The 60,948-nt window shown below is 46.2% G+C and overlaps 2 protein-coding genes across 2 annotated transcripts; both read right to left on the reverse strand.

Moving 5' to 3' along the window:
- Positions 1–29,626: 29,626 nt before the first annotated feature.
- OLIG1 (oligodendrocyte transcription factor 1) lies at positions 29,627–33,216 on the reverse strand. The gene has a single exon (XM_081907937.1). It carries the CDS (start codon positions 31,354–31,356, stop codon positions 30,655–30,657), a length of 702 nt encoding a protein of 233 aa, XP_081764063.1. The 5' UTR covers positions 31,357–33,216; the 3' UTR covers positions 29,627–30,654.
- A 22,796-nt stretch (positions 33,217–56,012) lies between these two features.
- OLIG2 (oligodendrocyte transcription factor 2) lies at positions 56,013–60,159 on the reverse strand. Its single transcript, XM_081909042.1, has 2 exons — positions 60,040–60,159; positions 56,013–58,361 (listed from the first exon to the last, which is right to left on the reverse strand). The coding sequence occupies exons 1-2, from the start codon at positions 60,123–60,125 to the stop codon at positions 57,398–57,400; spliced, it is 1,050 nt and encodes a 349-aa protein (XP_081765168.1). The 5' UTR covers positions 60,126–60,159; the 3' UTR covers positions 56,013–57,397.
- Between the last annotated feature and the right edge of the window lie 789 nt (positions 60,160–60,948).

A 60,948-nucleotide genomic window follows, 5' to 3' on the forward strand; every position in this document is an offset into this window, starting at 1 on the left:
AAAATTATTTGTAAGGCTGTGGCAGACTTTGGACATCCCAGTTGGCAATGAGGAGAAAGGGCTGCTTGTTTCTGGGGTGGCAAGAGAAAAGGCTGGTGCAGGTGGTGAACCATCAGTAAAACATTGTTGGAAGGGAAGCTTGCAGGTGCTAATTCTGCAAAGGGATGTGTACTTCCTGGACTGAGCACAAGCTAAAGATGCCTGCCAATACACAACAGAACGGCACTGTTGCCTTATGAGTGAATAAAAAAAGATGTTTCAATGCTGTCGTCGGATCTCGACGATTTGCCACGGAGGACAAAAAGTCTCCTATAAAATTTGATTTAAATAGTCCTATCTCACTTGCGCCCTTGGTGACCAGATTCAATTGTGCTGGTGTCTCCTATGCAGTATGATATCATAGCTTCAGAGGAAGGCTTTCTTTGGAGGTCACATTAGTTTGTCCTGGGGATGCAATCATTTTTGTGTCATGGACAATGTTTTACTGTGAAGATATGGGCCAGATGGCTCAGTCACTTGCAGTCCAGAGCTAAACAGGCTCTTTATTGTTGGGGAATAAACAGAACCGATTGTCTCTTGCTCATGAAACTCTAGTGCCCGTCACTGTTTAAACATGAGCTATTAAATTTCCGTGCCTTGGTGAGAATATGCAAAACAACCAGGGGACAACCATGAGCTTTGAAAATATGTATTTTTTATTTATCCATTTTTAGTTAAGATCCATCAAGCCTCCAATATCCCCTTTACCTGTGATGTAAGGGCATCTGTAGAGATGGTGTCAACTAGTAGCCAGGGATAGCTCTCTCACTAGGCAGAGTGAAGCCTTCACCTCAGGTGACAGACGCTGGAGGCATCTCTCCCTTTGGGCATTCCCCTCTCTTGGAGATTAAGCACTCCCAAAATTCAAGTGCAGTGGGTCATGTCATTCAGCTTCTACTGTTGAAATAAGTTCACCTGCCATTCCACAAAGTTTCCATACATGTAATGGGTGATGCGCCATCTTGTCCTTTACCTCAGGTGTCAAAATGTCAATCTGCCAGTGGTTACCACAGTCACTGCCTCAGCAGTTACCCCTACACCAATCTGAGTACATGGTGCTGGTACACAAACTTCTGAAGGCAGTTCTAGCCTCTTAAGTCTAGAGTACCATAGGAGCCGACTCCTAGGGGCTGAGGTCCCTTTGCCCCCCCCCCAAATATTTGAGGGGGCACCCACCCTGCTGACGGGTATTGCCATTCATATGGTGTGTGTGCACCGCATCATGTGATCGATCATGTGGGGCAGGGCTTACCTGCCCCCCTATTTTATTCAACCTGCCACCCCCGTAGAGTAGTTCCAACTACCAGACACCCACCAGCATAATCAACCCAGAGGTCTATTTCCAGGGAGCTTTGCTCCATGTTTATATTACAAGGGCCAGATTAAGGGAAAGATTAATTTCTTAACTGTGCATTTGTTTAGTAAATGAATACGCTGCCCTTTAATGTACAAACATGTCAAAAACAAAATAAAACCAATAGTTTGTTCTTGTTGTTTTAAATGCAACAATTTATACACAGCAAATTCCCAGAGTTACCTAGCAAGAAGGACTGACAGTTAAACCACACCGAGGACTGTAGTTTTGTGAGGGGTATAGGGGTTTCCTAACAACATGCAACACAACATGTGTCTGTGGCCCCATCTGTACTATAAAGCTGTGTCATATCATTTTTAACAATCATGGCTTTCCCCCAACTGTACAGTTCTCATGATTCTTTGTGGGGAAGCCAAGATTGTTAAAAATGATATGACACAGCTTTATAGTACAGATGGGGCCACAGGCACAAAGGCACCCAAAATTCCATGCCCACTTAACAGCCACAGATATCATCAGACTATTCTGGGGAACAGTGCCTCACCTCTCAGATTTTTTGTACTTGTGCAAAAATTAATAATAAATGAGGTTCTTGCAAGCCAGTTGATACCTTCCTCCTCAGGCCCTCTGAGAAATGAGATTACTGTTAGTGATGCCTTTCAGGTCAAAATTGGACACCAGCATCACATTTTAGAACATGGGATGGCAAACTAAGGCCCAGGGGCTGGAGCTGGCCTAATCGCCTTGTAAATCCGGCCAGCGGATGGTCCGGGAATCAGCGTGTTTTTACATGAGTAAAATGCGTCCTTTTATTTAAAATGCATCTCTGGGTTATTTGTGGGGCATAGAAATTTATTCACCCCCCCAAATATAGTCCGGTCTCCCACAAGGTCTGAGGAACAGTGGACCGGCCCCCTGCTGAAAAAGTTTGCTGACGCCTGTTTTAGAAGTACAGACAGTGGCATAGTTAGCCGCTTGCGCTTTAAAGCCCAGGGAAACAGGGCCACTCAGCTCTCCCCAGTCTGGTGAATGCTCCCTCCCCCACACACCAGTGGCATAGCTAGCCTCTCAGACACCTGCACAGGGGGCAGGATGAGATGCCATGGGGCAGAGCTAGCTGCCCATGGGGAGGGAAGCCACCCACTGGGTGGGGCAAGTCGGGGCAGGGGCCAGCCACCTCCCCCTCAGCTGGAGGGCAGCCATGGCCGGGAGGGAGGTGGTGGCTGGGGTACCCTGCAGGCCGCATGCCTCACGTGTCCCATGCCACGTCTGGGCTGCATTTGCAGGCAGTGCTGGGCCTGGAGGGGGCCCTGCAGCCCCCGTGCTGCCCGTGGCACCCTGCCCCCTTCCACCGCTACCGGGTACAGAATAATTCAATTCCCTTGTGAAGTTTGACTTAGCCATTTTATAATGTATGCTGAAATTGTGTAACAAATTGATGTTTTAAAATGGTGGTTCTCAAACCTTTGGAGTCCACCGCTCCCTTGGTTCTGTAAACTCATCCTACTGTATAAAAAGCACTATATTCAGAACAGCAGCAGTTCACAGAACCTACTAAGAAAGATAGTATCACAATAAAATTGAAAGTAGTAACAATTAACAACACATTTTTTTCAAAATCCAATTAACACTATTTGACAAAATTGATGAACTTTATCCAGTGATAACAGCTTTTCAAAGTCTGTTAGTCATTTACATCTTCAATGCCCCCTGCCTGCCTGTCTCTTAGTACCCCCTGAGTAATCCCACCCCCCTTCGAGGAGGTGGTACGGCCCACTTTTGGGGCCACTGTTTTAAGGATTTGCTTTTAAATTGCTGTGTTTATATTATATGCTTAGTTATTAGAAACTTTTAAATTTTTTATTTACTTTTATTTTTTGCTTCGGAAACATTTCATGGGGAAATGGTTATACATTCTGAATAAATATCCCCTTCTCGTCGTTTTGGTGTGTTGTGGTGGCCTGATAGTATAGTTGGAAAAATTGTGACAACAAATAAATTGATTGGGCTAACTACGGATCAGTAAAATAGTAATCTCTTCTTTCTCCCTCAGCTATTTTTTAAAATAACTGTTACAAGATGGTTGTGTGCAATCTCACATTCTCAGCCTCGGCAGCCACTGACTCACAGAATGCCCCCCCCCAATCAAGAAAGGATGATAACAGAAACTTTCACGTATAATACTTTCCTGTTAGGGTTTTTGTTTTTAGGCAGTCAGAGCTCTGAGTGTGTGTGTGTCTGCCCCCATCTGTGACTCTTTCTTTCTGTGCAATGTCAAAAGTAGTTCTTCCTTTCTTTAATTGCACCCAAAGCCAACCTTGACTGGCAAGGAGAAAGTCACTGACAGGTTTGGGCTCAGTCCAGACCTTCTCAGAGATCCTGTCAGCTGGCTGTTTGACAGCATGCAAATTTATGCAAATACAGGGGCAGTGGATGAACACCTGCAGAAAGTGACCATCCCCCGGTCCTTCTATGCTGTACCGCCTGTGTAACTGGGGTTTTCTCCCCCCCCCCTTCTGAAATCTTGCTTGGTCTCTGCCAGTTTATTATGCATTTGTCAGCAGAATATGGGGCGAAAAGGAACTGCGCTCTTCTTTGTCCTGAGGAGCAACAAAGCTCCATGTGGAACTGCAAGTGCCAGGAATGGTGAAATGGCTTCTGTTCAGCCCTTGTGAATCTGACTTTCTGTCTTCTGGACCTTCACTTCAGCGTTTGAACTCATGCTGGGTTATCCATGTCAAGGAAAGGCTTCTGTTTTCCTGGGAGTAAAGGCATCCTCTTAGCTGAGTCGTTGCAAAATGAGAGAGCTCATTTGAGCAAACTGAGCAGCTGGAACTTTGGGGCTTTTTTAAGAGCACTGTATGAGCTGCATAAAATCTGCATGCGATTTGCATCAGCTAGCCAAGGAGGAGAGGCAGCAGGCTGATGTGCTAAACTAAACTATTTGACACGTATCTCACAACACAACAGGGTGTGAAGCTGCATCTTTAACAATTTGTCGTCAAGGGATACTTTGTCCAGGAATTGTTTTGGTAGTATCTGCACAGTTGTTGTTGTTTTTAATTAATAACAGATGGATTTCTTGAAATTATAAAAGAGCTTTGTGTTGTTTTTTTAAAAAATACAATTTTAACCGTCACCTCTGGATGCCTAGAAATGTTAATGGCAAATTAACTCTGCCCTCCTAAAAAAAACAAAAACACAGAGATTAATGTTGTATGTGTATGTCACACATCTAGGGAGTTATTAAAGGCAGTAAAATAAGGTTGACCTATTATTATTATTATTATTGGTAATACTATATTAGTAATATTACACAGCATCAATAGCAGACACAGTACTTTACAGTGTGTAGCCTAAGCAAGAAAGACAAGTTGGAGGACTTTGTTGTCTAAATGTAAATATGCAGATGAGACAACAGACGGAATGGAGAGGAGGAAAATCAGATAAAATGTACCAAAAGGAAGAATAAGCTTTGAAAGGGCATCAAAAGTGTAACATGTGTTATGAATAGACTCTGTGAGAAAAACTAGAGAATTATTTGTAACTAATTATCTGTCAATTTTGGTCCACTTGGTTTCTCATTTTCCCAATCTTAAATGGAGTTCTTCACATTTATGCCACAATTTGTGATATTTTTGAATGAAAATCATACTGAAAATTCATCAACATTTTAGTGTGAATTTCTTATAATAAATGCAGTTTTATATGCAGTTTTGACTAATATACAGTGGTACCTCGGGTTACAAACACCTCGGGTTACAAACACTTCGGGTTACAGACTCTGCTAACCTGGAAGTAGTACCTTGGGTTAAGAACTTTACCTCAGGATGAGGACAGAAATTGTGTGCCAGTGGCGCAGCAGCAGCAGGAGGCCCCATTAGCTAAAGTGGTACCTCAGGTTAAGAATGGTTTCAAGTTAAGAAAGGACCTCCGAAACAAATTAAGTTTGTAACCAGAGGTTACATATTTTTGCAAAAAAATTACCCCTAGTATATTGATTTTTTTGTATGTTGGTTTAACTAATATGTTTGTTTTTTTGTACACTTTCCCCTAATACAGTGGTACCTCGGGTTACATATGCTTCAGGTTACATACGCTTCAGGTTACACACTCTGCTAACCCAGAAATAGTGCTTCAGGTTAAGAACTTTGCTTCAGGATAAGAACAGAAATCGTGCTCCTGCGGTGCAGCGGCAGCAGGAGGCCCCATTAGCTAAAGTGGTGCTTCAGGTTAAGAACAGTTTCAGGTTAAGTACGGACTTCCAGAACGAATTAAGTACTTAACCCGAGGTACCACTGTATATGCATTTTTGTAAACCTGTATTACAAAAGTGCATCACAAAATTCAGACAAGTGCAAATTTCAAAGGACAGTTTTGCTGCAGTGCTCATATTGTTCTGAAAAGCGCAATTTTGCTTGTCTCCTGAGACAGATAGATGCCTACCAACAATTTTGATAGATTCATTGTTAAACTTAAACTGAATCACCCCCCCCCCCCGCTTTAACCCAACTCCAAAATTCAGAAACCTCTTTGAATCAGAGTTTAAGGGGGAGGGACCCTTTTATTTTAATAAATAAAAAAACTATCAACAACTAGTCCAACAAGCTCTGAGGGACAGTTGCCTTGAAATAGTCTGGTTTTGAGCTAGGACTCACTACACATTTGCTAAAGTAATGCTCTAAATAAATGCTTTCTTCTTTTTGGGATGCTAACCAACCCTAGTCCTTAGCTTAGAAGTCAGCTACCCCTCAGAGACAGCCTGTTATATACTACATATTCCATAGCACCCAGTGTAAAGACCCTCATACAACATTTTTACTATTTACTAGTGGTCATTGGCCCACTTTTGTCAACAATTTGTTTAAGCTATTTAAAAACATAAGGTGCTGGTAAACATATTCCACTTTCCTAATAGAGAATATAAAGGTGACTACATATCTTTTTAGGCAAATAGCTTGAGAATTTCTAGTAGAACAGGGATGTTTTGAAGAAGCAGATCTACGTTGTTATCCACTATTACCCTGTTACTTGGATATAATCAAGAACAAAACCACTAAATTGACTGGTACATCTCCTCTTTGCTATACTCATCCTAAGTGAACTGTAAGGAATCTGGCAGATTCCAAAATCCATATTAGAGAAATGCTTTTATCAACAAAAATATCACAAAACAGGGTACAATCTTTTGGGTTCTCCAGAATTCTTAAATCAGGCTAGATGGTAAGAGGAGTAACACGGGGGCGAGATTCAAATTGCCTGGTGTTGAAGCCATGGAGTCTGCAGCTGATCAGTCTTAAGATGGCATATGGGGAGCAAAAGGTAGCAGACATTCAAACATGGTTCTTTAGGTGCTATGCAGGTATTTTATTGTACCAAGGCCTACAGGGATCAAGAAATACAGGCAACTCCACACCTGTGCATTACCATGTGGCACGAGAACCCAGAAGTGGTGAGAACAGGAAAGTCTGTGGCTCACGAGGAGACCCTCCACAGAGCAGAGTCTGAGGAAAATGTCTTCTTCAGGATCTGGGGAGGGACCCCTCACAAGCCACAAGGACTCTCCCCAGTGCTCCCCAGTGATGCACATTTCACTTATGCGCTCAGGAGCCTGGAATATAACCCACGTGTAAGTGGGGAGTCTCCTGTATAACAATGGCTGATTTCTCATCTCTGAAAATATAAGAACTGGTTGCTACCCAAGTCTATCTCCTTTCTTAGGGAAAACATACAGTTTCTCCGATAGGCAGAAAATGAGCATCAAGAGAAACTAGCTAGTCCTTATATTAGCAAAGGCACAAAGTAATTTTGGTAGTTGTGCCTAGGTAAACGGTAAACAAGTCGGGTAGCTACACTTAGCAGTTGGAGAGAATGTTCCCTAATAGAAGGCAGTTCCCATCTCAAGGTGATGTAAAATCGCCTTTCTCCAGTTTAGGATCTCCCTGTTGAATGGCCATATGACAGACAGATGTTAACCTTATGCAAACAAAGTGGCCCAGCAGAATTTCAACAAGGCCATTGAGACTGAGAGGACTCTTGAGAAGCTCCATAGGACAAAGAAAACCTTGAAAGAATGCACATGTCCAGGCGTGGACTCTCTCTCATTCTTTCCATAAAACATGGCCGTCAATTTACTGCTTTGCTTGCAGGAGGACGGCCACTGTTGGAATTCAGCCCTGTGTCAAAGAATGAAGAAAGCAAGTTCTAAAGATGGCATTATTCAATACACGTCAGTTCTAAAGTGTGAAGCATTTTATTATTCAGCGTAAATCAGTTCAGGTGTAAACTGACCGAACCAATAAACATGAGTTTTGCAGTTAAAAAAGAAAATCGGGTTTTGCTGTGTTTTTTCCCCTTTTCATTTTGCAGACTGGGAGGAAGAACCGATCTACCAGCTGAATTTCTTCACCATCTATTGACAAATACAGTTTAAGAGAACCCACTGTTTGCCTTTAAAAAGGGAAGAAAGGAGAAGATACAGAAAATGTTTCTTGATGCTGGCGCTCTCTCTCTCTCTCTCTCTCTCTCTCTCTCTCTCTCTCTCTCTCTCTCCCCCCCCCCCCCACATTGTGAAGCTGAAGGTAGTTGCATTTAAGCAGCTGAATGTGCTTTCACTGCTGCTGCTGTTGCTGAAGGGCTGTGGTCACTCAGGCAGCAGTAACTTTGAAAAAATGACCCGTCTACACCCAAACAATAACAGAATCCCCCTTTCTATGTTGGCAACGCCCACGGCTTTCTGTTCATTTCAAGACTCCCCACGTAGATGCAACTGTTTGACCAGCCTTCTTCTGAACAACTTAATTAAGCAAAAGAAAAAGTGTCAGTTACTGCCAACCTCCGAAAAACAGAGCTGTGGGGGTAAAAAGGGGAGGCTGCATTAACCCACATTCCTTAACCGGTTAACTAAAAGGAAAGCTTTGCTTTATAGTGGTGCCAGGAATATTCTAACACCAGCTAGCCATTCAGATGATCAAGACATATTGTTTTGTACATCACACCAAACACAATTAAGAGCTTGCAGCAACCTGTGTCTTAACAACTGGTATTAGTGTGATCCTGAGAATTACCAAATCTTTGTCAGCACACAGCACGGACCCTGTCTCCCCCACTCCCACCCCCCATTCATTTCGAACTATCCTAAGGAGACCAAACAGATTTTTAAACTCTTTGAAACTGGAAAGGTTTTTAATTCTCTCCATTCTCCTTGCACCAGCGGCATCATGGGAAATCTCAGTGTGGGAGATTTGCTCCTGACGTTCACAGGGGCTGGTGGGATTGGGGGATATGCCATCCTTATATGGCAATGCCCAGATTTACATTAGGAAAGGATAAGCAGCAAGCTCAGGAAGGCAGATGCTGTACCACCAACAAGAAAGAAATAACTAGGAGGGTTTTGTTTGACTTGTAGACAACTTGCCTCTCCCAGACTAGCTTTTGCAAGCTCTGAACAGGCTGAGAAGTCTTGCAACTTTACCAGCTACTCTGATGGTAACTGTGAATCAAGATATGCAGATCTAGTAGTGAGAGTCTTAAAAACCTGAGTGTGTCTCATTAACTTCAATGACAAGAGATAGATGCTTTCTTATTGAGAGTCTTAAATCATACGAACAAGCACCAAAGTGAATGGAGGTTGCTCCAGGTGGTGAGCCCATGATGCGCATGGCTTGAAGGAGCGTCTCCTCCCCCATCATTCAGCCCGAACACTGAGGTCCCGTGCCCAGGGCCTTCTGGCAGTTCCCTCACTGAGAGAAGCAAAGCTACAGAAACCAGGCAGAGGGCCTTTTCAGTAGTGGTGCCCGCCCTTTGGAATGCCCTCCCATCAGATGTCAAAGAGATAAACAACTACCTGACATTTAGAAGACATCTGAAGGCAGCCCTATTTAGGGAAGTTTTTAATATCTGCCATTTTAATGTATTTTTAATCTTTGTTGGAAGCTGCCCAGAGTGGCTGGGGAAACCCAGCCAGACGGGTGGTGTACAAATATATTATTATTATTATTATTATTATTATTATTATTATTATTATTATTATTTTGTTGTATGAGTTCATCCATTTCGCCATCCTATTTGCTGGAAACCAGCATCAAAGCGGTGGATCCTTCTGGCCAGTGGGAACACACAATCAACTTACAATGTAGGGCAACCTTCACTTGATTTGGATTCAAAGGGGCTCCGGGTGGCTGATAGTACGTATGAACCAGGCTTTAGATACTTGCCTCATATTTCAATGTCTGTTTTGTTCTGCATGCTTGTATTCGAAGAGTCTGGCTATTTGTGTCCGTTTCTAAATGAAACAAATGTGTGCATGCATTTATTTATGCACCCTTTGCATGAATGCACAGCAAAGAAAGTACTGCCAGATGGCCACTTGTGGATGACCATAACCTAATGGCAGGACATATAGGGTGGCAGCTCCTAAACCTGGAGTTATCACTATGACACCTACAGATGCTAGTGTGACTGCCAGTGCCTTCTATGGGACCTGGAAAAAGCCCCCCGTCAATGGCCACTCAAAAATCCACTCTTAGCATCCAGCTAATTTCCCATTTGCATTGTCTCAGTTTCTCCCACACTGAACACCCCCTTAAACATGCACACATTCAATTGCATGCCAGGATTGGACTCATACTCTCCCCATTCATTCTGTACAAAGGAGAGGTGCAAAAGAGATGATCTCTGTGGGCAAGTGTGGCAGTTGCTGATGTAGGTGCCTTCCTACGGCAATTTTTCTGCTCTGTTGGATTTGGCAGCCATCGTGTGCTCTGCCACATACTCTGAGGGAGCCATTTTGTGCACTGATGGCACTTTCTCAAAATTCCAAATGTGGCCACTGGCTGCAAAATAGGTTGGCAACCCCTGTAATTCTGTGGTGCCCATACCTTCTGTTGCTGAACACAAACACTATTCTTAGATTCTGACTCTGAAAATACATACCGAAATTAACCAAGCCAATTTTCAAGAAATTTTAACTGGGTGTCCACTGTCCACCTACAATGCAACCACAAAACACTACACAGGTGCCTGCTTCAGTTCAGGGTGCTTTGAACAGATCTCACTGCACCTTGGACAGGCCCAGAATCCCTCACTGGTTCAAGATTTAGGGTTCATCCAAATCAGCTGCACAGCCCAAATACTAACACATTTTTCATACAGTTTAACTTAGTAGTTTGTAATATATTAATAGCATTTTAAATAAGGCTTGTGACTTCATTTTAATTATTAATGTTGCTAAAAATGGTATACTTAAATATATTACAATTTATTTCATAGTCACTATGTCTTAAATTATTGTTTTCTTTTTTGATGTTATGTGTCCAAAGCATACAGTATTTACTACCTATGTCCACTAGCTGGGAATGAGTGTCCATTTCATTATGAATTTTAGAATGATCTGATAGGTATTCTCCAGCACTAATAAACTAAAAGGAAAATGACCAGATATTATTTTGTGTGAAGAACTATCATATAGAAACATACCTAGCATTCAAAAGACTGATTAGCAACCACTGAAACAGAGAATAAAAAACAGTCCCACTGATGTCATTCACTGTTGCTCAGTTGGGTTGAGAAGTTATTTAAATTTTCCACAGAAAACCATCCATCCCAGTATGAACTGGTAAGGAAAGATGCAAGGGTCTTGGTATTCACCCAGAGCTATTGTAGGTAAATAAATAGGATATGCCCATAACATACATCCCACTTTCTCATGCCACTTAGCTTACATTCAGCAATGTTGCCTCCCATCAAGACTACCATAAAGGCAAGACTACATTTTTTAAAAAAACAAAAGAAAACCTCTCCATTTCTGCACCCTCCAACTGTTTCATTCTTTCTACACCACACTACAGACACTGTAGACTTTATTGTGATTAATATCTGGGAGGCTCTTTAACAAGGCCAAACTTGATAAGTGGCTCTTGTTAGGTGAAATTTATGGCCTGGTACTTCCTCAGGAAGACTTCCCACGTTGAATTGTTGAGCATTAACTGACCTTAGTGGCCAGCACAAGGCAAGGGGAGGGGCTGGATGGAGATGGGGGTTTTACACAGATGCCTGGTAACTGTGGAAGGTGCAGAAATCCAGAAGGAGAACACAACCTGAATCCGCCTCCATTGGAAGGGGCTGGTGAACAGAGGTCAGGGGGAGGCCTCCGCCAGCGTGTGAGCCTCAGTGTTTTGGTGCAGTTTGTTTTTTGATTAGCGCAGTTCATGACCGGGCCATCCCACCTGAATAACAATCAGTTTGATTCACAGCAGGCCTGGAGAGGGCAGAGGAGGCCGGCAGCGCTGTGCATATGGAGCCAAGCCTGGGGAAGTGCAGAACCTTCCCAAACCCAGATGGTTCTGTTTGACACATTTGGCAAAACACCAGAAACAACCTATTGGGAAAGAGAAACCATCAAGATGTTGCATGGACTGTATTTACAGCAACAAAGCCAGATGGGAAAGAAAGTACAGCTTTGTGTTAATGACCATTCATGAAATGGAGATGCTGCTGCTTTGCAAGGCAATTGTTAACAACGGCCTTGTACTCCTTCTCTTTTAAATCTACTCACAGGCATAGTCGTGACAATCTTTTCTTCATCGAGAATATGCATTAACCGGCAATGCTGGTGCAGGCCCTTGACAGTCCTCCAGAACAGAAAGCTGGAGCCATTCTCTTTCCAAATTATTCAGGAGCAGCAAAAGACCAGAGACACAGAAGAGGAGCTCACTTGCTGCTTTGGTTGCCACATCCACAGGATTCCCTAACGCAGGTTCATGGCTATGCAGCCTGCACTGCTTTCTCTAAAGCTGACCCACCAGTTTGGTGAAAGTGAAGCAGAGTGGTGGCACACCTCCTAGTTAAGCACTGGGATTAGGATGGAAGGTATCTTCAATAGTTGAGTGTCAGCCTTGTGTGGTTGTATTTAGGTGTGCAGGTATCTAAAAGACCCTAAAAGCTTCCACACCTAGCCCTAGTACAGAGGTCTGCTTGCCACCCCAATCTTGGAGCAGTGTGGGATTCCAAGGTTTCTACGCACTTACCAAGTTTCTTCAGAATAAGGAGACTGTGGTGTCTTTATGATATACTGTTTATTTACACATATATACAACATGAACCTATGATAACGGGGGTCACAGCATTAACACAGTATACCTGTATGCTGTGTACCAGTATATCTGAAGGAGTGTCTCCACGCCCATCACTGTGAGAAGTGAGGTTACAAGGAACCAGGCAGAGGGCATTCTTGGTAGTGGTGCCAGCCCTGTGGAAGGCCCTCTCGTCAGATGTCAAGGAAATAAACAATTATCTGACTTTTAGAAGACATCTGAAGGCAGCCCTGTATTGGGAATTTTTTAATGACTGATGTTTTACAATTTTTTATATGTACTGTAAGCCACCCAGAGTGGCTGGGGAAACCCAATCAGATAGGCAGGGTAGAAATAGTAATAATAATAATAATAATAATAATAATAATAATAATAATAATAACACACCAAGAGGGTCTTGCTTCTCCCATAGCCACAGCCTTGGATTCCAGCAGAAACCAGGCATGATTCTGTCTCCCAACTGCCCAGCCTGCAGCCTTGCTTCTAGCTTATAGATCACACACACAACTCTCAGCTCTGACTTTTTGTATCTCTACAAATGTTACTGGACTGCAACTCCCATCTTCCCTGGCCTCTGGTTATGCTGGCTGGGGCTGGTGGTAGTTCGAGTCCAACAACATATGGAGGGACACAGGTTAACAGATCCAGATTTAAACCTTGGAAAGAGTGTGATAGACCCATTTGCTCATGATTATTTTCAATGCCTTTCTCTACGAAACTATGAACTACAGAGCTATCACTGCTGTTGCTTACTTGAGTCAACTTAACACTTACAGGAAATAAAACCTAGCAATATGGATGGTGTCAAAGTTACAGCAGGTGGAAAAGACATTCATGCCTGTGCTTTGATTATTGATACAGAATTCACTGGTCAGCAGTCGCATCCTACTGAGGTGAAAGTCAGCCGGGGTAGCTGCCCCTTTCAATTGCCTGAGAAACAATGTGAATAGGCCTTACCCTTCCAGTCTCCTGTTTCAGAGTTTCATTTGAAATTCTTTAGTCCTCTACACCCAAGGTCCGCAGGCCCAGAACACAGTTAAGGCCTTGTTCCATATTCTATGCTACTTAGCAGGACCTCTCTTCAATGCTCTAACCTGGAGCAGTGGCAGATAAGTGTTTAGTGACCTGTCACACCAGGACTTCAGTCCTTTGTCCTTTGAAATTGGCCTTCCTCTTTTCATTTGAGAGGATTTCTACAGGGTTGTTACAGCCATCATTCTCCCTTGGAACACATTTAATGGCGAGAGTCAAGGGAGTGTCTTGTCTAAAATAATTGAAACAGACTAAAGACAACAACCCCAAACCACTCAGCTTACCATAAACTAAAAAACAGAAAAATTGTAGAAACTGAGTACCTTGGAGTCACATCTGTTGTGATTTGTGGATCGGGATAGAATGGAATTATCTGATTTTATGAAGGTAACATATTGTAAACTCAGAGGTGGTGACATATTCCAACGGCACCATGATATAAGATATTGGAAAATGAATGTGAATCAATCAATCATTGAAAGTGAAAAGTATGTGAAAGGGGGCAGAATTGAAATGAAGATTTTCAAATATTTAAAATTCAGTTTATAAACTTCTTTCAAATTTGAAATGCAAATTCAAAGTGTAAAACCTTATCAATGTTTAACTTGTTTTTCTTAAAAACACTGCTATACCATCCTTCATCAAATCAAGTTCTGGGGCAGTAAACTGCAGAATAATACATTATTTTAAACCTAAAATTTAATAAGATATTGGCTGTCAAATGCTAAACACGGGGGCTGTTAAAAATGGAATGGAAGTGGTTTATTTAAAATACTAATTTTTTAAAAAGCAGATGTTCCTTGTTAGAAGAGAGGACTATGAGCAAGTTTATTCACTTGGCACTCTCAAAAATTCATTCTGACTCACAAACATTTTAGTTTTTAACACCCACAGGGAAGCAACCTGAGTCCCAGAGACATTCCTGTTTTGATGAGTTGGCTGGGCATCAGGCTTGATAATGATATTTTGAAACTGATACAATTCTGGTTGTGGCATATTTAAAAAGAGGTTGTAGAACTGGAAAAAGTGCCCAAAAGGGCAATCAAAATGACCATAGGCCTGGAACTCCCCTACAAAAAAGGTTACTCTGGGTGGTATGTAACTAATGTATTCTATCAATGCAAGAATTTCCACTGCCACAGCAGAATTCCTCCCTCTCCCATCCTCTCCCCACAAGCATCTTGGACCCACCCCATACCACATATGCTCTATTGGGTTGGGTGAACCCCTAGAACAGATTTAGGCAACACACAAAGAGAAGAGAGGGAAGTTCTGTTGAGCAATCAGAAATCCTTGTATTGATGGAACACGATAGCTGTATACTGCCTTCTAATTGGTGTGGGGCTATTTAGTTAATAGGGGTCATGGCAGACCTATATAAAATTGAACTTGCAGGCATTGAATGCTAGTCCTACTCACAGTAAGCTTATTAATTTAATATACACAACTACCTAAGGTTCATTAATTTTAACTCTGAGTAGGATTTAGTTGAACACATGCCATTGTTGCACAAACTTTGATCTCACCTAAGTGATACCAACAACTTTTATCGATGAAACACGCATTAGCCAATTTTGGCATTGACCAGAGCTTGTTGGATTCCAGCTCTCATCAGCCCCAGCTAGTGTGGTTAATGGTCAGAGATGATGGGAGTTGTAATCTAACGTATCTGCGGGACAACACATTGGCTCAGTTTAAACCACTGTATGCTCTTCACTGCTATTGTGGATTAGACAGAGGTGGTATATTTTCTTCCTCATTTGTGGGCTCCCACATACTTTTTCTTTTTTTTGGTCAGGACTCCCTTTGTTTTGCAGTAGTAGCACCATGATTTCTAAAAGGCCTTTGCTAGTAGCTTAGATATCTAAACTTTTATCGATGAAACACTCATTAGCCCATTTTTTAATAAATTATTTCCTCTATACATGTATGACTATTAAAAGTAGCATTTGGAATGCCGTGTGAGAGGATTCAACATTTCTTCTGTTGAATTCCATTTCTAGCACAACCTGTTGTCATTCATTTGAAAACATATGTGCTGCATAAAACCTTCATTTCAGGAGTTTACTCTGTAGTTAATGAGCTATTAAGCAGACAACGCAACCAATTAATGAACAGATATAATGGCTTGGACCTTTGTACACTTTGGCAGCAATCCTAAGCAAGTTTTCTTGGGTTGACTAGGAATCGGTGGGAATCGTTTCCAAGTAAATCTGCCTAGGATCAGGGCATTTAACATTCTTAATTTATGGAATGGAAACTGCATAGCCTCAAGTGGGGCTAAATTCGGAAACAAATAACTTACGGCATCTGAAAACTCCTCAGAGCACCATAGAAGCAAGATCAAACTAGCTCAATTAATTAATTTCAAACAGAAACAACAACAAAACCCCCAAAATTAGCTTGGCATTCATTAAAACATGGGTGTTCTACCAGCAGAATGAAAAGAAGGCACTTTTCATGGGAGGTATTGAATTCAGATGGATACTTAGGAATATTGATACCTTGGGGTGGGGAGGAGAGATGAAAAACAGGACTGGAGGTTACTACAGCAGCTTTTTGTGACTACCTGATTACAGCTATTCTATTCTCATTGACCCTCTGCTGCTGTGGGTTGTTGTTTTTTTTACTTGGTAGAATTAAAAATTTACTTGGAGGAATTATTCATGGACTTCCATGAATAAATATAACTGTTAGCACCATCTTATTAACTAAAAGCAATTTAGAGATAAATACAGTGAATGTTAATGAAAGGCAAAGAATGGAAAATTGTTTAAGTGGCCAAAGAAACTTTATCCTATTGTGATGCAAGCCAAGCTATGCCAGCTATATGTAAATGTATGCAGTAGCTGGTGTGCATGTGTCCACTTTGAAGTTGCCATCTGAATTTAATTCTGCCTTTGTGATTAAATCAGGCCATTACGTTTAATCTCACTTAATAGTAAGAAACGCTCTTTGTTGTTTTCTATAGGCAACATATTCTGCCCCTAACATATACAGCTTGGCATTCACACTTTACTATTAATCCCCGATGGCTGATAATTGCTTCATCTCCAAGTTCTCTGTCCAATACACAAGAGAGCTGATTGCAACTATTCTTCCCCTATACATTAATGCACTGTTTTGGTCTTACTTCTTTGGCTCAGTGAACCCTATCAAGCTGTCCACATTTTCTGGGCATGTGGATGTATTGTAAGTTGTTAAATTAAATTCTGCACTGACTGCCCCCCCTTCTTCCCCAACCATCAGAATCTATTAGCACTGCAAGTTAGCTGATTGACAACTGAGGCTATTTTTCTACTCAGAAACCTGAAATAAAAAGGCAGAAATGTGTGTTTCGTGTGAAAAACCAAGGTCTTCTGCCAGCTGTCTTTCTACTTACACTTTCATTACCACAGCTGGAACAGTGGCGTTGCCAGAGTGTTCTTCCATTGATCTTTCGTATGCCCGTTGAGAAATTCCTTTCATATACAACGTTTACTAGGAAATTAAAAGTGTACCTTCAGTCATTTTGGAATTGGAAGAGAACTGAATGATTTACATCACATTGCCAGAGAAATGCAAGGTCTCTCCCAATTCCCTAGAGCAGGCTAGTTCATAATCATTAAGGTACCATGGAAGGCACAGATCCAAATTGCCTTTTCTCTTGGTCAGTTATTTAATTTATATGAGAATTAATTCATACAGAAGTCTCCCTGTCCCTGCTAATAGCAATTTTTGCTAGGCGTGTTGGGGGACTTACAGAGTGAACCCATTTTTATGTGAACCTCACCACACCACACAACAGCCACATACCAATTCAGAGTTAAGCACACCTAAACCCATTGACATAATCACTAGGATAATGGTTTGCACAACGTCCTTGGGGTTCTTATGTATCAGTATAAGAATATATATATGTCAGGGTTTCTGGGAGAGAGGAGGAGATGACAGAGGAGACGGAGAGCGAGTGGGAGGAGGGGCAGAAGGATGAGGAAGAAGATGACGGAATTCTGAGGGAATCCACGAGTCTGAGCAGCGAGTCAGAGGATTCTCAAAAGGGGGTTACCTTAATCAAGCAAAGGGGAGGAGAAGGGAGAAGCGGAGAGGAGCCCAGTGGAAGACAGAGGAAGCAAGAGACGTCTCAGCCGGAACGGAGAAAAGGGGGTGGAGTCGTCAGCCTCTCGGAGGGAGCAGGATTAGGAGAGAACAGAGAGAGGGGGTTGGAGCAGGGTGTTCAGCCGGAAAGGGTGGAGAGCAGAGCAGGGGGTGGTGTAGCGGTCGAAAGAAAGGTCAGCAGCAACGTACGCGCGCCAAGTTCAAACGTAGAGGCGCGCGGAAGTGGAGAGAGCTCAGGGGAGGAGCCCGGCCCTAAAGCCAGAAAGAGGGGGGAAGAGGCGGCAGAGGATTCAGCCTCAGGCGAGTCACGGAGAGAGGGAACCCAGGGGGGCAGGAAGACCCTGCGGAAAAGAAAGGAGAGGAAGAGGTGGTCTAGAGCCAGGCTATTAAGTTGGTGCGGAAGAGGGGAGGAGTCAGAGGGGACTTCAGCGGTCTAACGTGGCAGACGTACGGCCACAATGCTGAACTGTATGAGAAGCAGAAATCTTCAATAAACTTTTCCTGTAAATAAGCTGCAACGGAGTGAGGTCTCTTGTGAGCTGGGACCAGACCTGGGTGGCCGTGACAGTAAGTCCCCTCACTCAAAGCAAAAATTTTTTTTTGCGAAGCTCACGAACGGGAGCAGCCATGAGCGCTGAGGAGCAGCTGGTTGCATTGCGGAATCAGGTTACCGCTCTCACATCGGCAGTCATTGCTTCGCAGAAGAAGAATGACGACTTGGAGAAGACGTGCCAGGATTTGCAGGCAAGGTGGGAGCGCGCGGACAAGGCGGGGGCCCCAGGATCCAGAGCGGAGGGCATTGCGCTTGGACGGAGGGGGGGTGCCCTAGTTCCGCATTTTAATGGCAACTTGCAAGACTATCCCAATTTCAGGGCGGACGTTGTATATGCACTGCACTTACTCCGTCACGATTTTAAAGATGAGGAGGAGAGAGTGGGGTTCATTGTTTCGCACCTGCATGGGGAGGCCAGGGCTTGGCTACGCAATTTGTGGCGCGAAGATGGACCGGCCCGTCGCGATTCAACTGCGTTCATCAAAGCGATGGATTCTTGTTTTCAATCCTCTGTGGATGTGGACATTGCGCGCCGTCAAATGCACGGGCTGAGGCAGGGGAAAGCGACTGTGCGCCAATACCACTCTAAATTTTTTGCATTGCTCACCGCCTTAGATTGGCCAAAGGACAGTAAACCGGTCAGAGATCTTTTTTGGGAGGGATTGAGCCCCCCCATCAAGGATGAGATCGCTAGGGGGGACAGACCCCAGACCCTAGAAGACGTGGTGCAACGGGCTTTAGCTCTTGGAATTCGACATGAGGGGCGTCCGTGGCATGAGGAGGACGGGTCCCAAGCGCGTGCGCAAGCAAGGACTCTCCCTTTTGTGCACAGGGACTTCAGCCGTGCGCACCCCTCGTCAATGGGGAAGGACAGAGAGGAGCCAATGGAGATTGGTGGTGCTAGGGCTCAGAAGCCATCCCAGAGCCCTGTCCCTGGTGCAGCCAAAGCGAAGCCTCCTAGAGGAACCAGGAAGTGTTACATCTGTGACAGTGCGCACCATATGGCGAAAGAGTGCCCCCAGAGGCTCCAGAAGCACACTGCAGCGCTGGCTACTGTAACAGCAGAGGTGCAACCAGGGGAGCAGCTTCAGGGAAACGACAGTGCCTGGCTGGAAGCAGAGCTACTGGGGCTCAGCCAGGCGGATCTGTAGACAAGCCCCCAGCATCACTGCAGAGCGTGGACCCTTTGCCTCCCAAACCGGCAGTTCTGCTCACAGCAACACTCCAGTTGCCTGATGGGAGACTCCTCGAGGTTCCAATAACGATCGATTCGGGAAGCAACGCCGACTTCATGGGACTGCAGTTCGTTAAGCAGCACAACATGGCGCTCCTGCCTGCAACGACGCCTCTGAACGTGGTCACGGTGGACGGCAGGAAGTTGCTGGGGGGGCAAGTGGTGCAGCAAACCCCTCCCATGATGATGCAGATTGGCAACCATCGAGAGCTTATTAGTTTCAATGTCACCCACTTATCGGACACACCCATCGTGTTAGGCATGAGTTGGCTGGAGAGGCACAGTCCCGCGGTTGCGTGGTACCAGAGGCAGATCAACTTTTGTTCATCGTATTGTGCTCAGCATTGCTTTCAGACCGATCAGGGAGGAGAAGCTGAGCAGCCATTGCATCTGGGTATGGTGCAAACAGTGCCTCACAAGTACCAGGAATTCTTGGAGGTTTTCTGTGAGAAGGAAGCTGACAAGTTGCCGCCTCATAGACCTTACGACTGCGCGATTGATTTAGTGCCAGGGGCGCAATTGCCTGCTGCCAAGCTGTACTCCATGTCGGAGGACGAAATGCAAGAGCTTCGGGAGTTCATAGACCATAACCTCAAGCGCGGTTTCATCCAGGAATCTAAAGCAGCGGGAGGCAGCCCTGTTTTCTTTGTGAAGAAGAAGGACACGCCCCAAAAAAGGCTTATAGTGGATTACAGGTTCATCAACAGCTTGACTAAGCCCAAAGCTTTCCCCATGCCCAAGATTGACGACCTTTTAGCGACCGTCAGGAGGGGCAAGATTTTCACCAAGCTGGACCTACGTGGAGCTTACAATCTCATCCGCATCCGGAAAGGAGATGAGTGGAAGACCGCCATGTTCACCCCTCTGGGCACATACGAATACAGAGTCATGCCTTTCGGCCTCCAAAATGGCAGCCACGTTTTTCAAGCATTTATGCACCACGTGCTAGCAGGTCTCCTCTACAAGAAGTGTGTCTGCTTTCTCGACGATATCCTGATTTTCTCGGAATCGCCGGAGGATCACGATAAGGACGTGAGGGAGGTCCTGCAGAGGCTGAAGGAACACAGGCTGTACGCCAAGTTGGAAAAGTGCCAGTTTGATGTCAGAGAGGTTGATTTCCTTGGCTACAAGTTGTCCGACGAGGGACTGGCCATGGACAGGGCTAAGGTTCAAGCGCTGTTGGACTGGAAAAGCCCTCGAAATCGGAAAGAGGTCCAGAGGTTCATCGGCTTTGCCAATTTTTACCGCAAGTTTATTAAAGGTTTTGCGAACGCGACGGCGGCGATCACTGACACCCTCAGTTCCAAGAAGAAGAAGTTCGTCTGGACCGAACAAGCGGAGCGGTCTTTCCGGACGCTTAAGGGTCTTTTCGCCTCCGAAGAGCAGCTGCTCCACGTGAATCCCGGCAGACCCATGCGGGTAGAGACCGATGCGTCAGACAGAGCGGTTGGGGCCGTTCTTTTGCAAGAGGATTCACAAGGCAACTGGAGACCGGGTGCGTTCTACTCCCGGAAGCTCAGCAAGACGGAGCGCAATTATACCATATGGGACAGGGAGTTGTTGGCCATTCATGCAGCTTTCAAAGCGTGGCGACACTTCTTAATAGGAGCCAAGCACACGGTGCAGGTCCGCACGGATCACAAGAACTTAGAGTATTGGCGGACGGCTAAGTTGCAGACCCAGCGACACATGCGCTGGGCGGAGTTCTTTGCGGACTTCGACTTCAAAATAGAATACATCCCAGGAGACTCCAATGTTATTGCAGACGCGCTGTCCCGAAAGCCGCAATACTTGGAGGAAGCAGCTCCAATCGCAGCAAAGCACATTTTCGCACCGCAGGCGTGGACGTGCGCTACCATCGCAGTCGACCTGGACGCGGTGCGACGCGCGTTGCAAAGGGATCAGTTTGCACAGTCTAAGATGGAGGAGCTACGCGGAGGGTCGCGACACAACGATGAGTTTCAATTACAAGATGGACTTTTGACTCGTAAGGGTGCCCTTTACGTGCCCACCGACGATCTTCGAGCCAAGGTTCTGCAACAGTTGCATGACGCCCCTAGTGCAGGCCATTTCGGCAAAGAGAAGACGATGGAGTTGGTGGCTAGAGACTTTTGGTGGCCCCAGATGAGAGGAGAGGTGGCGGACTACGTCGCCAGGTGTGATATCTGCCAGAGGTCCAAACCAGTGCACCAGAAGCAGGCGGGATTGCTAGAACCGCTGGAGACACCGCAGCAACCATGGGAGAGGGTAGCGTTGGACTTTGTTACAGACCTGCCCAGCTCCAGAGGTAAGACGGCGGTGTTAGTGGTGGTGGACTTGTTCACCAAGATGGCGCACTTCATCCCTTGTGCCAAGGTGGCGACGGCAGAACAGACCGCAAAGCTCTTCATCGATCACGTCTTCAGAGTGCATGGACTTCCGCAGTCCGTCTTGTCCGACAGGGGGCGCCAGTTTGTTTCCACTTTCTGGCGAAAGCTTCTGGGCATCTTGCACGTCAAAATCAACCTGACATCGGCGAGGCATCCACAAACCAACGGTCAAGCGGAGAGGGTCAACGCGATCATGCAGCAGTACCTGCGGTGCTACGCCAACCAGCGACCTGCGGCGTGGGTGGACTATCTGCCGATGGCTGAATTCGCCTACAACAACACGAAACACGCTTCCACCGGGGTGACGCCTTTCTTCGCGAACAATGGCCGTCATCCCAGAACCTTCCCGAGATTTGCGGCACCAGGAGGGGGGGGGCCTCAAGATGCCGACCAGTTTGCAGCGGAGTTGCAAGAGGTGCACGAGGAGCTGCGGAGACATTTGGAGCTGGCAAAACAGGCGTATAAGGTGCAGGCCGATAAGCACAGGAGGGCGGGAGAGGACATCCAGGTTGGGGACTGGGTGTGGTTAGCAGCCCACGCGATGCCGGCCAGGTCATTGGCCAAGAAGAAGTTAGGACACAGGCAGCTAGGGCCATATCAAGTTGAGGCTAAGATCAATCCGGTGGCTTTTCGTCTAGCCCTTCCGGAAGGTTCCAGGGTGCACCCGGTCTTTCATAGGTCGGTGCTCACTCCCTACAAAACCCCACACAGGTTTCAAGAGTCAGGAGCACCCCCAGAGCCACGTAGGAGGGCGCCTGAGAAGGGGGAATCGCCAAGACCAGAACCTCTTAACGAGGTCACAGAGATACTGGACTCGAGATGGGGGGAGGAGGGAGTTGAATATTTTCTCGCCAGGGAGGGCACACCAGCCGCTGCTAATAGTTGGGTGCCAGGCTACGAGTTAGACGAACCCCTTTTGAAAGAAGAGTTCCATGCACTTTTCCCACATAGACCCATGCCAGCTGAGTACTTTGATGACTGGCTTTTCACACCCACATTGTCAGATAGCACGTTCAGGGGTTTCTCTTCCCCCGAGGAAAGAACACCAGAATCAAGCCCGCCCAGGGGATCGTGCTCGGGGGTGGACACGGAAACCCCTTATTGGTGGGAGGAGCAGCCAGAGGAGGAATGGCGTAAGAGGTGGCTGATAGGTCCTTGGCGGGCAGCACCGGAGGAAGTAGCGATGGAAGCAGAGACTGAGAAGCGTTTGGGGGAAGAACCCGACTTCGAATACACTTACACAGAACTGCCAGCAGAGAACATTGACGTAGACGACCTGTATCCTGAGCCTACCCCCGAAGAGCCGCAGTTTCCACAACCGGTCCCCGGCGAGCGGGAGGGGGGAAGGGGGGGCTTCGAGGGGGGGATGGATGTCAGGGTTTCTGGGAGAGAGGAGGAGATGACAGAGGAGACGGAGAGCGAGTGGGAGGAGGGGCAGAAGGATGAGGAAGAAGATGACGGAATTCTGAGGGAATCCACGAGTCTGAGCAGCGAGTCAGAGGATTCTCAAAAGGGGGTTACCTTAATCAAGCAAAGGGGAGGAGAAGGGAGAAGCGGAGAGGAGCCCAGTGGAAGACAGAGGAAGCAAGAGACGTCTCAGCCGGAACGGAGAAAAGGGGGTGGAGTCGTCAGCCTCTCGGAGGGAGCAGGATTAGGAGAGAACAGAGAGAGGGGGTTGGAGCAGGGTGTTCAGCCGGAAAGGGTGGAGAGCAGAGCAGGGGGTGGTGTAGCGGTCGAAAGAAAGGTCAGCAGCAACGTACGCGCGCCAAGTTCAAACGTAGAGGCGCGCGGAAGTGGAGAGAGCTCAGGGGAGGAGCCCGGCCCTAAAGCCAGAAAGAGGGGGGAAGAGGCGGCAGAGGATTCAGCCTCAGGCGAGTCACGGAGAGAGGGAACCCAGGGGGGCAGGAAGACCCTGCGGAAAAGAAAGGAGAGGAAGAGGTGGTCTAGAGCCAGGCTATTAAGTTGGTGCGGAAGAGGGGAGGAGTCAGAGGGGACTTCAGCGGTCTAACGTGGCAGACGTACGGCCACAATGCTGAACTGTATGAGAAGCAGAAATCTTCAATAAACTTTTCCTGTAAATAAGCTGCAACGGAGTGAGGTCTCTTGTGAGCTGGGACCAGACCTGGGTGGCCGTGACAATATATATATATATATATGCAGGTTTTGGTGTCCTCGGGTGTCTTCCCGTGTAAAAGTTGGGGTGTCTAGGCGACGTTTCGACGAGGTCTCACTCGTCATCTTCAGGCTGGTGCTTTCGGCTTCTTGTTACTGGAACAGAGCAGGATCTCAGTGTTTGAGTTCCTATAAATACTGTTGAGGGGGTGTGGTGTATAGCCTCCAATGTTCTGGGCAGAGAGGAAGTTCCCAGGCTAGTGTGCCTTTTCTTCTTTTGTTCCTTAATTACTTGAGGGATATCTTGAGTGATTTCTTGAGTGATATCCTGAGTACCACTTAGGTGGGTCATTAGGTGTGGATTAGTTGCTAAAGTCTTTGTGTCTTGACCTCTTGAACTTTGTGAAGAGTTTTTCTGAGAAGATGGCTGTACTGCACTTAGTTGTGCTCTGGCTTGGCTTCGTGTATAGGGGCGAGCTGTGGTTTTGTGGCCTGTGTCAGCCAGATCTGTGTAGGGATTGCAGGGGGGTGCAGCATCCGGAGGTGCCACCATGGTTTGGCTACTGGATGGTGTCTGTAATTTATCTGTGGAGAGGGTCTGGGTTTGGGTCTGGTGTGGTTGATTGGTGATGGCGTTCTGTGTGCCTCTGGATCTGGTGTCAGTTTTTGTGGGGAGGGCTAATTTCCAGATGTCTGGCAAGCGGGATGTGTCGTCACGCTTGTTCATGTTGTGAGGGTGTTTCTCTATCTCGATGGCTTCCATGATTATTCTCTTGTGGTGATGTTCCATGTTAAAGAGCAATTTGGAATCTGCAAAATTAATTTTGTGTCCTGTTTCTTTCATGTGTTGGAAAAGAGAGGAAGTTTTTTCTTCTTTTTTGACGGCATTCTTGTGTTCTGCGATACGTGCATTTATTCGTCTGTTTGTTTGTCCAATGTACGTGGCTGGGCAGACTTTGCAGGGTATTTCATAGACCCCTTGGTTTTCCAACTGGATTTTATCCTTGGGGTTTCTGAGGATATTGGCTATTTTTTGGTTGGTGCAAAAGGCTGTTTTGATATTGTGTTTATGGAGGATTTTGCTAATTTTATCTGTAGTGCCCTTGATATATTGCTCTTTAACATGGAACATCACCACAAGAGAATAATCATGGAAGCCATCGAGATAGAGAAACACCCTCACAACATGAACAAGCGTGACGACACATCCCGCTTGCCAGACATCTGGAAATTAGCCCTCCCCACAAAAACTGACACCAGATCCAGAGGCACACAGAACGCCATCACCAATCAACCACACCAGACCCAAACCCAGACCCTCTCCACAGATAAATTACAGACACCATCCAGTAGCCAAACCATGGTGGCACCTCCGGATGCTGCACCCCCCTGCAATCCCTACACAGATCTGGCTGACACAGGCCACAAAACCACAGCTCGCCCCTATACACGAAGCCAAGCCAGAGCACAACTAAGTGCAGTACAGCCATCTTCTCAGAAAAACTCTTCACAAAGTTCAAGAGGTCAAGACACAAAGACTTTAGCAACTAATCCACACCTAATGACCCACCTAAGTGGTACTCAGGATATCACTCAAGAAATCACTCAAGATATCCCTCAAGTAATTAAGGAACAAAAGAAGAAAAGGCACACTAGCCTGGGAACTTCCTCTCTGCCCAGAACATTGGAGGCTATACACCACACCCCCTCAACAGTATTTATAGGAACTCAAACACTGAGATCCTGCTCTGTTCCAGTAACAAGAAGCCGAAAGCACCAGCCTGAAGATGACGAGTGAGACCTCGTCGAAACGTCGCCTAGACACCCCAACTTTTACACGGGAAGACACCCGAGGACACCAAAACCTGCATTCCTGTACCCGTGAAAATCTACGAAAGCATATATATATATATATATATATATATATATATATATATATATGCAGGTTTTGGTGTCCTCGGGTGTCTTCCCGTGTAAAAGTTGGGGTGTCTAGGCGACGTTTCGACGAGGTCTCACTCGTCATCTTCAGGCTGGTGCTTTCGGCTTCTTGTTACTGGAACAGAGCAGGATCTCAGTGTTTGAGTTCCTATAAATACTGTTGAGGGGGTGTGGTGTATAGCCTCCAATGTTCTGGGCAGAGAGGAAGTTCCCAGGCTAGTGTGCCTTTTATATGAGAAAGGAAATGCAAAACTGAACCATTCTGGCCCTTAGTGCCTATGGAAACAGATTATTGATTAAATACCACATTTAGGGCTTATCCACATTTATCTTTCACCTGCTCTTTACAAGCATAGTCTGTGTTTTACAGCTCCATGTCTGAGTGCCTTTTTTGGCCTGTGGAGCTTTCCCTGAGAAAACCCACTATTTAAAGCTCAATCGGAGCAAACGTCAATCTATGAAAACACCTGAATTGACAACTGCTCTGACTGAGCACTAAGAACACTGGGGCAAAAAAGAACCCCACTCAGACAAGGAGCATTAAAGCATGGACCTGCACCTGGAAAGGGTGGGGCAAAAAGTAAGTGTGAATAATAATTGTAAGGACTTACATACACAAACAGGTTTCTGTCTCTCCAAACTGTTGTCCTTAGCGTTGGGTCCAATGGCACCTGAAATAAGCCTTTTAACCATATGCCAGGATTCAACCTTGAGGTAGCCCTCATAACTTGGTGCCACTCTGAAGCAGTAAGAGCAGTTACTATTGGAGATATCATCTCCTCTCCCACACTTTAGGTAAAACAATGGCATGGAAGCCAAGAGAACATTTGTTTATTTTTCATGGAGCTCCTGCCTCTCAAGGCATTGCACATAATGTGGCCTCACATTATGTCATCGCCAGATCTTCACCTTCTGAAGACATACTGACATGATATCCTATATATGTCCACTTAGAAAAAAGCCTTGTTGAGTTCAAAGGGATTTCCTCCAAGGTAAGCATGTGCAGAATTGCAGCTTTACTTTCTTATTCTAATCTGTGAGATTGAAAATAATCTGTGTATAACGCAATCTCCCTGAGGACAGTTTCATTTTTAGCTCAAGTAACGCAATGCAACCATTTTAATGAAGTACAAAATGTAGCTAATCTCTGTATTGAATTTTTATTCTTGTTTGCATATTCTCTTATTATCTGGCACACCTGCAGCTTTCATTCTACAATGGTCAGTTTTCTATGGGCATACTTAGAGTGAATAACTAATATTATCTTATTTCCAGTTCTTGGGAAATGGCTGTAGCTCCTGATGGATCATTCTCAGTAGATCCCATGTCAGTATTTGTTGTGGGTAATTTCATGGTTCCTAGCCAATATTTTCAATCATTCATTCAGTGACTAATTAACATAGCTAGATTTCTAGTGGGTTGCTGTCCAGCATCTTCAGCAAAATTTATTTTGCATATATTGCAAGATGTTTTTGTGCCGCCTCAAAGTACAATTCTATGAATAACAATAAAGTAAGCAGTTTCTTGGCAGCTAAATATTTTGTTACTGCAGGAAGACTCTGTGGATTCAGAGAACTCTAAACAAAAACATCAGGCCAAAATATTAATGTCCCATGGCAAGAAACACAAGCACCCTCCAATTTGTCTTGTTGGCAATTTCCACTTCTCTGGGTCTTTTGTATCCCCAAAGATCTGAAATAATAATTTAAGTGAATTTGGTTACATTATTAAACTACCTGACTTAGACATGATACTGTCCCATTACTTACTTACTTACTTACTTACTAACTAGTCTGCTCAATCCCATGGCTTAAAGCAGTTTTCTCAAATGTTAAGAGATTTTCTTTCCCCCAGGGGCTCAGTCTGAAACAGTTAAATTGGGTATAAAAGAGGCAGGAATAAATGGGGGAAATGATATTATAAACACACATGTTAATCTATTTTTTAAATGCATTAATCAGCTTTTAAAAACAAACCAATCTTCCCAAAGCAAACCATAAATAACCAACCCCAAAAGCTATCTATAGGACTATATTTTGCTATCACCCACCTGCTCTTCAGCACAGATCGTAACGTCTCCCCTGAATTGCCTTACACTTTCCTTTCTCTTGCAGAGTATGGAAGAGGCATGAGCTTTGCAATGTGTGGCTACAAGTGTGCTTCTCAATCTGCAAATGTTCTCTATAAGAAGCAGGAAAAATGAGGCTTTCCTTACCCATTATTTTCACTCTCATCTTGTTGTATTTCATCTGCATTCAGGTTTACCATTCAGTAGTTTGGCCAACTCCCTCTGGATTTCTTTATGGCCTTTTCTAGATTAGTTAAGCGTTTTCTAGATATGTTTGCAAGTTAAGCTTTCTTTCTTTCTTCCTAGGCTACTGCACTCATGTTTCTAAAAAAAATTGTTCAAACGACATAAATGTATGTGGAAGAGCATCTACCTTGAATGAAGGTCCCAGGTTCAGTTCCTGGCATTTTCAAGTAGGGCTGGAAGAGACCCCAGTCTGAAACCTCTAGAGCGGCTACCAGTCATTGTGGACAAGGCTGAGGTAGATAGACCAATGAGTGTGACTCACTGTGATGCAGTGTCCTATATTCCTAGGCACCATTACACATGGATTCCACTGTGAATCACATTTAATTTTTCGGCTGTTTGCCCTGCTATCTGAGCCGGAGTATCAGATGCTCTTTCCTTCCCTCTGAATGAAAACCGAGCAGTCAAAAACAGGGGAAACCACCTGGGCAGAATTAATCAAATTGAATTGAGGAGGCCAAAGATGCAATTTGTCCATACTTACCTGGGAATATCCCGTTGACACACTGGGTCTTACTGTTGAGTTAGGCTGCTTAGGGGTTGAGCGGTCAGGCTGGGATCAGTCTCCTCTCAGCCCTCCTGCTGAGAGTCCCTGAGAGAAGGCTTCCAGCTTCAGCCTAGAAGCAAGGAAAGGGTGTGCATGCTTCAAGATCTGAAAACTCCCCAGTAGTAACCAACCTGAAGGAAGATTTGGACACTGGAGAAGGAGGCCAGCTCTAAGGACTTCATTTACACTCCATGTTCAGCCGTCCTCTCTTCCCCACTTCACTGACCTAGCTTTCCAGATTTAATTATGTCTACCATTTTTTAATCATCTTGAATCTTAACAAGACATTCTGAAACTACCATACAGTTACAATGAATTGCAGATTCTACACAGGGGTCTTTGCTTATCTGACTACTTCATCGGAGGCAGAGTCCCTAATTATTCTGGGGCTCTTCTCCTTGATACTAGATTGCTCCTACCTCTAATTAAGCTTAGTCAAATTTGAGACTGAAGTGAATTACTGGCTCTCCTTCAGGCATAAATGGATTATGACAACATACTTTGCCTCTCACTGATACAGATGCATTGGGCATGTGAGCAGATAGATATTACAGTTTGGTGTTTATTTGTGCACATTATAATGGTAAACTCACAATAACTGAAGTGAACAAAAACTAAAGGGGAGAATAAAACCATTCAGACGTAAGTGAATTTAAAACACCATTGTTTCTAGAATTATAGAGCTTCATTTGTATATAAAACTGGAAAAATGGATTGAAAGATATCTTAAAAGGCTGTCTCAAGATCTCTCTTTAATCAGAATCAACTATAAATAACTAAACTAAACTAAATAACTAAATAACTAAAGGATTAAAAGAAGGGGGGCTTCCAGTGGCACAGACTCTGTAATATATTATGGTATCAACATATTAGAACATTCTGAGTTGTATTTTTCTAACATCATCTCTTAAACCCAGGCTAGAAACAGAACATATCAAGTACTAAAATCAGAAGCAGTAGATCAGGAGGTGGAGCTATCAAATGAAATCACAAGCATTTCTTTATTAATTTTTATCTGTTTCCAAGACAATGGCTCTCCTGTTTCACTCATCACCATTAAAATAGAGACTTTATGGATTATCTGCTCAGGGTAATGTTACAAATTTATCATTATCTTTTAGGTAATGGAAAACTGGAATCCTGGGAGCACTTACTAAGCGGTAAGCTCCATTCTGAGTAAGCAAGTTTAGGATTGTGCTGAGGGCTACCATGATATGCAAACTTACTTGGGAGTCAGTCCCATTAAAATCAATTACTTCTGAGTAAAAATGGATAGGTTTGGGCTGCCCCATGATAGCTGTGGTGGTATTATCTTCAAACAATACATCAGTGGCGACTAATGACTATACGATCTACAATTAAATACTAGGCAATGAGGGAGAACGGGTGGCATCTCAGGGTTGCCAAGGTAAATGACAAGACTCGCTTGTTACTGCACTGGGTGAAGACAAATACAGTTGCAGAGGCATGATTAAGTTAAGGACTTTTGTGGAGCATGCGCACTACGTCAATTGGACAAGCAGCCCGACCTTAAGCACGTTCACTTTGGAAGCAAGCCTCGTGGCTTATTCCAAAGTGAACGCGCACAAGTTCTCATCATTCACGGTACATAACTTTGGTTGGTCTTTTGCCCCTTATAAAACTGTAAAGCAAGTTTTCTGGGCAACAGCTTTATTTTTCGTTTTCCCTGGCAATGTCTCCCGCCTCTTTACACGCGCGCCCCCGAAGCGATCTCACATCTGATTTGAAAGGACACTGAAATGCATGCAACATGTCCTGTTAAAGAGCCGGACGCCGCGGGGATTCCTCTCTCCCGTTGCTGAATTGTCTGCACTCTCGCCGCCCGACCCCGGCGAGGACTAAACGGAGGAGGAGGAGGCTCCCCCTCCGCTCGCGCCAGTGCTCCTGCTGCGCACGTGTCCTTGTCCTCGCCCCTCCCTCCAGGTCCGATCTTCCGCCTCTGCTCTCCTCTAACCCCCCCACCCCCACTCCGCCGCAGTCCCGGGCCAGTCACTTGGAGAACTGCGCCTGCACTGCCGTTAAACTGAGGCCGGACGACGGGATGAAGTGGGGGAACTTGCAAATGGCGCAAGTGCACAGGCTGGCGCCGCTGGGCAGGTGCACTTGGCCGCACTGCTGCTCTTCCAGGGCCACCGAGAGGTACTTGCTGGCCGGGTGCGGGGCGTGGTGGTGATGGGCATTCACGGCCCCCGGCGTCAAGAGCACCGGGCCCGGGGCGGCGGCGGCGGCGAAGAGGGGCAGGCCGGCCAGGAGCAGCCGGGGGCCCGAGCCGCTCATCTCGCCTAGGATCCTCCGGAGCTCTTGCAAGGAGCTCCCAAGCAAGAGGATGTAGTTCCTGGCCAGGAGCAGCGTGGCGATCTTGGAGAGCTTCCTCCCCGGCGAGCTCTGGCAGTGCGCGGCCGAGTAGGGCAGGATCACCTCCCGCAGCGCGTCCATCGCCAGGTTGAGATCTTGCATCCGCTTCCGCTCCCGGCTGTTGATCTTCCTCCGGAGCTGCTGCTGCTCGCTTTTCTGGTCACTCTTGGGCGTGACGCCGCCGGCAGGGGCTCCTGCCGCGGTCGCCTTGGCGCTCCCGGGTCCATGGAGAGGCTCTGGAGCAAAGTCTGGCCGCTCCGGAGCTGCTTTGGCCAGCAAGGCGGGAGGGGGCTGCCTGTAGCCCACCAGCTCATAGAAGGGCGGCTGCCTCAGCATGATCGCTTCGCTGCTGCGCTTTCAGAGCAGGCAGAAAACTTCCATAGCACAAAAAAGGAGCCGGGGGGAGGGTGGGGAGCAGCTGGAAGGAAAAGGGGGGCGGGGAACGCGCCGGTGATTTGCCGTGAGATGTGAGGAAAGGGATAATCGGCCGAACCCTCTTTAAATCCAACTCTGTTGTTAAAGTAAAGGAATGTCAGGCCGGCGGCCAATGGGAGTGCAAATCTGGGCAAAGAGCGGCGCTCATTGGCTGCCGCGTGGCGTGGAGGGAAGACGCTGCGCTGGGCAAAACAAGAAGTTTATTGTCGCCTCCGGGCTCTGCGGGTTCCGCCGCTCAAACTTCCGCAAGGGCTTCTGTCCATTCCGCTCACCTTTTGGAGCGCGCTTGTTCCCCCCCCCCCCCGTTTATATGTGCTCTGGTTCCTTCTCCTGCGTTTTGACTGCTGGCAGGAATATAAACGCCTTCCGAAGGGCTGGGATCTGTAAATTTGCTCTGCTTTTCAGACTGCAAAGTGGTGTTTGACATTTGTTTGTTTTGGTCATAAAATAACTTGCCCCCCCCCCCGCCACTGGTTAAAAACAAGCTATTTTAAAATAAAGCAGAAGACAGAGCTGAGATATCACATGTAGAAATGGGACGTTGCAGGACTTGTGTTTGCACCCACATGCTTATTTAACTTTGACATACAGCAAAGGATTTTATAGCCCATTGAATGTGCTAATTGGCTTGCCAATGACAATATGTCTGCATCATCAAGCACTGTTTTGTGAACTACCACTATCAGTTTATCATTATCTGTCCTTTTCACTGGCCTCTGACCTCCCGTTTTTATAACCCCCCCCAACCCCCAAGTGAATATAAATTCAACCTATAATTCATGATAATGCTTCACGCATCTGATATGGTAGACTGTGGTCCATCAAAGCTTATGTCATGATAAATTGGTTAGTCTTGAAGGTGCCACAAGACTCTTAATTGTTTATGCTTCAAAAGCCTAATGTGGTTACTTGCCATGATCTCCCCCATCTATATTTCACAAATGTTTTTGCTGTGTCTCAGCCTTGTTTCATTTTGATTTCAGGTATTTATTATAAGTAGTCTTCAGCCGTTCTGTTAAGGCAGCTCAAAGTATGAAATAAAGCAATGTAAAATTCAGTATCAGTAAAAAACAGTGCAATCCTAAACATTTTTCTTTAGAAGTAAGTCCCATTGAACTCAGTGGGCATTGCTCCATAGTAAGTGTTCTTAGAATTGCAAACCATAAGTCAAGAACAACTGTAAAACTTTTTTTTACATTGAACTGAGATACAAAAATTCAGTAAAAATCAAAGACAATACAAAGCAATAAAACAAAATGATAAAACAGCAGGATAATGTAATTCAGGTTAAATCGGATAGATGCAAAATGCCCAGGCCCGTGGTTTTTCTTATTTTTAATTGTATATACCTTACAGCTAGATAAAAGGGTTTGGAGACAGAAGTACGGTAAGTTGTAGCCCATCTTCCTTGGAGATACTTTAGACATGTGTGCCCTAAGGAAAAGTAGAAGGGGAGAGGTCCAGGCTGTGGTAGGTGCCAGGGACTACTTAAGTTTTTTCTGCCCTGATGGAGTGACTAAGCTCTGAAGTAGCATTGTTGTTGTTGTTATATTCTTTACACTCTGCCTTTTTCTTGGGTGGGACTTTGGGGGAAATGAGTTCATGCCACCCTTTCCTGCAAGGACAGTTGATGGCCTGAGAGAACAGTTGTGGCAGCTGCTGCCCTGCCTTCCTTGGGGCTGCTAAAGACAAACCTCTGTGACCTGAGGGAAGACAGCTTTTGCCATCCACTCTCAGATAGCCCACTGTGAACTGCCTTGGTGATAATGTGATATAAAATTGCAACAAATAGAACTATAACAATGCCATGCTTACATTGCTGCTTCCTATGTTCTCACGGTTTTATGCCATAACTAAGGAAGCTTAATTAAGAAATGCCCAAGGGCTTAAGTGTACATACTGGATTTTTTGACTCTTTAAAATGAAGAATAATTATATCAATAATAAACCAACAATTATACAAGGAATAAACAAATATTGAGACCCCACATCATTCCTGATGCCAGAATTATTCTGGGACAGGACCAACCCCCATGTTTGGCAAAGGAATATGTTGTAGAAAGGCCATTTCCCTGTGGTGTGACAGGCTAGTCTTCAAGTGGTGGGTTGGAACCCACTCCTGGGTCACAGCCTTACATAAGGTTGGTCACAACAGCAGCACAACCACCATACAAATATATGGTGAAAATTAAGAGGTGGTTCTCAAAGGTATGTCCACAATTTGATAAGACTAGGCAAGTCTATTTTAAACATGAGCTAGACAATCCACATCATTATATTAGTGCATAAGCTTCAATACACACATGTGATCACTTGAGGCATAGTCGTTAAGTTTGTCCTTGGTCTCATTCATAAGTATGGCGGTGCAGACTGGTGTCCAAATATTGGGTATGGTGACTGGCATGTGGGTGACTGAAACAAGGCCAGCCCTATGATGAGGCAGAGTGAGGCAGCTGCCTCAGGTGGCAGGGAGTGGACAGAACCGTGAGTGTCATATGGCCTGCCCTGTACCTCTTACGATAGCCTGCTGCTCTCAGGTGCAGTGGAAGATCCTGTCCTTTCATCAGTATTGGAGTAAGATTCAACTGCCAGTCAAATTGGCTTCTGTATGTGCCTTGAGGAAGGGCACCATCTTGTTCTTCTCCTCAGGCAGCAAAATGTCTCTAGCCAGCCTTGGCTGAAGAGGATGAGATCCTGCAGATTGATCTTCCATCTTGGTGCTTTGCTTTTGTGGCTACTTCCTCCTTTTTCTTTTCTTTTCCCAGCCCAATGCACTTAGTCTACTTGGAAATCATGGCCTCTGACTTCGAGTTGATAATAAGGAGCTTTCAGAGCTCCATCAGTCCATTATTATAAGCTAGTGTGGCTTGGCTTATGGAGCTTTCTGCACTGTTGTGATGAATTGGACAAAGGCACAGTTCCCAGTCCTATTTTACAGAGCAATCCTAACCATGTCTACTCAGACATAAACCTTACTGAATTCCATGAGGCTTGCTTCCAGGAAAGTGGGATTAGGATTGCAGCCTTAGTCACTTTGGAAAATATGCTGATGGTGTTGATAATGATGTAGTAGCAATAATAATAATAACATCATCTGAGAACCAGTGCCAAGCATCTGTCTTGCCACTGACTTTTGAAAGCTGGGAGCCATTAATTGAAGGAAGGGCTCCAGAGTTATAGGCCATGAACTCCAGGTAGGATTGAGAGCTGGAAACTCTTAATTATGCCATGTTGTAATTGGAGGTAAGGATGGGGCAAGACCGGAATATGCACAAGAATGAGGCAGTGGGGTAAAGTGGTTAGAGTATCAGACTAGGGGTCCCTCTGATCTTGTTTTCTTTTTTTGTAAAAAAAAGAATCTGCAACAGATCATTGATACAATAGCTATGATTTGTGGTGGATTTATACCGGACTGTCTACACTGCTTCTCCAGTGTCATGAATTAATGCCATTGGGAGGGGCATTTGCTACCAAACCAGGACAAAAGAAAGAAAGAAAGAAACCAGAGCATTTGTGGTATACAAAGTTACAGGATTTCAGCAGGAAATTATGGGAAATGTGCTGGATAGAAACAAAGCAGTATGTCCACCTAGGCACAAACAGTATGGAAAGCAGGATTGCATATAACCACCCCAATACAGTCCTGAGCACAAACCATCACAAATGTACAATAAAATGTGCAACTTCCAGGGTGATCTGTCTCTCAGCCTAGTCTACCTCTCAGAGTTGTTGTGGGGATGAAATTCCAGGATGTGCGTGTGTCCATGTGCACCGTTTTGAGATTGCTGTAGGAAACGTAGGATATAAATATGGTAAATAAATAAACAAGGCCCCTCCTTTCACTAGCTAGTTCAGGTCTCCACTTTTGTTTGCAATGTAGGTACTAGAAAATCTCAGTGGTTATTTTTTTGCAATGTTTGCATCTAATTTTAATATAATAAGAACTTTATGCTTCTAATAACAAATAAATAAATGTGTTTTTTTTAAAAAACAAAACCAGAAATCTTCTTTTCAACTGTTGTTCTTTAAATTGATCTGCGCAACTGAGCTTATCAAACTCTGGATGCCTGGCAGAGAGCACGTTCTTCAAACTGATGGAAACCGCTTTGATCTGAGCACTTTAAACAAAAACTGTTAAAACACACATATTGGGGGGAAATTAACATAAAAATTTTTGTTGCAAATTGTGGGTTGTTGGCTAAAATAGGTAAGGATAAGAAAAACAAGGATACTGAATCTTAAGTGTCAAGTTTTCTAGTTTGAAAACAAACCCCAGTGCTTAGATCTATCAAGCCCATGGAAGAACCTACTTTCTGTTTCAAAGGAGAGGGAAATGACAAAATACTTTTGTTGACACGGAAGGTTGGTGGGGGGAGAGAATGCCAATGAAAAAGATGTCTGTTTCCTTTTTCTTTATAAATGGGTTTAAGATAGGCAATCAAACATTCACTTCAAACTTCAGAATAGGTTTGAAAGTGTACTTGTGCATAGAACAGCCAATCTGCCTTAAAACAGTGTGATCCAGTGTGCTGTGAAATTGCACACACAAGTCTATAAAATCAATTTCAAAGGGCTGGCTTTCTTTGCAGGAAAAAAAAATCACGATATTCTTTGAGCCATTCTAAAGTTGGTAGCTTAAGCCAAACACTGTAGAGGGTTCTCCCTGTTGCCATAAAAGAGACAGTTTGCTTAGACGGCTGTGGCTGATTTATAACACAGTGCCCAATGTCATGGTCAGGTTTTTTGCGTGACAAAACCCTGGCAGTTTAACTCGGACTCTCCGTCAGACTCAAAAGATGTGAGTGATTCTGGCCGGTGCAGCTTCGCTTGCGGGATGTTCCAAATGGTTAAAACGAACCCTTTCATAAGGACACATGGCCAAGTGTGTTCAAAGGAACGAAGGGGAGAACAAAGGTAGCTCTGAAGTCATTTCCCTGCACTGAATCCAGCCATCCGGTTTGACTCTTTCTTCCATGAATAGGCAGAATGCAACAGGAAGAACAAGCCTGAAAGAGAACAAACCAGCCAAATGTACTGGCAGAGGGACCTGAGAGAGAAGGCAGGGGCAGCTTGATGCCCGGCTTCTATTCTTTGCCCTTGGAAAGGAATGAATGATAAATTTATAGCATCCAAAAGGTAATAAATGTGTCTAGCTGAAGTGCCACGGCCAAGTTCCTAGGACACCTGCAAAGACAGGGGGGGCTTTATAGGACCACGCAGCCCTCTCTTTATTGGAAGCAGACGGACTGCAGCGGACACAGAGGGATACTGTTCCCAGTTTTGCCCCGTTCCTCTGCCGCTGGCTCAAAGTCCTTATCAATGTATGCAGCAGCCAGGCCTGCTGGCCTTCTGCATAAAACACCATTCAATCAGGGTATGAGAGAGAGGGGGACAGGCAGGCAGCAAACGGCTAATGAAAAAGGACTTGGGATCTGAATTTGTCCCAAGCTGTACTGCTACATCCAGTGCATCCGCCATCCGCAATCAACCTACCCAACTAGTCTGCATACTTACCGTACAATTAGAGCCCATTCATCCCAGCTGCAAAGGATTATGGGAACTGTACTTTACACTTCACAGAACCACGAACCATAGCACTCTTAACAAACTACTGCTCCCAGGATTCTGGGGTTGTGTGTGTTTTTAATGGGCTTTAATCGTAGAAGTGTAAAGTTGGATGGGACCACAAGGGCCGTCTAGTCCAACCCTCGGCAATGCAAGCAACTTTCACCCAATAAGGGGCTTGAACCCATGACCTTGAAATTGAGTCATGCTCTGCCCACTGAGCAGGGACACGGTGGCGCTGTGAGTTAAACCACAGAGCCTAGGACTTGCCGATCAGAAGGTCAGCAGTTTGAATCCCCGTGACGGGGTGAGCTCCCATTGCTCGGTCCCTGCTCCTGCCAACCTAGCAGTTCGAAAGCACGGCAAAGTGCAAGTAGATCAATAGGTACCGCTCCGGTGAGAAGGTGAACGGCGTTTCCGTGCGCTGCTCTGGTTTGCAGAAGTGGCTTAGTCATGCTGGCCCCATGACCCGGAAGCTGTACGCCGGCTCTCTCGGCCAATAAAGCGAGATGAGAGCCGCAACCCCAGAGTCATTCATGACTGGACCTAATGGTCAGGGGTCCCTTTACCTTTTACTACCCACTGAGCTAGCAGGACATAGGTGTGGTGCGGTTGCAGTAATTGGGGAGCTTTTAAGCAAGGCCTAGTTACGAGTACCCCACCCTCCCAGGCCCAGAATGCCACCTCTCTCAATCCATGGCAATTATCCTACTGCTTTTACTTCCCTTGGAGAAGATTAAGAAACACACCCTGTATTTATTTGCCCAACAGGCCTGGCTGTGCTAGTGCTGAAGGACTGCGGCCACTGAGGGAGGCAGAAGATGCCATAGCACGTAATGTGCCGAGCATCTTGTTGGGGCTGGTGGCATAAGACAGCAGTGGGCAGAAGGTTGGATTGGGATCTATTGGTCCTAGGCAGAGTAGATGTAGCTAAAGGAGTGTGACCTACTCACAAGAGGAAAAGATCAACAGCTTCAGGGTAACTCCAAAGGTCTCTGGAAGTACAGTATAAAGAGAACCCCAACAACAGATCTATGAGGACTGGGCATACTCAGAAACCATGGAATGTGGCTGACTGCTGGAGGGAAGTAGAGGAAAACCAGGAAGGAGGACTGGACTTCAGAATCCTGGAAGAATGCAGACCTGGCTGAGCATTATATGCTACAACATTTTGTTGTAGATCGGACCCCACTTACTGAACCAAGTTTTATTCTGTCATAGGAGTGGCTCTTTGAAGATGGGGAAAAGGCAAGAGTCTGTGTCAGAGTGAAGTGGGGATTGTCAGTCATGCCTGGCACCTGCTTTCTCTGTTGGAGTTACTATGAGAAAATGCCTGCCTGCTTCAGTGAGGAGCAGATGGTGGCTAAGGGTTGTCTATAGTCTGCAGAGACTTCTCCCTTCATCCAAGTATTTGGGATACAAATCTCTCCCTCCCCCCCCCCCACACACACAGAGAGACAATGTAGAAAAGAAGATATATTTTGATGCATACAAAAAGGGAAATATTGCTCTGAGTTATTCAACTCCTAAACAATCTGCATGCAGACAGAAGCATATCAGTCCATATCAAATATCTACAGTATGGACAGGCAGGCTGGAGCTGATGCAAGTCACAGTCTAAGGGCTGCCCTCCAGAATACATTTTTATTGTGCATTCATGATGCTGGTACATTGTAGATTGTGCTGGGTTTGTGCGATGCTGTTTTGTAACCTCAGGTCTCTTTATTTCACTGTTATGAACAGCAGATTTATATGAACTAAATGAAAAAAATTAAATTACTTATTTCTTTTTAAGGCAGCAAAAAGGTCCAAATATTATACTTTTTTCAGTGTGTGGGCATCACTTATTAGACAGAATCAAACTAAAAGAACTGTGGAGGAAAATACGTTCGGACATCAGTTGTGTATTTTTTATTTTTGGCAGTGCAGGTGACACTCCTAACAAGTCCTTGTGAGCAGATGAGAAATGTATGGGCTGTTAATAAACTGTAACTAATCGGTGAATACCGCCGGATTTTGTTCAAGCTGCCTGGGGCCACAGGTCCTTGGGAGAACGAACACTTGCTCTGCCTTTATTTCAGCATTGCTGAAGCTTGTGGCAGCCTCTTGATGTTTGTCATAGTGAATAGACATATGTCTCTTGCACAGTCATGTAGCATATTCAATTAAGTTGCACAATGATAGCTTATAACAAGGGCAGTTTTGAACAAGACATCGTCATTCTCTTCGTTGACAGTACAAGAAGAAGAAAAAATGAAGGCTGGCTCAGTCTCTGGACATTGTGATGTGAACAATGTACTCTCCCAATGCTTTAATTTATAAATTCGAAAGAACCATTAAGATGCACTCTGCTTCCATATTGCTCTTCCTAAAGTGTTGCTTTTTATGAAAAGGGCTAAGGAGCAGAGCTATTTACTTATTTCTTTAGTATTTTAGAAAATAAAACAGGCTTAGAGTGCAATCCTCTGGCCGCCTACTCAGTCCTATTGACTTCACAGGACCTCCTCCCAGATAACTGTGTGTAGGGCGGCAGCCTTAATAATATAATCATAGATTGTTTGCAAGATAAGCAAAGACCTATCTTTTGCTTACAAAGTGCTGTGAATCTTGATGGCACTATATTAGCACAGTAACTAATGAGTTGAATCAGTGCCAGCAATGAAGACCATATGGATTTTATTTTAAAACTGCCCGGTCACACAGTGCAAGCTTAACTGAAATGAGAGGGAGGAACATATGGACACAAAACTTCACCGATCTCTTTACCTCCAACACAAAAGTTATATATCTTTTTGCTTCACAGTACCCAAAGGAAGACAGTGATGTGTTTTTAACAAACTGTAAACTGATTGCAAGGATTGGGGGGGGGGGGGTTTAAAAAAGAGGTAAAAAAAAATCAGTAGATGTCAAGCACCCTAGAAATAACAAAAAGTCAATTAGTGTGTTTTGAGTCACACAAGGAAACATTTATGTATCCAGATACTTTCACATACACTGTTTTTGTGACACAACTAGCGTGTTTTGTTTTCTGTATTAATTGAACAGTCTCCTTATATGATTCTAGAGTATAGATGGGGTTTGCATGTATGAGGAAAGAGAAAATAAGGTTGATTGTTGCACCAGTAAAGTACACTTGAATGGCTGGAGCTGTGGAGAACAAAGACGAGATCAGCATCTCTTATATCCAGCCGTTCCTCCCAAAAGGGACTAAGGCAGCTAACATCAAATATACAGCATCAAAAACAAGCAGAAGCACAGTACAAAGAAAAGCTGTCCGTTGAACGCTAAATTACATAAATACAAATGATGTCACTCTTATTATGTTTAGTATAATTAATATTGCTTTCTAGTAGATTAGAAAAAGCAAGAGACTACATCAAATGTGTTCAGGTAGTTCCCCCATCAGTTTTTGCACCTGATAGGCCTTGTCTTTGCAGTGCGCTGTACTCAAGTCACACACACACACACACACACACACGTCTTCTTTCTAGCTTCGCATTGCATGGGCAGATTACTAATGGTGAAGGCGTCAGGAAACGTTGCCCACTGTTTGTAATCACCTCATTGAGGAATCCCTGCTAAGCATCCAAGGAACCCTAAATTTCTCAGAATACAGTTCAAAAAACAATGCATTAGTGGTGTCCAAACTTTTTTCAAAGAGGGCCAGATCTGATGAAGTGAAGGACCGTAAAGGCTGACCAAAGGACTGACCAAAGTTGTTGACCTGACCTTTTTTTTAGGATTGAAGTTTTTGAGGTTTCCTGTTAGAACTCTTCTGTTATGTGCGCTTTTCTTATTTACCTAATGGACAAGTCTTCAAGAAAGGTCCCTCTCCCCCAGTGTGACACTTTAGCACAAAGTGCTAAAGCAGGGGGGAATGGACAGAAAAGACAAAAGGATGACGTTGCACACAGATTTTCCATGTCTTTCTCCCTCTGCATGAATTGCTCCACTGCGCTGACCATATTCTCCCCACCAGGTTGTCATATGAATTACTAGTGTGAGGGTGGGGAAAACCTTTGGTCCTCCAGATATAGTTGGATTCCAATTCCCATCCTACCTGACTATTGAATGCGCTGGTGGGGGCTGATGGGAATTAGAGTCCAATAAGACTGGACTAAGGCGCTGTGCTAAGGCGCACTCTCAGGCTACATGAGTGCTCCCCATAGTCTGCATTGACCACAGATGTCTCACCACATTGAAGTAGGTTTCCCCTTCCCATTTCTACTTGAAAGATATTTTAGGAGAGATAGCAACTGGAGGATCTTCATTTTGGGTTACACAGATTTGCTAGCGCCTCTACTCTGTTTCTGCCCGTCTACAACCTTACACAACTAAACTGATGGTCTTATATTTTAAGCCACAAGCTTTCAGTCAGTAGTGTAGCAGAAGCTGAGCACAGAAAAGCTCACTGATATCAATGTGTTGGGAGCATACAACTGCTGTATGAGGATAATTAATCCTGGAAATGACACATTAAAATGCAGATCGTAACAACTGAGTAAAATCTGATTTGCTTTGTGTTTGATGTTGAAAAGACCACTTTGGTAGAACATCTAAAGGCACACTTTGATTCAGGCAGTTTCATTTGCCAGGGAGGCATTATAATATTTATTTTAAATGGTTCATCAATCAATGAACAGTTAGATTCAAGACAGGTAATTGACTAAACATTGCTGTAATGGGTTGACAGCCCTACTGTTCTCCAGATTAGTGAGTAGAATATGAGCAAAGCTTTGTAACCAAATAAAAAGGGCATGGGCTGACATTGCTTCCAATTAAAGATGTACATTTTTACTGAAAATAGGAATGTCACAATTGCTTTTGCATCTGTAAAACTCTCAGACAATCCAACACTGTGATCAATCTCCACTCTGATAATGTATGGTGACATTGATGGATTTCTTTCTCTTCCAAGAGGATCAAGCCAGGGAATATATTAAACTAAAAGGCACGCTTCTTACTTTCAAGGAACACTCTTGTGCACTGGGCCTGATCCAATTGTATTGGTTTTGGCAGGGGAATACAATGATTGATGGTGGCTGGGAAGCTGAGGTCTGCTTAGGCACAGAGTCCTGGAGTCTCTTGTCTTAGAGGACTTTCTACTGGCTCCCTGCTGGTGTCAGGACATGCATGGGGAGGGACAATGGGACTGGGTGGCCCATCCAAATCGCCCCTTCAAATGCACATGGCAAGTTCTGACCTGCCAGTTCAAGAAGAGGTGGCAAAAAGCTGATGGGAAATTAATTCTCAAGAGTGTGTCAAGACATCTCCAACAAGTGAAGATAAATGGCAGAACAAAACTTCTATGGATAAACTCAAGAATAGGGATGGGGGAGGGAAACTTTATTTTGCATTTATGGTGTGTGTGTGTGTGTGTGTGTGTGTGTTATTTAGGATCAGGGCATGGGGCAAAATGGAATCCAAACCTTGGAAAGAACTGTTTTCCATCCAAAGATATATCCTATCCTATTAATATGCTTTATAAAATATTTATAGTTTAGGAGAACTTTTTGAGAAAGGAAGGAAGGAAGGAAGGAAGGAAGGAAGGAAGGAAGGAAGGAAGGAAGGAAGGGAGGGAAGGAATATGTAGCAATCTGTTTGCACCAATTCTGACTCCAATATCCTTAATGGATATTGAAAGAAAAAAGTTATTGTTTTTGAAAGGTCAAAATAAGACCTGCTACTAACTGTCCATTCACCTATACTGTACTACACACACACACAGAGCTCTTCAAGAAAAGTTTCTTTTTTGGGGGGCGGGGAGATCATCCTTAAGGCTAGAGGACTGTTTATGTAACAAACATATGGATCATAAAAACAACTTGGGACTCAATAATTTGAAGGCGAGTCTGCCATTTCTGACTACTGCTGGTCCAGGCCTTAAGACTGGCAGTGGAGACCCTCCCACAGATGCCTGTGGCCCATTGGGTCTTCTCTCTTACACTTGGGGAGATTTCCTTCTCCTGGAAATACAACTGTCCCCCTTGCTGGCAACTTCTCAATATCAAGTGAAGACATATTACCTACCTTTGGACTTTGGGGGCAAATGAGTTTAAGGGCTGTCTTGTTTGCTGCGGGATTGCAATAATTTCAGTGATAATATTTTTTTGTTTTAAGATGTTAGTATTTATGTTATTATGTGATGTATGTTACTGAGCTATTTGCGTACTGTCCTGGGATCTTTTAGGGTGAAAAGCAGTTTTAAAATGTTAATAACAGTAATGATAATAATAATAATAATAATTAATAATAATAATAATAATACTTTTGTCTAGCTGCTGAACTGCTGAGAAGTCTGGAAGCAGTTTGAAACATTGGGGTGTGTGTGTGTTATAATCCTCACCACAATACCCAGCTAAAGCCTACAGACAACTGATGTTTTACATAGGCAGAGATTGTGGGATGTGAAACACAGAGCAGTCAAATACAACATTCCTCGAGAGGGATGTTTGTCCACCCAGTAGATAAACTTCCTGTTTCCTCCTGGGCTGGGACAAACTTTCCCTACATGTGACCAGAGGTGGGCGTGACCTTACCTGTGCAGGTAACAAAATAGCACAGGACAGGCAGCCATCTCTCTCTCTGACTCCATTACTCGAAGAAGCAACATCTCCTTAGCCTGAGATGCGAGAACAAAGGAACTATCTCCTTATGGGATAGATTCCAAGTTTATATATTTTGTAACTTAAGTCTGCCTTCTGGGATCCATCTGTGAACAGAATGTGTGAGTAAACTATTTTATACCTTTTACACAAGACTGTGTCGTGTCTATTCTTTTTAGGAGGGAATAAAGGGGAATTACCAGGAAACATATTTTAAAGGCTTAAGCAAGCCTGGCAACAACTTATCCGCTGTGTAAGTTTAAAAGGGAAAGTTATTCTGCTAAGTTATAGAACTTGCTAACACAAGTTGGGAAGGATGTTATTAAACAATATATCCTCTCCTGCCTCCCTGAACATTCCCACAGAGATGCCACACGAGGTGCTTTTAATCTTACTTTGCCAAGCGGGATCACTAAGGTTGGCAATGACTTGAAAGACAAAAATAGTCTGGCCTATTTCTGTGCCTTTCACAGGTGGCTGCTCAGCAGGAAGACAAGTGAAATTCATCAGGGATTGAGATCCATGGCATATCTTGCAAAAGTCAACACATCTGTCTGTTAAAGGCAGAGTAGTAAATTCTCTTAAAACAGTGCCTTCCTTTTTGAACCAGCCTACCCAGCAAAGAGTAGTTAGGCCATTATTCCTGCCTTACAGAAACTGTCCTCCCATAATCAGCAGTGAGCCATGCAGATGTCCGTATGAGTGGATTCTCTTAGGCCTCCCTCAGGGCAGCCCAATTTCCCATTGCTTGAAGGCAAAAAGGTTTTATTGACTCTACTGAAACTAGAAACTCTGCAGCAACACTCCCTGAGCCCATCAGAGCTGGCAGTATTCTTGCAACCATCTGTTGCAGACTGTGTTGCATTAGCACATTAACATCCTGCTATGTCTAAATGGTATACGGTGCCCATTGCATGCAGCGGAGTTAACACATAAGCTGGCTCTTTTTTCCCATCCATTAAACATAAATAAAGACACAGTACAGAACCACCACCTTCTCCATGAAAGTATTCATGCCAAACAATGGTTGTACTTCTACAGGGTCATAGTCACATATGCAGAGCCTGAGTGATCCATAACACAGCTAATGTAAATAATCAAAGACAGGGTGAGATCCAGTCACCTTCCATTTAAGTGCTTTGATCCAACAGAGTCATGAACAAGGCTGTTGAAAGTTTTCGTGTAATATGGCTTGAACCATTTTTAAAAGAAGACCTGAAAGTCCAAAATCATGACTGCTGTTCCAAACCTATTGATGCCCAGTCCAGGATGGTGCAAAACAAGACAAGGCTTTTCCACCTTTAATAGTTGTGTAGAGTAAGAGATTTCAGGCAGAGGAGTCCTGTCCTCTATTGTAACTGGTCACCATAACTAAGGTGCAATATCACACCAATATTGCCTGAGATTAAGTTCTTTTAAAATTAGTGGGATTTAATTCTGTGTAGACGCTTGTAGGAGTGAGCTGTAAGTCTCCTCATCAGGAACAGGAGGGTCACGGCATGAATGGATTCATCACACAGTTTCAGGAAGGACTGTGTTGATTCTTTCACAGAAGCTTAAGAAAACAAGCTTAGGGTTCTGGGTTAAGCCAGTCAAGCTTTAGTCCCATTGAAATGAATGGGACAAGCTAGTTACCATGACTAACATTAATCCCACATGAGAAGCTTAAGGTTTGTCCACACTTGTCCCGTGCCTAGAAAGCACAGTCTGAGCAGTCTTCCACTTGTCCCATACTTTCTGGGCAAGGGTCCAAGCAGTTTTGCCTCTGCCCCATCACCTCCCCCTGGAAAATTCACTCTTTAGCACTAAATTGAAACAAATGGCAATCCGATGAAACAGATTGCCATTTGTTGTGATTCAGTGCTGAGCCCTGAGTTTTCCCAGGAGAAAGTAGGGGGGCAAATGGAAGTGGGCATGAGCCCTTAGGGCTCAACCAGACTTCCACTTGTCCCGCTGCTTCTTCCCCCGGGGAAAACCCAATCTTTACTGCTGAATTGGAAAAAACATCATCAAGTTTTCCCAGGGAAAGTGGTGAGGCAAACAAAAGTCTGCCCATGGTTAGAAACCTCAGGACAAGTAGACAACAGCTCTGCCCCATGCTTTCTAGGCAGGGAACAAGTAGAAGTCTGGACAAGCTTTTCGTGTGGATCCAGTGCCTAGAAATTTTCACCTGACCTCAGGTTTTCACCGATAGTTAAGTGGCTGCAGTGCTGCAGCAAAATCCTATAGATGTCTACTCAGAAATAAGTCCCACTATATTATGGGGTGGACTCCCAAGTGCATGGGATTGCAGCCTGGAGAAAAAGGTGGTGGGAAAAGCTTCACATCTTGACTGGGCAGATGAATGAAGGCAGGGCTCCTGTGCTTTTAGCAGGAAGCTACCCTCACTGGATGTGGATGGCGCTGTGAGTTAAACCACAGAGCCTAGGACTTGCTGATCAGAAGGTCGACGGTTTGAATCCCCACGATGGGGTCAGCCCCCCTTGCTCAGTCCCTGCTCCTGCCAACCTAGCAGTTCGAAAGCACGTCAAAGTGCAAGTAGATAAATAGGTACCACTCTGGCGGGAAGGTAAATGGCATTTCCGTACGCTGCTCTGGTTTGCCAGAAGTGGCTTAGTCATGCTGGCCACATGACCCGGAAGCTGTATGCCGGCTCCCTCGGCCAATAAAGCGAGATGAGCACCGCAACCCCAAAGTCATCCACGACTGGACCTAATGGTCAGGGGTCCTTTTACCTTTACCCTCACTGATATACCTTCTGCTGCACAACTATTAAATGTGCAGTAGCCCCCTCATCTTTTGAAACAGGTCGCCCTGTTTGCATGCCTAATTCCTGCAAGTTATGTTTCCACTGGAAGGACAGATCATGAAGCTGGAAGGACAGTTCCTGAAGCTGAGGCTCCAATACTTTGGCCACCTCATGAGAAGAGAAGACTCCCTGGAAAAGACCCTGATGTTGGGAAAGATGGAGGGCACAGGGAGAAGGGGACGACAGAGGACGAGATGGTTGGACAGTGTTCTCGAAGCTACCAGCATGAGTTTGACCAAACTGTGGGAGGCAGTGGAAGACAGGAGTGCCTGGCGTGCTCTGGTCCATGGGGTCACGAAGAGTCGGACATGACTAAACAACTAAACAACAACAACAACATGTTTCCGCTTCAGCAGCAATAAAACCAATAACTTAAAAAGGCAACAAACTTAGAGACTGGTGTAGTTTCTCTGAACCATGCTAATTCATTTCAATTTATTTGGAGAGGAAGGCACTCCCTGAGTGCAAACAGGAGGTTTAATGCTGCTAAATCTTTTCCTTCCTGCTTGGCTAAGCAGATCAGTTTTCCACCCTTCTTTGCATGACATCCCTTTCTCTTATCCTGTAGAGCGGCTCAGAAGACTTGAGGCACACATCTCAGCTGAGGCGACAAGATTTTCTATTCCACTTCGGGTGGAAGGCTATCAGCATGAGAGCTAATCCCTCCGCCCATCTGCTTCTTGACGCTTTGTTGTTTGCCTTATAAGTTTCACATCACGTGCTACCAAGAGTGCAGGGAAGGCTATAGTTTTTGTTTGCTGAGCCTGACGTTATTTCTGACTTTTCTGTGCAGCTGTTAGGAAAACCACCTTGGGGCTCATCCCCAATTAAAAGAGATCTCAGTCAATTAACTGCATGATTTTATCCATTCATTGATTAAATCTGAATAACTTTGCATACACATAAATAGTTGTAAAGAAAAATATTTTCCTTTTGAACTATGCGTGCATGTCACAGAAAGCATAAGATTTTAAGATAGTGACCACCATATGCAGTTTTGATAAGCATTTATATTTTAAATAACATTGTTGTTTAATGTTGTCCCATTTGTCTGGGGTTCCTTTTTAAAGAGCAGACTTTTTTAACCTAAAGCCATTACAGTAATTGACTTGAGACTGCAATCCTGTAATGACTGGCATGTAAGTCCCACAGAATTCAATGGGATTTACCTCTGAGCAGACAGTGGCGTAGCGTGGGTTGTCAGCACCCGAGGCAAGGCAAGTAATTTGCACCCCCTAACCCTAACCCCCAGATGTTGCACCCGGTGTGGCCGGCCCCCCCTGCACCCCCACGCTACGCCACTGTGACAGATACAGTGGATTGCACAGTAAACATTGTAGCCCTTCCCTATACCGTTTAAACAAAATGATATGCAGAGACTGAACAGGTGAGGGTCTCTCTCTCTCCCCACCCCCAACCTGCAGGTGCTGAGATGGGGAAATCTGCCTGTCACTGAATCCTCATGCTGGAGAAAATTTCCATTCCCGCCTTATGCAGCTGCAAAAGGCACAGATGCCATTGGGTTTGTTTTTCATACTTTATGCAAGTTGCCAAAAATACTTTTGGGTTTGCCTTGACCAGATTTTTTTTATTTTTAAAAAGGTTGTAAAAATCATTCATGCACAATCCTACTCACAAGAATCAAATAAAAATTTGGAAGATGAAGGGTTGAGTTGAAGTGGCTAGTGTCTGAGAGAGAGAGAGAGAGAGAGAGAGAGAGAGAGAGAGAAAGAAAGAAAGAAAGAAAGAAAGAAAGAAAGAAAGAAAGAAAGAAAGAAAGAAAGAAAGAAAGAAAGAAAGAAAGAGTTTTGAGTGGCAGGAAGTGCTTCATGAAGCTGGTAGACTGTCTGCGTTCTTTCAGAGTGGCTTAGCTACTTAAGCCATGTGGAACAGAAGGTGCATTCAGTTGTTCTTGCCCGATGGACACCTTCAGTTTGTTGTGACTTGCCCACCTTTCCTCAACCCAGACAGTGGCGTAGCGTGGGTTGTCAGCACCCGGGGCAAGGCAAGTAATTTGCGCCCCCTAACCCGTGGAGTTGCGCCCCCTAACCCTAACTCCCAGATGTCGCGTCTGGTGCGGCCAGCCCACCCTGCACCCCCCATGCTACGCCACTGAACCCAGATCTTCACCTAAGGGCTAATTGGGGGGGGGGGACACAGAGCAGTCAAATACAACATTCCTAGAGTGGACATAAAAAGGGGGTGTCTGGACCAGCCAGTGGGAACTTCCTTTTCCTCCTGGGCTGGGACAAACTTACTCTATGTGTGACCAGAGGTGGGCGTGACCTCACCTGTACAGGTAACAAAATAGGACAGGGGAGGCAGCCATCTCTCACTCTGACTCCATTCCTCGAAGAAGCAACATCTCCTTAGCCTGAGATGCTCTTCCAGCCAAGAGAGGACAAGGAAACTATCTCCTTATGGGATAGATTCCACGTGTATATATTTTGTAACCTAAGTCTGCCTTCTGGGATCCATCTGTGAACAGAATGTGAGTAAACTCTTTTATGCATTTATACAAGACTATGTTGTGTCTATTCTTTTTTCAGAGGGAAAAAAGGGGAATTTCCAGGAAACTTATTTTAGAGGCTTAAACAAGCCTGGCAAAGACGTTATCTGCTGTGTAAGTTTAAAAGGGGAATGTTACTCTGCTAAATTGTAGAACTTGTTAACACAAGTTGGGAAGGATATAATGAAATAATATATCCTCTCCTGCTTCCCTGAACATTCTCACAGTAATACTACCTGACAGCAGGTCATTGGACTAGGCCACGTGTTCCCCAGTCTTTCAAGATCTCATTTGTACTCCAGATACTCAGGCCTTCTGAAGGGAAAGATCCTCCCTCACTTCCCTAGCTTGCTACACTGTCCTATGCCAGTGACTGAGCCACCTTCCAACCTAGGATTGCTCTTTTATCTACCTGCCACTAATTTTTTTGTGAAATGGTTGATTTAAGAAGAGCCAGGTTAGATGCCAAAGGCCCATCTCCTCCTAAGTCCCATTTCCAAACAGGCCCATTTGGAAGCCTTTGGCAAGCAAGCAAGCAAGCAAGCAAACTGGGTTTGCAGTGATATTACTCAGTCAAATAAATCAACCTACTCTCACCCTTGGGTGACTTTCATTTGCAATCTGATGGATCTTGCATTCAGTGAGACTTACCTCCAAGTAAGTTACTATGCTGAATTTAATATTGTAGCATCAAGTAATCCCGCAAAGGAGCAGGATTAGCTGCTAATCAGTGTGCAAAGAGTTAACAACGGCATCCTATAGACATGTTGGCTCAGAAGTAGCTCCCCTCTCACCCCCCCTCCAACGGGACTTTTCTGAAGAGAGTGCACACACTGCATCGGATTGCAGCCCCCCCCCCAAAAAAAATGGGGTGGCGCAGGGGCAGGAAGTGATGTCAAATAAAACTAACTAGGCTCAATTGGAAGCATACGGGCGACACCCTACCCCTGCTAATTCTGCAACGTTATACGACCCGATTTAAAGGCAGGACCTACGGAAAATATAATAAGCAGGTCCCTCTGGGGCGCTCATCACGTCGAGCCAGCAGGCGAACATATGGAAACAGCACACGGCTGATGAGATCGGCGAAGAAATCCCTGCGTGGCTTGACATTTCTTACTCCTCACCCCAATGGCTCTCGAGCCAAGAGAGAGGAGCCAGGAGGGAGCAGGGCAGCGGGCGCGCAAAATCACCTGCAGAGTTTCTCTCTTTCCAGGGCATCAAGCAGCTTTCTGCTCTGGCTGGCTTAAGGGAAACTACATAGAATCATAGCATTGTAGACTTGGAAGAGACCCCCAAAGGTCATCTAGTTCAACTACCTGCCAGGGGTGCCACCAGCTTGAATAAAATACGGGGGAGGGGCAGGTAAGCTCCGCCCCGCATAATCAATCACAAGACGCAGTGCAGGCACGCATGGACTGGGCTCCCTCAAATATTTTATTGTAGGGGGCGAAGGGAGTTGGCTCCTATGGCGCCTGCAATTTAGGAACCACAGCTGACGCCTCGTTAGGGATGGGCTGGGCGCTGTCACCTTTTCCCTTGCTTTCCCCGCAAGATCCGCATTTGCGGGTCTGACTGGGCACAGGTCAGTTTCCAAGGTTCCTCCGCAGCTGCTCAAGGCACAATCCTTTGCCCGGATGGGAGCCCCGTTTCCAAAGCCGGGAGAGTTCTCGGTCCTTTTCTTCCCCTTTCTATCCTGCCAAACTAAGGCGATGCTGGCTTTCTCCTTTAACTTCCGATCCTGGGTGGTTAACAAAGCGAAACCCGTACAGTTTCCAGCTGCGCCCTGACTTGCTTATTCTCAATATGTCCACGGCCACCTTTAATGCACCCTTATGCCTCTTTAACAGTCACGGGGTCCGCCCAAAGAATCCCGAGAACTGTAGTTGAAGGGCGCTGATCTCACTGAGCTACAATTCCCAGCGCGCTTACCAAAATGCAATTCCCAGACACCTCCCTGGCTGCTCCAGTAGTATAAGAGGGCTCTGAATGCACGGGGTGGATGTGTCTCCCAGGAAGAGGCAGCGATGGGAAATCCTGAGATCCACCAGAGGGACCAGACCCAGACGAGGTCTGGAAGCCTGGCAGCCCCCGACCCCCGATGTCGCCCATCTGGAACTCCTGCCTGCCTTGGCTCTTTCTTCCAAGCCACCTGGAAAGAAACCCCTGCTGTGCATCTCCCAGGTCGCCGCTAACGGAAGAGGCCGAAGGCCCACCAAGTCCAGCCAGCTGTCCTCGCAGTGGCCAGTTGGCGGTGCTGTTAGTGGTTAGAGCATCGGACTCAACCTTGAGCCAGTCACTGCCTGGCCTACCTCACAGGGTTGCTGGGATGAAATGAGAGGGGGGGGACCATGTAAGCCACTTTGAGCTCCGTGGGAGGGAAAGGTGGGATATAAACGCAATATAACCAAATACAGTACATAAATGCCCAAGTAAAGGAAGCCCGCGAGCCGACTCGGAGCGCCCAGATCGCTCCTAGGAGACCCTAAGAACTCCCCAGTCGCCTCCTGCCCTTCCTGAGGGATCCTCGCCCCGAGAGATGTGCAGTAAGGAAGTCCTGTCATCACCAGGGAGCAGCGGCGGACTTTGGGGGCAGAGCGCACCCACTTGGAAGAGCACATATTTTATCTTTATTATTTTATTTTTATTACATCCATCTAAAGAGCAAACCCCTCCCCCGCCCTGTAAGGCCATTCAGTCCTATGGAGCCCTATGGAGACCTAACTGCGCCAGTGCCAGGGACCGGATTGGAATCGGAGCAGGTGCTGGAAGGAGAGGGGCGTTTAAACCAGGAACCCAGGCCAGTCCTTCAAGCTCGAAGCGCCATCCTGGTCCTCGAAGCTGAGCGCCTCTTTGCAGGTGGATGATCCCGGCGGGTTCAGACGCGCCCGAGGCCGGACAGAGTCCTTCTGCAAATCGCCCGTACTCTGCACATGCTCAGGAGTTCTGTTACTTCTTCTGTTCTGCCCAGTTCAGTCGTTTGCAAGCGCCAGCTTCTCTCCACAGAAGCGCTATAAACAGATTAAACAGAAGAGGAATAACCTATGTGCAAACAATTGAATAATCCAGTCCGGTTCCCCTATATTTGTTCCATAAATTTCATGCATTTAAGGGGAACTGATCCGGGGTCTCGCTTCTGGAACTGCCTGGTCAAATGGCGATGCGAGGAGAGCGGAGCAGGCGGAGAGACGGACAGGAACACGGAGCTGCCCCGGCCCGCAGGAGTTCAACCGGTGAAGCCTCCGCCACATCACTGCATTTCTTGTAAGCAGAAAGCTGAGTTTCGGTGTGTGAGGTTTTTAACTTAGGTCAGGAAACCAATTTGTTTGTCGCGTTCAGCTCTGAGCCTCGATCAGACTGAAAACAGAAAGGAAAGCGAGCGGCATAAATATTGTCAGGGGGAAACGGTTAGATCAGGCCTTTGTCTCCGTTTGGGCCTATTAGCCAAAGGGGGGAGGGCAGGATCTTGCCCCATTATAGCAGGCAATGCTAACTTCGGGTTAGCAATCGTCATCATCCTTTATTCTTCTTATCATTATGCTTGCCCTGCACCTGAGCATTTCCAACAGCAACCTGACACCCTGCAGCAGCTTAGCAGGTAATTTGTAAACCGCTGCCTTAGTGGTTTGTTTTGAAAGCAAGCGGTATATAATTTTTTGCTAAATAAAGTAAGTTTGGTTCTGGTGCGGAAAAGCGTCACCTGCCGGTTTTCTCCAAGCCAGGTTGTTCTAACAGGTGCGCGGGAGCACAGCCGAAAAGGACACCACGAAACTTGGCAACCCTATAATTTGAGAGGCAGGACCAGTTTCCAGGAAAGGGTTCTGAACTTGGGGGATCATTGGGCTTGTTTGCAACTGCTTTCTCTACAGTTTAAGGGAGTGTGGAGTGTGCCTCGCCAAACAAAAGAATTTGGCCTTGGCCTTCGATTTATTAGTACCTTGGATTAATCTCAACAGCAGTAATTTGTTTCGAAAAGGTTCTGATTAGCTGCCTTTACAAATAATTTTAATTTATACGTATGGAAAGCAATGGAGAAGTGCGATCTGCTCGTCCCCTAAGGAGACAGCAACGTCCAGTTATTAGGCAGCCTGGTCCAGCTGCTTCCCCCAGCACTGTGCAGACCGTCTCGCGGAAATCAGATTCTAGGAAACGCGTTTTTCTCGGGTGCCATTTCAAAGATCGCTGCCTGCTTTTGACGGTATGAACTGTTTTGGCGTCGCCCTTCTTCAGCCAGCTGAAAGAGAAAATGTTTTAGATCTAGATCTCCCTACACCAATCCGAGCCGGTGGGAACTCGGCAGCTGTCTTCTGTGACCTGAGCCTCGAACCTCGGCTCTCCTCCAGCGCTAAATCTGTTAATGAGTCCTCCTGCGGAGCAGATTGAAGGAGGCGTTTCCTATTAGTCAAACCCCCGGGATTAGAACTCAGAGCCTCAACACATGGAAACCTGAGAGGCAGAGTTTGTTTTTTTAATGGCCGGTGCAGAAACTTAAGCCTACCTGGAAATCACACCCTCTCTGGGACCTGGCGAACTCATCCCAGATAGGCAGCGTTTGAGTAGCAACACTGGCACATGCTCAGAGATGCTTAGGGCCTGTTTAGGTGCTTCAACAAAGATTTAATTTTAAATGTCTGCAACGTAAACTTACTTCCACGTCTTCTAATGATTTAGAAGCTATTAAATCGTTGTGTGAATCTAACCAAGATTGTTTAAAACCTTTGCTTTGGAAAATTACTTGAAGGGGTTGGGTTCCCTCTCAGCATTTGAGGGATAGTTCCCTCCCGTCGCTAAAATGTTTAGAGAGTGATTTAATTGTAAAAAAAAGAAAAATAATGAGGCCTAGAAACTTGAAGGAAGTGGGCGGTGAACCGAAGGACCAAGATGATGGCTACAGTGCGCCACTTTTGAGGAGAGAAGAGCAGTTTCGAACTTCTAGTCAGATGAAAAATAGTTATTTTCAGAATGTATAATATGCCAGGATGCCTTTCAGAAATAGAAGTATTCTTAGATTAAAGTCCTGTCTCATTCGTGGACGGCATCGCAAGAAGCCGGTTTTCACGTTCCTAGGATTGCAATTCCCCCGCCTCCTCCCGCCCTTTGCAGTTTCGAGTCCTGTGCTTCGAATCCGGTCCTGGGCTGGGTAGAAGATGGACCGCGATCAACTAACTGGTAATTTGTAGTGGATAGATCTGCAAAAGTACTTGGACTCCCGGTTATTTAGCGAAAAGCGTCCTCCCCTCTCAAATAAAGTTGCAGAAATGGGAAAGAAAATATAAAAACAAAAAAGACTTGGGGAGTGCGCGCAGGAGTGATTTGTGTGGAAAAGGACTGAGGTCCCGAAAAGGAAGTCTTGGGTTGAGCATGTCCCTTGCGACCCCCTGGCCCTTCAATCTAAAACAGCAGGAATAATCTGCGCCATCATTTTGCAGCTGTCTGTGACTGGTGGCTCAAGAGAGTAAGTGGGTGAGTGGATGGATGGATGGATGGAAAAGCAAAAAGCTGACAGAGCCACTGTCCACGGCTGCACGTGTCACTTGGAAGTCAACTCCCCCGGATTCCAATGGAATGCTCCTTGCCGCAGGGCTGGAGGTTTCCACGCAGTTGCTTCGGAGCACGCAATCCTAGACACAGCTCCTTGGAAGCAAATCCAATGGAGCTTCCGTGATTCGGCCCGGAATGCTCTCTCCATCTGAGCTCGGTCAGAAAGGACTCCTGTAGTCATAAGGCTACAGATGGTGTGGTCCGAGAGGGTGCGTTTGGGACCGCTGATTCCAAGAACTTCGAGATCGCCTGCATTAGCTCCTCCCGGGGCCGGCCCGGGGGACCTGTGGCTCCAGATGTTGCTGTACTACAACCTACACCATCGCTGAGACCTTGACCATGGGCCATGCAGGCTGGGGATGTTGGGAGTTGAACAACATCTGGGGAACCGCAAGTTCCCCACCTCTGGTGTTGGTGCACCATGATGGTGGTGGTGGTGGTGAAGATTCCATCCCACCCATCTCCCATCACTGCATCTAGGGCTGAAATGTCCTAAAACGACTAAGAGCCTCTTTGCCCAGCACAGCCCACTGGATACGCAAGGCGTAAGATCACAATTGAGATTGAGCGCCTTTGACTTCCTCCCTCTTTAAAAAGACTGGACACCTGCCCTTATTTCTATTCTTCCTAGGTGGCAATTTCGCCCCTTAGAAACAAGTCTGGCCCTTAAGATATACAGCTGATTCGGAACTCCCCAAGCCTTAAGGTTGGAGTACTATGTGTGAGGAAAAGGCGCAATCCTATCCATGCCTTCTATTTCAACGGGATTTACTCCTAGTGAAGTGTAGGTAGGATTACAGCTTCTCTTTCGTACGGACGTGCAAAGGCTTGGGCTGCATACAGAAAGAGTTTGTTGCAAAGTCAAGCGCGCACCCGGAATGATAGTTTGGAGCCGCAATCCAAGGCACAGTTACTGGAAAGTAAAGCTGCACCGTCGGGCTTCCTTCCCAGTAGGCATGCCTAGGAGAGGGCCGGAAGCTGTTGGTCTTTTAATAATGTGGCCCCGATCCTAAGCCCATTGAGTGTCCATAATATGAGCACTTGAAGCTCGAGCCAAGACATTTTGTACTCAGAATAAAGTTCCTATTTAAGTGAAGGGGGGGGGGAGTTAGTTTTTCAGAATATGTGCTCGGAGAAAAGCGAGGGGTCTTCCGCTTCATCGCCAAGGTGCTGCCTGGCCTTCATCCCGGGATGATGGCGATTCCTCAGCTGAGTCTCATTCCCACCGAATGGCTTCTGGCTTCATTATCCTGTCTGGAGAACATCTCACAAAGGAAATAAATGCAAAACGGTCGTGTTTTCTCTTTCTTTTATTTCTTTTATTATTATTTAAAAATGTCAACAGTGGATCACTTTTTTTTGCAACCAAACAATAAATATTATTTAGCAACTTTTTTCCATTTCTTTATTTTATATAGATAATATATATAAAAAAATAAACAGGTGATAAAAAATCTCTTGAAGGTGACAGCGCTAAGAAAAGAAGAAGACAATAGGTTATTCAGAAACAAGCGGGGGGGTGGGAGAGTGTCTCAATACTGCAGCCCCAAACAGTGCGGGGATCTCGTCTGTGGGGCGCTTTCGAAAAACCAGTTAAGTTTGATCAAGAAAGCCTTATGGCCACGCGCCCTGAAAGAAGAAAAGGCCCTTAACACGCACCCCACCCTTAAAGGTTTTACAGAACAAGCCCTCACAATCAGAAAGCGTCAGAGGGAACCATTTGCACCAGATCTGGCAGCGTATATACAAATCTGACTCCCCAGCAGCAAAATGCGTAACTTTCCCCCTTAGCTTGGCCGCTCTAATGACGCAGGCCCCAAGTGATCCCGCTCGGCATTTTAGCGATCCTAACCAGCTTGGGCACGATCCAGTCAACATTTCTGTTGCAATTCTTCACGCTCAAGGACCTTGGTAGTAAGCCCTGTTGCATTTCGCCGGACTTACTTACATGCATGTAGGATCAGATTTAGAGACACACGGAAAGTCACACTTTCCAGAGGGGCGGCAGCGCAGCGAAACCGACCAAGAGCCTTGTAGCAAGCCACGCACCTGATGACGCAGTCTTTAGCCCGCCAGAGCTGATGCCAAAATCAATGCCTCGAAGGTGCCACAAGATCCTTCGTTGGCTCTCCAAGCTGCCTGACTCTGGTTGGATCGTGTCCCCTCTTTGGAACCACAACTCACAAGTCTCAGTGGCCCCTTCAGCCTAGCGGGTTCAGGATTCAGTTGCTGCTACCTGAAACTTAAACCAGCAGCGGAGTCTACTTGTAAGCAAATCTGCTCAGTTTCAGGTGGAATTAAAATCCTCTGTGACACATTTCCTGGGAAGTGAACCCCACGGATTTCTAAAGGACTGGACGTCCAGTTATAAAGTGTGCAGGACTGAATATTCCCCCCACCCAGAGAGAGAGAGAGAGAGAGGTGCTAGGCTGCTAAGGCAGTTTGGGTTCCTCTGATTTGAAGGCGAGTGCCTAAACTTACTTGCACCTTCTACCGTTTTTAAAGAAAAACATACAAGGTTCCGAAAGCAATGCGCGGTGAGTTTACGCACAACAGGGACTGAGATCAGAGTGAAGCCAAGCGATGGAGTTCAAGAGGAATCCTGTCCCGCCCGGGCCAGCTTTCTGCAGCAGTTCGGCGGAGAAGGCAAAGGGGCTTTAGCGTCCGGGGTCTTGAGTTCTATTCCCTCTCCAAGTAAGTAACGGAGTCCTAGTTGGGGGAGCGGCCGGGGAGAGTTGTTGTGAAGCAATAAAGAGTGGGGGGTCAAGTTTTGTACGTCCTGGAAGGGAGAGCTTCAGTTTGTGGAGTCCAGGACAACCCTCTCTTTTTTTGTCCTTGGGGTCCCTTTCTGTGCGCCTTCGGCCCCTCTCCATCCCACCCACCTTCCCTCTCTCCCGTCCCGTCGAGGCCTCTTCATTTGGCGTCGCTGGTTAATCTGGGCAGGCTGGCCGTGTTCATGCTGGAGACGTGGTGGTGCGACGGGGCGGGCACCTGGCACATGCTGCAGGGACACGGCATCCCTCCCCAGTGCTGGAAGCTGCTGCCCAGCGGGCCCGAAGCCGCCGCCGCCGCCGCTGCAGCAGCGGCAGCAGCGGCCGCGGCGGCGGCGCTGGACGGCGACTTGAGGAGGCCGTGGCTGGGCCGGATGGAGCTGACAGCCGACAAGCCCGCGGAACCGGGCAGGGAGGCGCTGGAGACAGCGGCGGGGGGCAGGATCGGGTGGTGCACGGCGTGCGAAGCCGGGTGCCCCGGCAGAGGCGCGGAATGGCCCACCATGCCGCCCGGACAGGCGGCGGCGGCGGCGGCGGCTGCGGCGGCGGGGTGGAAGCCGGCGGCGTGGTGGCCGCCGTAGATCTCGCTGAGGAGCCTCTTCATCTCCTCGAGGGAGTTGGTGAGCATGAGGATGTAGTTGCGCGCCAGCAGAAGGGTGGCGATCTTGGAGAGCTTGCGCACCGACGGGCCGTGCGCGTAGGGCATCACCTCCCGCAGGCCGTCCATGGCGATGTTCAGGTCGTGCATCCGCTTGCGCTCGCGGCTGTTGATCTTCAGGCGCAACTGCTGCAGCTCGGGCTCCGTCATTTGCTTCTTGTCCTTCTTGGACGCCGACGAAGAGGACGACGACGACGAGGAAGAGGAGGAGGAGGGAGACTTGAAGGCCAGCTTGTCTACCATCACCACCCCGGCCGCGCTCATGGCACTGCGTAGCTCCGCGCTCAGCTCCGCTGGAGAGTCGCTGGGCGTCGAGCTGGACACGGCGCCGCCCGCCGAGAAGCCGCCGCCGCCGCCGCTCTTGCTCCTGGACGACACGAAGAGCTCATCGGGCTCCGGCGACGAAGGGCGGCTGGACACCAAGCTCGCGTCCGAGTCCATGCTGGTCCTGCAGGGGGGGGGGCAAGAGGACAGAGGCGCTGGGCGTCAGTCAGGGTCAGGTCAGCCCGAGGTGCCCCAGAAATCGAGGGAATGCCTTGCCAAGCTCCGGTCCTGTGCGCCGTGACTGGAAACTGGAGAGGTCGACCTCCCAGCCAATGTGCACAGGATCCGGCTGGAAAGAGGCAGCTCCGAAATCGCTCGCTGCCGTCTTAAAACACGCTCCCTCCAAAGGCAGCTCCGCGGGACTCACCTCCGGGTAAAGGTGTTTTAAGATGTGCCTCCCCTCGAGTTCAGTGGGACTTAAACCCCGGCACGGGCGCAATTCAGCAAAAGTTAGTCGGAATTGATTTGCATGGGAAGCAACGGAACGTTAATTCCCATCGATCTCAATGGGGCTTAGTCGTAAATTTGTCTGCTTCCTTTGCTGGATTATGGCCAATTATGATGACATACCTACAAATCACAGTTTATCCCGGATCAATAAATTCCCAGGAAAACCTGTTCTTATATTCTACTCCCGGTCACTCTGAATTAGACTATTCGCAGATAAACCACCATTGAAATAACCTCTCTCAGGTTTCTAGCACTCATTAAACGCCCAGATTGTGCATTCAAAAAAGTTTGGTTAAAACGCATTGTGGGAGCAAAGGTGCCCTAAGGGGGAACATATTGTGCCAAAATCCATTTGTTGGATTCTGAGAAACTGCGTCTTGGGTTATCCGCTTTGCTGATCGAGCTGCAACCTCCTGTTCCAAAACTCAAAGCACCCCTGGCCACTATGTCGTTTCTCACTTCCCACACCTGCCAAGCAACATAAACTAGAGCCAAAAGGATTCTCTCTCTCTCTCTCTCTCTCTCTCTCTCTCTCTCTCTCTCTCTCTCTCTCTCTCACACACACACACACACACACACACACACTTTTCAATTCAGAGCAGTTTACCAAAACTATCCAAACCAGAAAGGGCAGGTCTTTGGATGCGGCCCTTTCTACCTAAGCAGTACTGTTCGCATCTCTCATCTAGATTGCACTCCCCGTTCTTCCAAGACGGAAGCTCCCGCCCAAGCTTCCAACTTCGAACATCACAGGCAATACCATTTAAAACAACAACACCGCTATTCGGCTGTTTCCCTGCAACTGGCAGATGCCTGAACGGCCACCGAGACACCAGCCCAAAGTTTATCGCGTGTTGCTTGTTTCCAAAGTCCCTCTTAAGACGAAGAAGTAGAAGAGGAAGAGGAAAAGCTCCGCGATGCTGAACTCCGGGCAGCTTCAAAGAAAATTCGCTTGTCCTCTTTAAAGGTGGACAATGTGATCTTCTCCAGAGTTTAAATATTTCCTTGGCAATGTAAGAGCCACCCGCATCTATTTCCCCTTAACCTGGAATCACAGCCAGCCTCCCGCTGTTCCCAAAAGTGACCAGTGGGCGTTTACTCGGGAGAAAGTTCCATCAGACGAACTTCCTTCTAAGCAAATGCGCCTGGCTCAGGCCCAGCGCGTCGAGGGAAGGAGAGAAGAACCGATCAAAGAAGCAGGCGCTTCTTTATGGGCGCTGGAAGAAGGTTGCGCGTGTACTCGCTCGCCTCCACCCTCCGAAGCGCACCTGGTTTGTGTTTTAGGGGATTTACGCTCCCGAAGCGACCCTGTCGGCGAGTCTGCCCCGCGATGGAAAGGGAGGAGCACTTACAGTTCGCAGGGGGGATCTCTCTGAGCGGCCGGATCCTCTCCAGCAACGCTGGTGGCTGTCCCAGAGCGCAATGAATACAGAAGCATCTTTGCGCGCCTGACTGCTGTTTTTATAGCCACCTTGCGCAGCCGAGCTGGGCCAGAACAATGTTATTGTCCGGGACAGGCGGCTGCACCAATGAGCGAGGCGCTGCCGGAGGGGGGGGGCAGCAAAGTGATGTCACGCCCGCGAATTCCGCTCAATGAAACGGGCTGCGAGCGCACGCCCCTCCTCGCTCTGCGGGCCAATGGCGAGAGAGATCGAGACCCAGAGACAGAGGGAGAGCTTTGTCACCTCTCGCCTGAAATGCCACAATGACAGCGCTCGCAACAGCTGGTGGGGAGAAAGTGGGGAGGAATCGAGCAAACAAGCCTCGGACCCGGTACAACAATAACATTTGGTGAGCGGTGCCCCCCAACTCACCCGGGGCCAGCCACTCCACTTGGCCGCCCTGGCTGGAGAGTTTTAATAGGGTTTCACAAACACTTGGGCATTTCAGTCTCTTCTCTCTCCGCCCTCCCTTGCAATGTAAACACTCACGGGTCACAATGCGACACCGTCCCGCACTTACTGAGCCACTTATCTTCAGCCCAGGCAAACTCCCTTTGCTCCCGGGACCCAGATCTCTCTCTCTCTCTTCCAAGGCGCTTGGATTGCCTTTTCCGTAGAGCGCAACTGGAAAGATGCGCCCAGGACCCTGCTCCGCTCCCCTCCGCATCGCCTCCTTCTTCCAGGAGGTGAGGAGAGCTTGCTCAAGGAAGTAGGCTAGAGAGCGTTTTCTCTTGTCAAACGTGTGGTTTTAAAGCCCAGACGGCAACAACAAAAACAAACAAACCCAGAACAAATCAAACGCCTAAGCTACTTTAAAAA

Source organism: Podarcis melisellensis, assembly GCF_964234715.1.
Source record: "Podarcis melisellensis genome assembly, chromosome: 4".
In the NCBI taxonomy this organism is placed as follows: Eukaryota; Metazoa; Chordata; class Lepidosauria; order Squamata; family Lacertidae; genus Podarcis; species Podarcis melisellensis.

Coding starts and splice junctions, on each gene's coding strand:
- OLIG1 (XM_081907937.1), bottom strand. CDS start 31,356: ATGCTGAGGCAGCCGCCCTTCTATGAGCTGGTGGGCTACAGGCAGCCC.
- OLIG2 (XM_081909042.1), bottom strand. CDS start 60,125: ATGCTTCTGTATTCATTGCGCTCTGGGACAGCCACCAGCGTTGCTGGA. Junction 58,362..60,039: donor AGAGATCCCCCCTGCGAACT/GTAAGTGCTCCT, acceptor CCCCCCCTGCAG/GACCAGCATGGACTCGGACG.